Source organism: Cibotium barometz, chromosome 39 (genome assembly GCF_041138505.1).
Source record: "Cibotium barometz isolate CiBa-2024 chromosome 39, ASM4113850v1, whole genome shotgun sequence".
Classification (NCBI taxonomy): Eukaryota; Viridiplantae; Streptophyta; class Polypodiopsida; order Cyatheales; family Cibotiaceae; genus Cibotium; species Cibotium barometz.
The window spans coordinates 16,744,692-16,816,780 of NC_141084.1; the positions used below are offsets into that span (position 1 = coordinate 16,744,692).

The window sequence follows — 72,089 nt, forward strand, 5'->3', positions numbered from 1 at the left end:
CTCCGATTGAGGTGAGCTTTCACGAGCGCTTGCAGGTCCCTATACTCTGCAAATAAGCCCGTACGTTTGTGCGTTCTCAGAAATTGCATCTGAGGTCGTTTCCGGCTCCGTTTTTGCATTACAAGTTCTGCACACGTGTTTTCGTCATTTTGTGCAGAAATTTTGACAGTGCAGTTTTCTGCAAAACAAGCATACGTATTCTATTGTGGACCGTGCTACATAGCACGAGTTGTTTTCTGTTCAGTCTTTGCTTCATTACAGGTAGCTTTTGCTTTTAGTCAGTGGCCATGTGGCTGATAACAGCAATGATGTACAGCAACTACCCACTTTGGGCATACATGATGCAGCATGTTTTGGTTGCAAAAGGAGTGTGGAACATTGTGCAGGGTATGGATGTACGTCCAAGTTCTGTGGATGTAGGATCTGTTGAGGATGTTGTAGGTTCTAGCAGCTCTACTGTTGCTGTTGTTTTATCCATTGCTCAACAAGCTCGTTGGGATGGTAAAGATGCGCAGGCTCATGCCTTGATTGCACTTTCTGTCAAACGTGACATCACTCCACATATTCGTTCAGCTAAAACAGCAAAACAGGCTTGGGATATTCTAGCTGGTTTGTATGCAGGTCGTAACGAGGCAAAAATCTCTTACCTACGTAAAGAGCTAGAATCGAAGATTATGCAGGAAGATGATGATATGAATGTTTTTCTTGCTGAGATTAAAGATCTCAAGAAACAGTTGATTTCTACAGGTGAGATTATTTATGATCATTCTCTTGTGCAGACTGTTCTTGATGCTTTACCTGAGTCATATCAGACTTTTGCTTCCACGTGGAGACTTGTTACTGAGGACAGACCTGATGTTGTCAAGTATGATACTTTAGTCAATAAGCTCTTGCAAGAAGCGCAGTCCAGGCAAAACAGGGCTAGGCAGCATGCAGTTGATCAGGCATTTGTTGCTGCCCAGCAGAGAAGAAGTGGTAAGGCAGCCCCTTCCACTGTTTCTTCTCCTATTAGTAGGTCTGCAACTTCTTCTCCTTCCCCACAGGTAGCAACAGCAGGTCTGAGAAGGTTCTTGATAAAGGCAAGAAAAAGATCAGGTGCAACTATTGTAAGGCATCTGATCATGTCATTAAGAATTTCCCTAAGCTAAAGGCTAAAGAGGCAAAGAAGAAAGAGTCAAATGCAACCACAATAGCGGATGCTTCTACAAATGCAAATTCTGCAAATGTTGTGCAAGATATAGAATGGGCGTTCGTGTATTGCCAGTATGACCCATCTGTACATAATGCATGTTTGGCAGTTTCTGTTGACTCTGATGTATGGTATTTTGACAGTGGTGCTACAAAGCACATTACCTCGCATCGTGATATGTTCGCTTGTCTTGAGGCTATCCCTAATGGGAATACTGTCACATGTGCCAATAATGCTTCTTATCCAGTGAAGGGCGTTGGTAAAATTATGCTTACTGCTGCAAATGGCAGCACTTTCACACTTTCAGATGCTTTGTATGTGCCAGGGAGGAGAAAGACCAATCTATTGTCTGTCTTTGCGCTTGCTAGACTTGGACTTATAGTCAAATTTATGGATGACAGATGTACTGTTCATGATTTGACTTCTGGTGATACGATTATTGCATCTGGCACCTTGTTTTGTGGGCTGTATAGGCTCAATTCTTATGATAAGTGTGTGGAAGATTCAGCAAATGCAGTTTCTGATGAAAAGGCAGTTTCAGATGCAAAACTATGGCATGCTCGTTTTGGTCATCTGAACTTTGCTAGTTTGCTGCGTTTGTAGAAATTTGATATGGTTGCTTCATTGCCCCCTCTTGAGGCACCATCGAAACATGTTTGTGAAGGTTGTATTTTGGGCAAAATGCAGCGTTCTGCGTTTCCAAAGGATGGTTCTGTGCGGGCCACTCGCAAATTGCAACTTGTACATAGTGATGTATATGGGCCTATGCAAACTAAACACTTGTACTTCGTGACTTTCATTGATGATTACTCAAGGCATACATGGGTATATCCATTGAAGGCAAAGTCCGAAGTGTTTTTGTGCTTCAAACAGTTTTTGCTTATGGTTGAAAATGTATCCAATTGTACTGTGGTCACCCTCCGTTCTGATCGAGGGGGGGAGTACATGTCTAAAGAGTTTGATGCATTTCTAGCTAGTCATGGGATAAAACACCAATGTACAGTGCCGTATACCCCTCAGCAAAATGGTGTTGCTGAGAGGAAAAACAGGTCACTTATAGAGATGGCACGATGTATGGTGGTCAAGAGCCAAGCTTTGCCACATGCGTTTTGGCTTGAGGCTGTCATGTGTGCTGCATATGTACTCAACAGGTGTCCCACTAAGGCCTTGAAGTCTGTTACTCCATACGAAGCTTGGCATGGCAGGAAGCCTTGTATTGGTCACTTGCGTGTCTTTGGTTGCTTGGCCTATGCTTTAGTGCCTGTGCAACAACGTAGAAAATTGGATGATAAGGCTGTCAAATGCATTTTTGTTGGTTACAGTGCTGAGAGCAAGGGTTACAAATTGTATCATCCGCAGTCAAAGCGTATCTTGATTAGTCGAGATGTTTTTGTGGAAGATGCTGTGCAGCCTTTGTTATCATGTACCAAAGAGACAGGTGTGAGCTCACGGGATGTATTTGATATGTTGTTGCCTCTATTTACAGGTGGGAATTCAAATGTAACTTCTAATGAGGCAAATATTCAGCCCATGCAGATTTCAAACGACATCATAGATCAGCCTATTTCTGATGCAGATTTACAGGATGTAATTTATGAGGATAGGGCTGAAAATGAGCAGGCCAGAGGTATGCCTAAATGGCTGGTGCAAACCTTGCGTGATAGTAAAATTGATCCACCTATTTCTAGTCGTACTCGTTCAGGTTTTCAGCATGCCTCTTATGCATCAGATTGTTATGCTTTTGCTGTGCTATGTCTAGTATGTGTGAAGACGAAGAACCTCTTTCATTTGATGAGGCACAAAAATCAGAAAATGGCTGGTGCAAACCTTGCGTGATAGTAAAATTGATGCACCTATTTCTAGTCGTACTCGTTCAGGTTTTCAGCATGCCTCTTATGCATCAGATTGTTATGCTTTGGCTGTGTCTAGTATGTGTGAAGACAAAGAACCTCTTTCATTTGATGAGGCACAAAAATCAAAAAATTGGTTGGCTTCAATGCAAAGTGAATATGATGCTATAATGAAGAATGGTACATGGTCTTTGTGTGATTTGCCTATTGGTAAAAAGGTCATTAGATGTAAGTGGGTTTTTAAGTTGAAACGAAAGCCAAATGGCACTGTTGATCGCTATAAGGCCAGACTTGTTGCAAAGGGTTATGCTCAAGAAAAGGGCATTGATTTTGATGAGACCTTTGCTCCCACTTGTCGTATGACTACCATTCGTAGCATTTGTGCATTGGCAGCTCATAATGGTTGGAATGTACATCAGTTGGACGTAAAGACTGCATTCTTGAATGGAGATTTGCATGAGGAGGTGTATGTATCGCAGCCTCGTGGTTTTGTTCAAAGAGGGCAGGAAAACAAAGTGTGCAGGTTGAAAAAGGCTTTATATGGTTTAAAGCAAGCTCCACGAGCTTGGTATGAAAAGATACATGCATATGTGACTGCACATGGTTTTTAGAATAGTCCAACAGAAAGCACTTTGTATGTTAAACGTGTGGATGATGTACATCTAATCATTGCTCTCTATGTCGATGACATGCTGCTCATAGGACCAAATGAGAGTCATATTGCTGATTTTAAGGCTGATTTGAATGCCTCTTTTGAGATGTCAGATTTGGGGCATTTGCATCATTATTTGGGGATACAATTTAAGCACTGTGATGGAGGTATTGCTTTGTGTCAGATAAAGTATATTGAGACATTGTTGCGGAGATTTGGCCTTGAAGACTGCAAGCCTATTGCTACTCCAATGGAGACAGGTTTGAAGTTGAGTCTTCATGATGCTAGAGATCACTTTGATGTCATACTGTATCAGACAGCTGTTGGTTGCCTCATTTATGTATGCATTACGAGGCCAGACATTCAGTTTGCAGTCTCACATGTGAGCAGGTTTATGCATAGCCCAGGGTCTCAGCAGTTAAACGCATCTTTCACTACTTGAGTGACACTATACATCTTGGGCTGTTTTATCCCAAGGGAGGATCGTTGCACCAGATTTACATGCTTTTTTTGGACTCAGATTGGGCTGGTTGCTATGACACAAGAGTGTCCACAAGTGGTTTTTGTTTCATGCTCGGTAGCTCATGCATATCTTGGTTGAGCAAGAAGCAACCTACTGTGGTCACTTCTAGTTGTGAAGTTGAGTATAGGGTAGCTTTCACAGCTACGATTGAGTGTGTGTGGCTCAGACGGCTTATGGTGGCTGACTTGGGTGTTGGAAAGGAGTCTGCCACCTCTATCTACACTGACAGTCAAAGCGCATTGGCAGTTGCAAGAAACCCAATTTTTCATGCTCGCACAAAGCACATTGAGGTGTATTATCACTATGTCAGGGAGAGACTCTCAGCAAGAGAGATCAGCTTGGCCTATGTGCCAACACAGGACAACCTCGCCGATCTTTTCACAAAGGCGCTTCCTCGTGAGAAGTTTGAAGCTTTCCGCAAAGCTTTGGGCTTGCTCCCCTTTGTGGACTGATCTACTTCGGGCATGGCACTTCCCTATACATGAGTGCCAGCTCTCGTTCACACCATCACTCCCAGGGGGGATTTGTTGCCATATATATAGACAGTAATGTGTGTGAATACACTTAGGACTGCCGGGGCACTTTTTCCCTCTTTAGGAGGTTTTTTCCCCCGGCTTGTATATACGCCCATCATTCTAGGGCTAACTTATCTTTTGTATATTGACACAATCTAATACATTGTGTGTTGTGTGCATTCTTGCTTCTTCTTCTCCAAGCTTTGTGTGCTTTCTTGCAACCCTAATTCCAACAGTGGTTGTGCACTATAAGCAATCTAGCTATCCACTTCATTAATTCCTTTTATAATTTAACACAACCAAATAAGCTAATACTCTACTCCTAAAACAATGTAGCTTAGCTGTCATCAAGGTTTGCAAGATCATTCTTTAACAAGCTTACATGAAGCTAAATTTATACTATTTATATCGACTAAGAAATCACAATAAAAAATACCCCATGAATTTTATTTTTTGCTCAGACAAATTTATTATTGCCATGTGAAGAAACCTCCTTGGATGCTTTTTGAAATTGTTGTTGTAACTTGTGTTGCCCAAGTAATATTTTTTTCTTTCTTCAAAGTACTAAAAAATGGTATGAATATATTTGATTCAAAATACACAACAATATATTTGTTTCTTTCTTCCAAATATTTAAAAATGGTACAAATATATCGACTTAGAAAACATAGCCCCTATCTTGCCCCTTGCAACCTTCATGCTGGGCTTGCTCAATTTTGTCACAAAGCTTTGCTAGTTATGATGCGAGTGTTGCAAAAAAATTGACAATAATGGATATGGAAGAGCACCCATAAAAAATTAAAACACCTACCTGAATACATAGCCAATCTACCAATGCCATACCACAAATGCACATGAATCACTTGTTCTTGCACGTGTAAAAGCTTCCTCGATACTGTAGTTAGGGTTTTCTAGATGTGTAGGAGGATTCCGGCACCTAGGTAGAAACTCCTACTTAGGGTTTCAAACAAGATCTCCCTCTCCTTAATCTAAGTAAGCCAAGGGACACTCATTGGTTATGTGGCAATCACCCACTTTGCTAGAGTAGTGAGTCTTTTATAATTTGGAAAAATTAATTGTTCTTATACTGCCCAAGTAAGTATTTTTTGCCCAAATTGTCCGCCGAACCATAGGCTCGAGCTTCGGCACGCGAGAGACTGCGGGTTCAGATCTCTTTGGTGTCGAATCAGAAGTGACTGTGTAGGATCAATCTACAAATGAAGGAGAGAGGGAGGACCTCCAAGCAGCAGCCGCCCGAAGCAAACGGGGACTCTCTTCCCAAGTCCAAGTGGCTCGATCCCAGTGTTGCATGGGAGAAGGTAATCTCTCTGCCTGCATGGTTGCTCATTGTAGCATGTACCCTCATCGTAATTCTACACACGATTTGTGAATTGTGTCAGGAAGAACTGCTCGACGTATTGTATTGGATCAGGCAGGGTATCGCACTCCTCTGTGGACTGCTATGGGGCTGCATCCCACTAGTTGGTTCCTTCTGGATTGCTCTGTAAGTTTTTGTTTTTTTTTTGTTGATGATGTGTGAGTGGGTACTGAATTTAGATGCCATATGTAGATTCAAACCAGGTCCTCACTTTGGGAGGCCTGATCAGATTGTGCTGTAAGTTACACATAACTTCTTTTGTTCTCACCCACTTCTGACACCATCATGCCTAGAAATTAGATGCCTTGGATAGATTCAAACCCAGGTCCTCACTTTAGGAAGCCGAGCGCTACCACTAAGGCTAGAGCCCCAGGGGATATCTCTGGAAGTCACACATAATTTATTTTGTTCTCTACTAGTTTTGACACCATCATGTCTTGAAAGCTTTTTGTCTGTGTGCATTTTGCAGTTTTGTCGCATTGTCTTCAGCTGTAATCTATGGGTACTACAAGGTTGTTTTGAAACTTGACGAGGAAGATTTTGGTGGACATGGAACTCTTCTTCAAGAAGGAATGTTTACTTCTGCCATGTTGTTTTTGGTAGGTTGCATTCTTCTTGTGGATACTTCATTAATGGCCTACATATACTTTTTACTTTCTTTAAAAAGTATCATCATATCCTCAATGTTGTAGCGTTGGTATTTAGGACCCAAGCAACCGCTGCCTTGCATTGCGCTCCATCCACATAGAAGCAAGGGCCTTCTCTAGGGACTGCTCTCTTTTCCATGTATAGCTGTGCCATCTCGCCAATGTCCCACTGCTGGTTCTCATCACCTCGTCTGCAGAAGACCTTTGAAAACAAAAATTTCAACCTTCGGAAAAAAAAGAAGTGCTTGAAGGTTGTTCATATGGCGCGAAGTCTTAAGATCCTCTTCATGCATCACTTTCCGGCCACATGGCAAATCGATTGGCAGCAGCTATATTTAGTGAATCTTTGTGGAGGTGCTTGGCCCATTCTTGTTTGTTGATTTGCTATCATGAGAATATTCTTTCTATTTTAGGCCGTTGGCTGTGGCCCAAGGCAATTTGCTTCTCAAAGGTGTTCAAGGTGTTGCGACTATATACGCAAGCAACATGCAGTGGATCTTGGCCCTTATGGGGATTGTCTTGTACTTTCCCCATACCCACATGAGTTCCTGGGGTGGCCCTATGGGCTGGCCCCTTTTCCTAAATGCAATCCCTAACTGTCTACACTTTGGCATTCGGTATCATACTAGATACACAGAGTCAGTGACATCATTCCAGAGGGAGACTCACAGTGCGGACTGGCACTGTTTCATGTGCAGGACAATGCACACCTGACCTTGGACTCATGTGCAGGACAATGCACACCTAACCTCGGACCAGGATGGAACCCTGGCTAACTCATCTCGGACTGGGGTCACATGGGACCAGTTTACCATCCCAGGTCCTGCACCTTCTGTACAGATATGTCTACGTGGCATCCAAGTGCGGAATGCACGTGACATCACCTTCTGCTTAACTTGACGGAAGCTGTATAGCCTGCAAATAATCTGTCAATAACGCCGAATAGTCCTCGAAAAACTCTTTGTCAAGCCATACCGCTTCGTGGGTCCCTCGGTCTTGAAACTTCGTGAGGAACTGTCTGTGTCTTCATCCTAAGCCATGCTTGAAACGGTGCAAAAGGATCTGTTTTGGAACCATAACTTCTGCTTCATCAACAATATTTGGTTCCGCCTCGTCTTTAACTTCTGAAGGGATCGGACCTCCATATGGCTTTAACCAACTGACGTGAAACACATCATGCATAGTCTAACTCAGAGTAGATTCAATTGCATGGAAACCTCATTAACCTTTTTCTGGATGGGAAAGGGTCCGAAGCTCCTGAAAGACAACTTTGGGCATTGCTTGCCCACCTCCTTCAACCTTTGCTTCATAATCCCGAAGATAAACCCAATCCCCTTCCGAAAACTTCATATCCCTTCGGTCTTTATTGGCCTGTCGAGTGTAGGTCTCTTGCGCTTTAGCCAACCTTTCTTTGATTGACTCTAAAATCTCCTGGTAAGACTTCGTCACTCTGTTTGCTTCAGGTACTGAAGACGAGGTCCTGGCCAAAAACAACTGTAAAGGTCTTCCAAACGTTGCCTCATCTTACTTTGTTGATCGTGGGCATAACACTTCAGCACATCAAAGGCCAACTGGTTGTATATCTCTGTATGGCCGTCCGTTTGTGGGTGGAATGCACTGGAAAAATTCAATTTAGTACCAAAGTTATCAAACAATGTCCTCCAAAAATGATTGGTAAACTTGGCATCTCGGTCCGACACTATGGTCCTAGGAATCCCGCCAATCGGGTACCAATGCCGAATGAACAATTGGGCAACATCCTCGGCGGTCACATTGGCCCTGCAAGGAATAAGCATAACAAATTTGCTAAATCTATCAACAATTAAGCACTGCGTATTACGCTTACTTGGACTGGGAGGCAGATTCGTGACAAAGTCCATTGAAATATCTTGGAAAGGATCCTCCGGAATTGGCAAGGGTTGTAATAACCCTATCTTCTTTCCACGAGGAGCTTTCACCTTTTGACAAATATCACAGCGTTGTACATATGTAAACACATCTCGTCTCATCTTTGGCCAATAATATTGCCGTTCCAATTTCTCCAAAGTCAAATTCATGTCCCTATGACCACCAGTAATGGCATCATGGGCATCATGGAGAAGAGCTGCCCTGAACGTCTTCATGACACACAGTCAGCCTTTGTAGAAAAGCCAACCATCGCGTATCAGAAAGTGGCATGGTCCTGTGGTATCCAATGCTTGTTCCCACTGTGTACCGAATTCCTCGGAATCTGCATACGTGTGCTTCATGTGATCTAGTCTTGTACAAACAAGGTCGAGTCTAGTGGTCTGAATCGAAGTCACTTGTGCCTTCCTGCTCAAAGCATCGGCCATTGGATTGGCCTTTCCTGGAAGGTACTCAATCATACCACCGAATTGCTGGAATATCTGGCTCCAACGGTGTTGTCGGTCACTCTACTGTGCACTTGGCATTGTTTGAATCCAGCATAATGCCTGATGGTCAGTGCGAACCTCAAAGTCACGGCCATAAAGAAAATGTTTCCAATGTTTCAAGGCCTGTATAACTGCAAGGACTTCACGATCGTAGATTGAGTAATTTTTCTCTGCGGGCAGTAACTTACGAGACATGTAAGCGCTACTGGATGACCATTCTGTTGTAACACAACGCCAATTGCGATGTTACTCGCATCGGTGATCACCTGAAATGGCTCATTCCACGAGGCAAGTGCTAAACAAGGCGCTTCTGATAAAGCCACCTTGAGGTTCTTGAATGCCTCCAATGCTTGTGGAGTCATACGAATCCGTTGCCTTCTTGTCTTAACACCTTTTAGCAGATCGGTGAGATCAGCCGAGAGGTCAGAAAACTTGTCAACTTGTCTATGTGGGTGGAGTATGTCTGGCATATACCCGCAAAAATACGGAAAAAAATGGGAAAAAAAGATAAGAGCTCCTGGGCGGGCACACCCACAACAAAGGCTCTCTGTGAGCAGTATGGTATAGATAGGAGATGACTGCTAACACCCCCTCTTAGCCCCTGGATGTGGAACCAATCCCAGTGAGCTAGAGTGCTGTTGGAGCATAGCCTGAGGTAGAGACTTCGTGAAGAGGTCTGCCGCATTGTCCTCCGTCAAACAATAAACAAGCAAGATGTCACTAGCCAAAATCTTCTCACGAACGAAGTGACTTTGGATGATCGTGGGTTCCGCCAGTGGAAACCCAATCTCGCCAAGTAACCTCTGCAACCTCACCAACTCGCAAGTAGCAGCACAAGCAGCCCGATACTCTGCCAAAGTAGATCTCCTTGTTTCTGGATCTCCTCCCCAATCTGAGTCACTCCAACCTTGGAGTCGGACTCCATCCGTCGTTCCCCCTCTAGTGTCATAGAAGAGTCCAAGATCCTTCGTACCTTGCAGATACCGCAAGATTCGCAATCCTACGTCCCAATGAGTCTTCAAAGGCGTCTGCATGAATGAGCTCAACAGCGCCACGTGAAAGCTCAAGTCCAATGTGGTGTTCAGCAACCAAATCAATGAACCAACAAGCTTTCGATACAAGGAGGCATCAACCTGCTCACAAGGATCATCAATTGTAACTTTGGTATGCCAAGTCCTAGGAACCCGTTGAAGTCCATACAAGGCCTTCCGAAACTTGTAAACCACCCCCTCTAAACCCGGAACCTCAAAGCCTGGAGGCTGCTCAACAAACACCTCCTCCCGCAAGTCACCATTTGCGACTTGCATGGCTTTCCTACAAGTCCCTTGGGAAAGAGCTTCCTCAACTGCAATAGGCTCTTTGTCCCGAATGATACTAGACATCAAAGCATAGTTCACCTATAAAGGTTCCTTTGACCGACGAATGCAAGAACTGGAATGTCCTTGCCTACTACTGCCAACATTCAGCAAGCCATCCACCATCTGGTCCCGGAAAGCTTGCCGCTGCAGCGTATCCACATTCAAGTGGTCATGACGAAACTGGCACAAATCACCTAACTGAGAACCTGTAATTTAGAGTGCTGAGAGTTTGTAGATCCCATTCTCCACTCTGCCTTCCCATACAATCTGGCTTGTTACTTTGTTCCGTAGAGCAACAAAATGCTCATCAAACTCTACCCGTACGCCAGTCTTACAAACCTCATGCACTGACAACAGATGAAAACCAAGGGATGGGACATAAAGAACCTGGGAGGAATGCTTCCCCCCTTTGCCATCGGGAACAATCTCTAACCTGTCCTCACTGTGAATAGGGATAGTGGACTTGCACCAATTAGGATGTGACCTACGTGCCTTCTAAGATCCTGTAATAACTCTCGAGAAGGAGTCATGTGCCTGGAAGCACCACTGTCTAGAATCGAGTCCCGAGTGTCCCTAGCGGTGAGTCCAACCGCCTCCCTGCTCGAAGAAGATGAAGCATCTATGTCCATAATCTCCGAGTACACAAAAGCTGGAGTCTGCACAGTTACTGCTGAGGAATCTGCACCCTTCTCGGTCCTCCGCTTAGGACATTTCCTCCAATAGTGGCCTTTCTCGCCACAATTGTTAGAGGTTCTCTTTGCCTTCAAGGCGTCACAATCCAAGTCGGGCTCCTGCTCAGAAGACTTCTCTTGCGAAGACTTTCCTTTGCCCTTACTACGGCCTTTCAACCGTTGGCTAGTCAAGGCCTCAGAACCTCCGCCCTGTGGAGGGTTCGTAAAATGCTCTTCTTGGTCCAAGACGATAGGCACAAGCTCTTCCGGTGCTGAGCCTGCCACTGGTGATCAAAGAGGAGTAGAAAGCTGAGTACTGAGAGGTCAGATGAGACAACAAAGTGATGGCCATGTCCTTTGAAGATATCTCCTTCCCAGCCTGAAGAACCTCTTGCTGAAGAGCCTGCAACTTGTTGATGTGCTCCCGCATCGTCGAAGATCTTGTAGGATTCATCACTTGCATTTGCACTTCCAAGGAGATCTGCTTCATGGGTGATACCCTGTTATACAGAGAAGCCAAATGTTGCCAAATCCCTCTAGCCAGCGCCATATGTTTGATATGATTAATCACTTGTGGTGTGCAATTAAGGAAGATGATTGAACGCACACTGACATTGACACGATCCCATAATCGTGCCTGAGCCTCCCGTTCTTTCCGAGTAGAGGGTAAAAGCTCCCCATCCTCCAACTCCGGCCATGGAACACCAACCACAATGAAATCAGCCAAGTCATAAGACTCCAAGATAGACTCCATCATTACCTTGCATATGCTGTATTTGGTCTTGTCCAACTGTTGATCCACTGGGAATGTGGGGAGAGTAGGATCTTCACGTGCTTCTCAGCCACCTCAAGGGTTCACAAGGTCTTGTCAAGGGAAGGTGGGTGGGAAAAAAATGAAGAAGAGGCTGCAAAAAATATGCAAGGTGGCTGTCCAACAGTGATGGCCGCCTTCTATCCGATCTCCAAGTCCCGAACAGCCCAAGCACTCTCCAATCAGCACCACAATTCAGCAAACCCTCAAGCTCCCACTGTCTCCAAGCTTCAAGCCACCTAGGGCTCTAATACCATGTCGGAATGCACAACGGAAATATGAGACAACTGTTGTAGAGAACAAAACGCAGAAGAGAGAGAGAGAGAAATGAAATGCAATGTTATATTAACGTCTTCAAAAGGCCATAATGACCTATGAGACCAAAAAGTTACATCATGGTGGATCTGATACAATGTCTGGATAAAAAAACCAGAAAATGAAAAATAAAGATGATAGTACTGGCACCTAGAAAATGAAACTAGAACTGGAAGGTAAACAGAAACCCTTATAGGGTGTGAATATAGTAAGGGGGGGGGGGTACGCTATGGAGGTGAGTGGAGTACGGTGAGGGGATACAATATCATGTGGGACGGGGGGGTACACTATGGAGGTGCCTCCATCTCATAATATGTGCCGCATCGGACGTTGGCGGATCTCCTCAATATCCTCTGTGGTCAGCACCCTGACTGGGTGTCCCGCATGTCTCGCAAGAATAATCCGAATCCGCCGCTGCAACCTCCGTCTATGCTGGGATGCCCTCCTCAGTAGTCGTGGGCGTCTGGACCACCCAAGCTCAATCGCACGATCAATCAGTGTACCGCTGGTGTGGGCGGTTTCCATGTCCTGTTGCTGCTGTGGTCCATCTGGCGCAGTGATGGCTGGACTAAAGAAGTCTGTAATGTGCTTGTGAGTCTGGCTCTCTGTGCGCCTAAGCAGGCTATCTCTGTATCTCCGCAGCTCAAGCAAGAACAATCCCAAACACCTCTGGTCCTGGTACCCCATGACTCTGGAAAGTGGTCCAAAACCCTCTCTGAATAAACAGTGGAAACGACCACATATCTCATAGTATGCAATACAATGGCATATATAATGCAGCTCTGTCTTTGGCTCCCCATGGCATACTCGACATATCCTGGCCTCAGCTGGTATACCTCTATATCGGCCAATCTCAATCTCAAGCTGGTGTGAGGATGTGCGAATCTGACCAATAGCACATCGTACTGCATGAGACAAGTGTACATCCATGTAACTAGGTCTGATCACAAAACCATCTGCTGTGAGCTGAAGAAAATGCTCTCTGTAGAAAGCCATCTTTGTGCCCAGCTCCTCAGTCGGCTGTATCCATGTCCTCCTAATGTCCAGCTGAACTAAATCCTAACGGATGAGTCTGGTAATCTCTGTCCGTGTGAGAGTGAGAGAGGGTGCCTCCAGAGAATACTGGAAGGGAGGCAATCTGTCCATTCTAAAACCATGTGCCTGGAACCAAGATGTCATCTGTCCATACCAACAAGCCGTGTCTCCCTGTAAAGCTAACTGTCAGGAGGACTTAGGGGTGAGGCTTGCATATCTGCCTCGGAAGAGATCCCACAAGCCATGTATGTAGGAGACTGATCTCGTAAGAGCCTCAATCACCAGAGGGGCAGCCGTCAGCTCTGCTCGAATAATCTCATGAGGTACCAAGGCCTTGGCTCTAATAATCCTAGCGATCATAGATACCAAAGGCCTCTCCATACCTCTCCACCCGCCTGCGCTGTGATGGCCCACTGAAGGTCCCCATATCTGCACTCCATAAAGCATAGCTGATGTCACTAGAGTGTCAAAAAGCCAAAGTTTCATTCGAGGTTCCTGAAACTGAACCTGCGAACACATCCTCTCCAAACCACCTAGGGCTGCATGTGCTCTAGTCAATCTAGTCTCTGCTGATCTCCTCATCGAAAACACTGGCCCACTGAATACTACCCCAAGATATGTATATGCATCTGTATACTCCACAATCTCCTGCCCATATGTAAATGTGGGAGCTGATCGCCTAACCCACTGTGGCGTGGTGTTAAACACCATAACCTTGGTTTTGCCAAGGTTGACAGACAATCCACTATCATGTGCAAACTCATGTAAAGCATCCAGATGACGCTGCATACCCTCAGGGGAGTCAGAGACCAACACAATATCATCAGCATATAACAATAGTGGGATCCATGTACCTGCTAGCTCATCCACATACATACCAAACAATGAAGGAGATAACGGGCAACCTTGCTTCACTCCTATAGTGGAGTGAACCAAAGTAGAGACCCCCTCTGGGGTGCGTACCTGTCCTGCAACTGATCTATATAAAGCCATAATCCCCCATATGAGCTCTGTGGGTACCCCCATCTCGTGTAATCGCCTCATCAATCTGGCTCTGGGCACTGTATCAAATGCTTTGCGGAAGTCCACAAAGCTACAATAAATCCGTCGCCCATGCGACCTGCCCTCCTCAATAATGGCCCGCAGAGTCAAGATGTGGTCAAGAGTAGAGAAACCTCTCGTGAACCCTGCGTGTCCCTCTGCTTGAATGCCCTCTCTCTGTGCCCATCTACTCAACTGCTGCTCAAGAATGGATGCATACAATCGTGCTAGTGTGTGACCAATCATAATAGTGTGATAATTCCTTGGCTCCATAGGGTCCCCTGACTTGAAGATAGGCACAATGGTGGACATACTCCAAGTCTTGGGTAAGCCTTCACACATAGCACGATTGAACATCACTGCTAGAAGCTCTGCCAGCATGTCTCTCGCATGAATAAAGTGCTCAGTGACCAATCCATCATGATCATATGCTCTCCCAGTCTTCATCCTATCAATGGCCTTCCTTACCATCTCTGCGGTAAAGAAAGTACATGTCTGTGGGCATGGTGCTGGCGGGTCAGGAAAAGGTGTCTGTCCAGGAAATGTATATAGAGATGTTGCATAACTACCCCAGACCTCTGTAGAAGTGATGGCCAAAGCAGGGGAGGACTCATGAAACAAACGCCAAGCCTCCCTCGAATCCTGGCTCAAGAACAGCTGGTATAATTCCTGCTCTAGCTGAGCAAGGAAGGCCCGCTTCTTCCTTCGCACAAGGCGCCGGAAGGCAATACGTGACTGTCGGTGAGTAGTGACTCCTAAAGCAACCTCCCGTTGTAGTTGGGCTCTTGTCTCTCTGCACTCCTCATCATACCAGCTGTTCTGGGGCATACACCCAGAACGCTGTCTCTGTCCAGGCTGAGTATGTGGATATGCCTCTCTCGCTGCATCCTGTAAAGTCTCTGTCAGTATATGGGTGAGCTCCTCCAAAGGTCTCCCTGGCTCCTCTGTGTACAGACGTCTATAAATCCCATCTCTGTAGACAACATCAGTCTCTGAAGTAAAAGTATATCGAGTGTGATCTGCCCCTCGTGTCCTCTGAGTTGTGGTAAAGTGAAAAGAGATGGTCAATGTCAACAATGCATGATCCACTACTACCCCAATGGAGAGAGAGAGAGAGAGAGAGAGAGAGAGAGAGAGAGAGAGAGAGAGAGAGAGAGAGAGAGAGAAGCTGGATGAACTCTGCTCTATACACAAGATCCGGTACAATACAGGCGGTAGGGGCAAGGGTGGTATTTATTAAATACCACCCCCCTATGCTTGTCGGCCAGCCATAAACCAACCGACAGCAACCCTGATGTCCACGACTGGGAAAAACATCCAGTCGGCGAGCAAAATCAAGTCGGTCAAGACAAGTACAAGTGGCCGGAGCAAGACAACCTCCATGACCATAAAAATAGAAAAAATATGGGGAAAAATGGGAAAAAAAGATAAGAGCTCTTGGGTGGGCACACCCACAACAAAGGCCCTTTGTGAGCACTATGGTACAGACAAGAGATGACTGCTAACAGAGGACCCATGTACTTCCAGCCAGAGGAGGCTAGAGGGGGCTGGTTGCAGCTCCACTTACTGGTGCATTAGACATCTGCAGGACATGGTTATCTTTTGTGTAGCAAAGATTATAAACTGGATCTATTCTGAGTTCATCGTTCGAGGCTTTTGGGACGTGATATGTTTTCCATCCATATTGTTGGGGATTATGAGCGCACTATGTCTAGCAACTCATCATCTATTCTTGGAGTTCACTCCACATTTGTGTGGAAATTCGTAGCCAAGCAAAGTTCCTTGCTGTTCATGATGGCATTTTGTTTCGAGGAAACAGGTTGGCGGGTGCTCTCTTCGAGGTGATTCTAGTATTCACGGTACTGGAGGGTCCATGGTTGCATCTTCATCAACTTATCTTCTTTAGACTCTTGCACACATTGAGCTGCAGAGGGGGTGTTAGAATTAGTGCATCTCAGTGTATTGTGTATTTATGGGCTCTACCCATTTTTGGGTATTTTATTAATTTTCTCCTATTTTAGGAGTCGTGGACCTGTCGGCCAGCTCCCACACTGCACTATAAAAGGAGGCCTCCCATTGTACACTTCATTATCCATTCTCTTGCACATTGTTCAACATCTCTTGCTGGCTATTGCCATTGTAAAGCCTATTGCTATTATAAAAGGTGATCTTGTCCACAAACTCTCTCTACGCTTTCTCTTGTTCAGTTTATGCTTCCTCTTGTGCATTCTCCAACAGTACGTAGACCAGGGGTAAACCCGTCCACATCTAAGTGATAAGGAACCAAGGTACAACTCATCTTGGTAGCCAATTGCGGAGAGATGGCATCCTCAGAATTGCCCATGTCAAAGAGGACAATGAATTGCTGTCCCTTTGCAGTGCCATAGGCATGGATGAGAGCCTCTGTCTTTCCCTCAGTCTCGCCCTCCTGCTTATCATCAAATACCACTGGTGGCACTGAATTCAGAGAGGGTAAAAGTTGAATGGCATTTGAGGCTAATGGCGGAGGTGTGGATGATGATGCTACAGTTGCTATTGTGGAAGTCGATGCCTTAGTAGACTTTTCAGCCAGAAACTTAGTGCAATCTTTCTTTCCGTGTCCCACAGTGTAACAGAAGAAACAATAGTTCTCTGTCCTATACCGTGTCTGTTCATCTGGTTGGAGATAACCTCCAATGATGCCCTCCGTAGCTTTTTCCTTAGGAGTCTTCTTGGGCGTAGAATCTTTCTTATTGCCCGATTGACCCGAAGAATTTTTCTTTTGGTTCTTTTGGTCTTTGCTGTTATGAGCTCCCTTACCCTGGGTAGATGACTGCTGTTGGGGCTTAGGGGAAGACTGTACCTACTTGGGATTACCTTCGTTCAGCATCAGTTCTTGATTTTGAGCGAGGGTCAGTGCCCGTGCATAAGTCCGAGGCTCAAAATTCCTCACTTGATACCTGATGGCAGTGTCCAAACCTCGGATAAATTGCTTGAGCTTATCTTCTTCCGATATGCCCAACTGCTGGGCCATGGTAATGACCTTGTTGGAATAGGTCAAAACAGGGGAACCACCCTGAGTGAGTTTGTAAAACTCATCCTCAAGATTGGTCATGTACTGTGGTGGAAGAAAACGGACTTTGAGGTCAGCCACAAAGGTGTTCCAATGAAAACGGAATTGGCCTGTGATGGGGTTTGTGTGAAGTTGTGACCAATGTTGCCACCAAGTAACGGCTTTCCTAGTGAGTTGGGGTGCTGCCACATGGACTTTGTCTTGTGGATCTGTGATTTTAGGTAAGGGAAAATGTGCTTCAAATTGATGAATAAATTGAGTAACCGTAGCATGATCACACTTACCATCATACTTACTAAAATTTGGAGAGGTTCGTATGATGGTGGTGGTAGGGGCGGTGGAGGACGAGGAATTTGGAGCCTACTGAGCAAGAGCCGCCAGAATCTGTGCCATGGTTTTGCTGATTCTGGATTTGCACAGCCTCCCAGTCGAGTCTTTGCTGGAACTCTCGATCGGCTTTCTCTCTGCAGCATTGGTCTTCCTCATATTTGCGTGTGGCTTCCCTATCCCTTTGTTCCTCCGCACGTCTCAGTTCATTTTCTTCATCTGCTTTTCTTTTTGCTTCTTCATCTTTTCTTCTTTGTTCTTCATGTCGGTCTTCATCTTTTCTTCTTTGTTCCTCCATATGTAGAAGGACCTGTGGCAGATCTGAGATGCCTTCTCTGGGCTTCTCTTTTTCAGTGGCAAGCTGCATCTTTAGAGAATTTATTTGCTCCATCATTATTGTCAAGAGCTCTTCTGTGCTTGGCGGAAGCGTTCTTTTTGTTTGGAAGCTTTGTGCCTCCATCTCTTCTTGTTGGCTTTCTTCTTGATGTGATGTTTCTCCCGACATGGTATCTCACTTCTTTAGGTAGCCAAGTTGGGTTACTAGCCCGATGCTCTGATACCAATGCTACATGCACCAAGCTTGATCATGATAACGCACAACAGGGCCTTCTTTATACCTTTATGTGGTGAGAATCTTTAGCATCAACTTTAGAGAATAGAGAGAGAGAAGAGAATGAGAATGTAGAAGATGACACGGTATTGGATCCCAATACTCACTGAAGGCTTGCAGGAGCTGTCCGATTGCTGTGTTGATACCCGACCACTCTTTTAGTGTTGGCCGACTGGATTTATTCTGGCCAAGTGACCTATTTGCTGGTCGTGAGCAGTTAGGCTGCTGTCGGCCTGTTTATGGGCTGGCCGACCAGCAGCTAGGGGCCGTATAAAATGGCCCCTTGCCCCCACACTCCATCTTGTATATTTCCGGGATTTTATTGGAGTTACACAGCTTCTCTCTCTCTCTCTCTCTCTCTCTCTCTCTCTCTCTCTCATTTGTGTATTGCTCTCTACAGTAGTTGTCTTCATTTCCGCTGTGCATTTTGACATGCTATCAAAGCCCCAGGTGGCTTGAAGCTTGGAGACAGTGGGACGTCGAGGGTTTGTTGATTTGTGGTGCTGATTGGAGACTGTTTGGGCTGTACGGGACTTGGAGATTGGGTAGAAGGCAGCCATCACCGTTGGAAAGCCACCTTGCATTTTATTTGCAGCCTCTTCTTCTTTTTTCCCACCCACCCTCCCTTCACAAGACCTTGTGAACCCTTGAGATGGCATATTTTCTTGAGATGGCTAAGTAGCACATGAAGATCCTGACACTCCCCAAGTTCCCGGTGGAATGACAGTTGGATGGGAACAACTACGTCATATGGAAGGTAATGATGGAGTCTGTTTTGGAGTCCTATGACTTGGCTGATTTCATTGCTGTTGGGGTTCCACTGCCGAAGTTGGAAGATGGGGAGTTACCCTCTATACGGAAGGAACGGGAGGCAAAGGCACAGTTATGGGATCGTGTTAATGCCCGCGTCTGTTCTTTCATCTTCCTAAATTGCACACCACAGGTGATCAATCACATAAAGCATATGACGCTGGCCAGAGGGATTTGGCAACATTTGGCTTCTCTCTACATTAGGGTATCACCCATGAAGAGGATCTCCTTGGAAGTTCAAATGCGGGTGATGAATCCTGCAAAGTCGTTGATAATGCGGGAGCACATCAACAAGTTGCAGGCTTTTCAGCAGGAGGTTCTCCAGACCGGGAGAGAGATTTCGTCAGAGGATATGGCCATCACGTTGTTGTCACATTTGCCCTCTCAGTACTCAGCATTTTACTCCTCTTTGATCACCAGTGGTAGGCTCAGCACCATCACATGGGAGGAGCTTGTGTCAATGGTCTTGAGGCCTTGATTGACCAGCGGTCGACAAGCCATAACAACAACAACAAGGGCAAAGGGAAGTCTTCATCAGAGAAGTCTTCTGAGAAGAAGCTCGATTCAGACCGTTAGAAACTGAAGGCCAAGAGGACTCGTAATGATTGTGGCAAGAAAGGCCACTATTGGAGGAAGTGTCCCAAGCGGAGTGGGAAGAGTGCTGATTCCTCAGCTTCAGCTACAAAGACTCCAGCCTTTGTGCACTTGGAGATGTTGGACATTGATGCTTCATCTTCTTCGCACGAGGAGGCAGTTGGCTTCACCGCCAAGGATACTCGGGAATGGATTCTTGATAGTGGTGCTTCTAGGCTCATGACTCCTTCCCGTGACTTCTTTCAGGATCTTAAACGGTAGTTAGGTCGCATTTTCATTGGCGACAATTCCACCATACCGATTCACAGTGAGGGCCGGATGGAGATCATTCCCGATGGCAGAGGGAGGAAGCATTCCTCTCGTGTTCTTTACGTCCCCGCACTTGGTTTCCATCTATTGTCAGTGCATGAGGTTTGCAAGACTAGCTTCTGGGTGGAGTTTGAGGAGCATTCTGTTGCTCTACGGGACCGCGAGACTGGCCAGGTTGTTTGGGAAGGCGGAGTGGAGAATGGTATATACAAACTCTCAGCACTCTCTTCCTTGATAGGTTCTCAGATTGGTGATTTGTGGCACTTTCGGTTTGGCCACTTGAATGTGGATGCGCTGCAGAAGCAAGCTTTCCGGGACCAGATGGTGGTTGGCTTACCAGATGTTGGCTGCAGGCAGGGACACTGTAGTTCTTGCATTCGTGGTAAGCAACACATGGAATCTTTTCCAAAGCAGGCTCGTGGGCTTCGAAACCTTTGGAGTTGGTACACACTGACTTGTGTGGACCTATGCAGATGCCATCCTTGGGAGGTTCTTTGTACTTCATGCTGCTTGTTGATGATTGTAGCAGATTCTCTTGGGTTTATTTTCTTTCACAGAAGGACCAAGCTTTTGCTCGGTTCAAAGAGTGGCATGTGATGGTGGAGAAAGAGTCTGGCTTGCAGATAAAGACTCTTAGGGCTGATAAAGGAGGAAAGTTTTCTTCCAATGCATTCATGCGGTTTTGTGCGGAACATGGCATCAAGCAGGAGCTGGCTAATACAGGTTTGCCTTCGGAGAATGGAGTAGTTGAGCGTAAGAACAGGACTGTGGTGGAGAAGGCGAGGACGATGCTGGAGTATCGTGATCTTCCTCGTCCACTCTGGGGAGAGGTTGTGGCTACGGTTGTCCATATCCTCAACCGTTCTCCGATGACTTCAGTACCGAACATGACTCTCTTTGAGGCATATTTTGGCAGGAACCAGATGTCTCCCGTTTCCGTGTGTTTGGGAGTGATGCATGTGTTCACATTCCAAAGAAGTAGAGAGGGAAGCTTGACTCAAAGTCCCAAAAGCTTGTCTTTGTGGGATATAACTCTCTTTCCAAGGAATATAGGTTGTATGATCCAGAGAGGAACGAGGTCGTCGTCACCCGAGATGTGGTTTTTGATGAGCATATTCCAGTTTCCACTGTTGATGAGCCGCCACTTCTTGGAGACCTAGATGATTCTAATGATGATTCCTTGTCAATTGTTCCACCTGGACAACCTCAATCAGTTGAGGAGGTTGAGCCCCTGCAAACAGCAGGAGGCTCCGCGTTCTGTTTGAGTACCCAAGTGGTTGGTAGACACCCTTCGGGAGGCAGGTGTTACGGAGCTTCCCTCCGAATGGACCACAGAGGACGGACCTCGAAGATCGCATAGAGTTCGTGATAAAAGTCATTCAGCGGAGTTTTTATAGGTAAACTATGCTTTGATGTCTTGTATCATGCGGGACAACGAGTCCACTTCCGTCAAGGAAGCCCTTGCACAGGATACTTGGAGGAAAGCCATGCAAGTGGAACTGGATGCCATAGAGAAGAATAAAACTTGAGAGTTGGTTCCGAGGCTGTCAAAACGGTCTGTCATTGGTGTCAAGTGGGTCTTTAAGACCAGGTATACGTCAGATGGGTCGGTGGACAAACACAAAGCCAAACTTGTGGCTAAGGGTTATGCTTAGGGGCCAGGCATCGACTATGAGGATACCTTTGCATCGACAGCGAGGATGACCACGATTCGAACCGTTCTAGCCCTTGCTTCTTCTCAACGGTGGCTCGTATTTCAGATGGATGTGAAATCTACGTTCCTTAATGGTGACCTGCAGGAGGAGGTGTATGTTGAGCAACCTCCAGGCTTTGAGGTTCCGGGATCAAAGGGAATGGTTTACAGGTTGCGGAAGACCTTGTATGGTCTTAAGCAGGCTCCCAGGGCTTGGAATCAGAAGATTGATTCCTTCTTTCTACGGACTGGATTTCAGAGATCGGTTGCAGATCCTAACCTATATCTCTTTCGGGAACGCGGCATGGTCACATTGATCATCCTTTATGTGGATGACCTCATTCTCACTGGCGGTCATATGGAGCACATTGCAGTGACGAAGGCTGCCTTGTCAAAGGAGTTTGAGATGACCAATTTAGGCTTACTCCACTTCTTCTTGGGATTGGAGATCTAGTAGACCTAGAGGGGGTTCTTTGTCTCTCAGCAGCGGTATGTCCATGAGTTGCTTGAGGCCTTTGGGATGGAGAACTGCAAGCCTATCACATCACCGATGGACCCGAACACGAAACTTACAGTTAATGATCCTTGTGAGCTAGTTGATGCCTCTCTGTATCGGAAGCTGGTTGGTTCATTGATCTGGCTGCTAAACACCAAATTGGACTTAAGCTTTCCTGTGGGGGTTGTCGAGCTCGTTTATGCAGACACCGTTGAAGTCTCATTGGGACACAGGATTGCGCATCTTCCGGTATCTGTAGGGCACGAAGGATCTTGGACTCTTCTACACCACTGGAGGTGAAATGAAGGAACGAGTTCGACTCCAAGGTTGGAGTGACTCAGATTGGGAAGGAGATCCAGGCACGAGGAGACCTACATCAGGCTACAGTTTTACCCTCGGCTTAGGGGCTATTTCATGGAGCAGCAAGAGGCAGCCAATGATTGCCTTGTCGTCTACAGAGGCAGAGTACCAGGCTGCTTGTGATACTGCTTGCGAGGTTGTGTGGCTCCGGAGGTTGCTTGGTGAGATTGGGTTTCCACAGAAGGAGCTCACGGCCATCCAGTGCGATAACCAGAGCTGTATCACTATTACTCGGAACCCAGTCTTCCATGCCCGGACCAAGCACATAGAGATACAATATCACTTTGTTCCTGAGAAGATATTGGTTGGTGACATTTGCTTCTTTATTGTTCGACGGAGGACAATGCGGCGGATCTCTTCACGAAGTCTCTACCTGAGGCTATGCTCCGGCGGCACTCCAACTCACTGGGGTTGGTAGGAGCTGAGAGGGGGTGTTAGTAGTCATCTCCTGTCTGTACACTATGTCAGGGCCATTGTTGTGGGTGTGCCCGCCCGTATTTAGTGTCTTCCCATTTTTCCTCACTCTCTGTATTTTTTTCCTATTTTTTTTGGACTTGTGTATGGGATGTCGGCTGCTTGTAGGAGCTGCCCAACTGCTCTGTTGATACCCGACCACTCTTACAGTGCTGGCCGACTGGATTTATTCTGGCAGCCGATTGACCTATTTGCTAGTCGTGAGCAGTCAGGCTGCTGTCGGCCTATTTATGGGCTAGCCGACCAGCAGCTAGGGGCCATATAAAATGGCCCCTTGTCCCCACACTCTATCTTGTATATTTCCAGGATTTTATTGGTGTATATAGCAGAGTTACACAGCTTCTCTCTCTCTTTCATATGTGTATTGCTCTCTACAGCAATTGTCTTCATTTCCGCTGTGCATTTTGATAGACGCTACATGCACTAACTGATACATTCTCCAAGTGGGTTAAGAGGATTGACCTCTAAGGCTCAGAGACTGACCTACGTAGCTCGTGTCTGACTGTCCATGGAGTTAGGGCTCACAATGGGGTCATGGCGTACGACAAATAATCCTAGAAAAGGTTCTACTTCTGTATAAATGTTGCACTGATTGAATGAGTAGAATTAGGGTTAGGGTTTCATGTGGGAGACATACACAGAGAGAGAGAGAGAGAGAGTTGTGGGGATAAGTCAACTCATGAGGCATGAGTGTGTGACTCCCCTATCACACATGTATATTGCACTAGTACACATAGTGCACTTAGTACATTAAAAGTACTAAGTGTACTATGTACTATAACTTATGGGCTAGTACACACTATAAGGGTGGGCATAATGCCTTTACCCCAACAAGCTCCCACTTAAAGGCAAAGTGCCCTTAAATGAAGGAAAAGAAAAATCAGCATGTACATGATAATATACAAGGCCATATCAAGGCGGAAACTGGCCTCATCCAATGCCCATCAAGTGTCTGCAATGAGCAAACCGCTCCGGAGGCAAACTCTTTGTCAACAGATCAGCCGGGTTGTCATCCGTATGAATCTTAACAAGCTGAATTTGCTTGTTCTCTATCACCTCTCTGATGAAGTGATACTTTACATCCACATGCTTCGTCTTTGCATGAAAGACAGGGTTCTTTGCCAACTGGATGGCACTCTGACTGTCACAATGCAACAATGGAATATCCCCTGTATAGCCCAAATCAACCACTAACCGAGATAGCCATAATGCCTCCTTGCAAGCCTCTGTGGCTGCAATATACTCGGCCTCTGTAGTAGATAAGGCAGTGCACTTCTGCATCCTGGATATCCATGACACAGCACCTCCTGTGAATGTAAACACATAACCGGTAGTAGACTTCCGGTTATCTGGATGACCGGCATAATCCGAATCCGTGTAACCATGCACTAATGCATCCTGTTTGCCAAAACATATGCACATATCCTGTGTGCCCTTCAGGTATCTCATGACACCTTTCACTGCTTCCCAATGCTTCTTGCCAGGGTTGGCCATGTATCTAGAAACCACTCCCACTGCAAATGCAATGTCCGGCCTAGTAGCAACCATGGCATACATGAGACTGCCACAAGCTGAAGCATACGGAATCTTGGCCATATCAGCCCTGTCTCTATCCGACTGTGGGCTGTCCATAGCACTGAGTTTCACATATGGAGGCAAAGGAGTACTAGTCTTCTTCCCCCCGTCCATATTGAACCTCTGCAAGACTTTGCCAATGTATTCCTTCTGAGACAAATACAACACATGCTGATTTCTGTCCCGAAGTATACGCATACCCAAAATGTGATTTGCATCACCCAAATCCTTCATATCAAAGGTCTGATGAAGCCTCTTCTTCAAGGCATCCATCTCTTTACGAGATTTCCCGGCAATCAACATATAATCAACATACAAGATGAGGATCAATAGACTGCCATCCAAAGCTTTCTTGGTGTATAAGCAGTGATCTATGTCACTTCTCCTGAAATCCTGGGATTTCATGAATGTATCAAATTTATGATACCATTCCCTTGGTGCCTGTTTGAGCCCATAAAGACTCTTTTTCAGCTTGCATACAAGCTTCTCCTTTCCATTCACTGCATAACCCTCTGGCTGTTGCATATATATCTCCTCATGGAGATCACCGTGAAGAAAGGCAGTCTTTACATCCATCTGAATCAAATCCAGATCATCATAAGCAACCAAAGCTAATACAGCTCTAAGTGTGGTCATTTTGACGACTGGAGAGAAGATCTCATCAAAGTCCACACCATATTTTTGCTTGAAGCCCTTAGCCACTAACCTGGCTTGGTATCTTGGCTTTGCATCAGGTGCAATTTTGAGCCTGTAAACCCACTTGCAAGGCAAAACCTTCTTGCCTGCAGGCAAATGCACCAACTTCCATGTTCCATTTTTGTGCAGAGAATCCATCTCTGACTTCATGGCACGCTCCCAAAGAGCCTTGTCTGCCCTCTGTAAAGCCTCCTTATAACATGAGGGCTCCCCACAGTCAGGAGCATCAAGTAGTCAACCCCTGGAACAAACCTGTCAGGGGCTCTGGAGGGTCTTGTGGACCTCCGTACCCAATGACCATCATTTACAGGTTGCTGTCCAGCCTGCATATCACCTATTGGTGGCTCCTGTTCCATGCCATAAGGCTGAAAAATCATGCCCGGTATCTCCTCTAACTGTGGTATATCCAAAGGGATATCTTCTGCCATCTCTGGCTGTCCATTTGGACCATTTTCAGCACCATTTAAGGGCTGGTTTTACTGCTGTAATGGCTGATTTACAGCCCTTGGTTGTTGTCCATGATGTCCATCATCATCAAAGATGACTCTGCCAAGCTCCTGTTGCCTTGCAGGCTCCTTATACATGCATGTTTCATCAAAAATGACATCATTGCTGCATATAATCTTTCTATTCACTGGATCCCAAAGTCTATACCCCATTTCACCTCTGTCACCATATCCTAGGAATATGCATTTGTGAGACTTAGGATCAAGTTTGGTGCGCATTTCCCTGTGTATGTGCACGTACGCAACGCAACCAAACACTCTCAAGTGCTTGTATGACGGAGGCTTCCCTGTCCATACTTCCTCTGGCACTTTCCCACCAAGCCTCGTGTTAGGTGACCTGTTTATAAGATGAACGGCTGTCATAACAGCTTCAGCCCAAAAACCATGAGGTAATGCAGCATGTGATAACATAGAACGGACCTTTTCTTGAATGGTCCTGTTCATCCTCTCTGCTGTCCCGTTTTGTGGAGGATCATAAGGAGTAGAGAGCTCCCTCTTGATGCCTTTAGCATCACAAAAGTCCTGAAACTGTTTGGACATATACTCTCCACCATTGTCGGAACGCAAAGCCTTCAGTGTTTTGCCAATTTGATTCTCAACATGAGCAACAAACTTCTGAAACACTGAGAATGTATCACTCTTCGAACGAAGAGGATAAGCCCACACCTTGCATGTGGCATCATCAATAAAAGACAAAATATTTTGCCCCTCCCAAAGAAAGCTGAGGCATCTCACATACATCTGTATGCACAAGCTCTAACTGAGCATCTTTCTGTCCAAGAGCTTTCTTGTGGGGGCACTGGAGTTGCCTGCCATATATACAATGCTCACAAAACTGAAAACTTGAAAACTTTAGAGAAGGCAAGTAACCAAAACGAGACAATTGCTCCATTCCCTTGACACTCATGTGTCCCAACCGGCTATGCCACATAGAGATTTCCGGCAGCTCGGTTGCATTTACATTAGCATGGTGACAAACACCTGCATGCATGAAGTAAAGAGTGTCCACCTTAGAGCCTCTGGCAACAACCAGTGAGCCTCTGGCAACAACCAGTGAGCCCTTACTAATCTTCCACTTTCCACGACCAAATGTGGTAACATAATCAGCATCATCAAGCTGTCCAGTAGAAAGCAGGTTCTTCTTGATCTCAGGCACATGCCTGACATCATGGAGCATAAGCTGTGAGCCATCTGAAAACACAAGCCTCATATCACCTCTGCCAAGAATCTTGCATGCATCACCCAAATAAACTACTCCTTCATTGCGAGCAGTATACCTGACAAACAAGTCTCTGCAACCTGTGACATGAAAGGAGGCCCCTGAATCAATGATCCATGAGTGCATACCATGACCATCTCCTGTAAGAAGTGAATGGGCATCAAGTGAAGACGTGAATAGGACTTCATCCTCACTGTCACCTGCATGTGACACATTGACTTCTTCAATTTTGACTCCACTTTTGCCTTTTGGCTTCGCATCTTTGGCTTCATCTTTGTCTTTGTCCTTTCCTTTGCCTTTTTCCTTTTGATCATTTTTCCATTTGTAGCATTGCTTTTTGATGTGTCCCTTCTCGCCACAATAATGGCATTCCAAGTCCTTTTTGGAGCGGGACTTGCTCCTTCCCTGTTCTTGGCTTTTTTCCCTTTGTTGGGATCTCCCACGTGCATTCATTGCATTGGACTTTCCAACGGAATTGTTCTTCCTCTTCATCTCTTCTTGAAGAAGAGCACCTTCCACATCTGCATATGACAGCATAGCATTCGAATTGCTAGTGGCTGTCCTGAATGTGTCCCAACTCTCTGGCAAAGTGCGTAAGAGAAAAGTGGCTTTGAACTCATCGTCCATTGCCAACTTTTGATTTATAACTTGGCTGACAATACCATTAAACTCATTTAGATGGGCTGTCATAGACGCCCCTTCCTTCATCTGAAGACCTATGAGTTTCTTCAACCAATACACTTTGCTTGAGGCACTTTGCTGGGCATACAAGTCCTGCAATCTTTGCCACATTCCCCAAGCTGTCTTCTCTTCACGAATGCTGAAAAGTAAAGAGTCTGACACAGACAACATGATAGTGGCTCTTGCTAGCTCATCCATATCTTCCCACTCTTCAGCAGTAAGAGAAGCGGGCATTACACCCCTTTCTTTGATAGGCTTGTGCTGCTTCTTCTAGAGCAACACATTATAGCACTGGGTTTGCCAAATATCATAGTTATGTGAGCCTTCAAGCTTCTTGATGTGAAGCAATGAAGAGCTCTCACCTGTGGTTGCCATAGCAATATGCAACCTGTCAATGCCTGACTCCCTGCAAGTGTGCAAACACTGCACCAAAAGCACACAAAGTGCTCATAGTTGTTCTCCCAAAGTTTATCTCCCACTGCGGAAGCACAAATGCAACTCTACTCCCACTGTATGTGATGAAATCACCAAAATCTGGTTGCTGCAGATTTAGGACAGCACCTTAAATGTGCTCTGTTGCCCTTCCAAAGTACTGTACAACAGTACTAAGTGCTCACCAATGATGTACCAAACCTGTACCGGCAAGTACAGCAGCTGAAATTGAGCCTTTTCCTCACTCAAATCAATGTGCAGCCATGCCAAAACTTGCACAAAGTTGTACCAAATCTGTACCAGCAAGTACAGCAGCAATAAATGCTCTCCTGGCTGTCCAAATGAGTGAAAATCAGACTTTTACAGTCCCGAACACTGCATACAACAGTCCCGAACAGAAATTGGGCAAAAGCCCCTTGACTGCAAGCTGATTTCTGAGGATTCAAGGCATAAAAGTCTTGCCTGCTGCTTTGCCAAGCTCAACAAGCATAAAATCTTGAAAAGCCCCTTGATTTAAGATCAATTTCTGATCATACATGGTACATTAGCGCACATGAAGGCATCCAGAGTCTTCACAGTGCTTCCCCTGGCCACATATACATCCAGTACATAAAAGCCCCTTGATTTACAGGCACATTGAGTGCTTGACAGGCATCAACACATTGCCCAAAGCATCAAATGCGAGTGCTTGCATGCAAATCAACCCAATCGGCACAAAAGCCCTTTGTTCTGCACTGCAATTTGCTGCAATTTTGCCCGAATGTGCGATTTCTCACAGCATACAGCATGTATGAATGCTTAATTGCACAATTACATCAAAAGCCCCAAATTTTGACATCCAATTTCCTGCAAATTGATCCTGAATGTGACCAATGTCACCCAATTTTGCCAATTTTGCTCAAAAATTGAGCAATTTGGCACCTGTACCTGCTCAATTGATGATTGTACCTACTCAATTGCAAATCCCAAAAAAAAATTGAAGCAAATACCTTGTAATTTCGGATTTTTTGTTGCAGAAAAAGGGGGTGATGAATTTGGTGCTGCTGTATTGATGCTGTTGCTGCTGAAAATCTGTGCAGATGAACTGGAGCTGGTTGGAGCTTCTATACACAGAAGCGTAAGTTGATTCGCCTATCTACATATGGTGCTGGAGGGGACAACGACGGGATGTTTTGCTGAAGGCGACCAGTTCTGCACACAGGTTCGCTGCAGCTGCCTTTGCGCACAAAAGAAGACGACGTCGAGTTTATGCCGGCGATGGGCAAGCGAACTAGTCGACGTGAGCGTGGCGAATACACGGTAGGTGACTTTTCGAAGCTTTGCAGGGGACTTAGTGTGCTATCGAGTCAGCGACGCACGGCGCCCGACTCCTCAGCTGTGCGCGAACCTGCAGCACGGCGCCCGACTCCAACCAGTTGTAAGCGCCGCTGCTCTTCCTCCTCGCTCGCCTGCCTCCGTGTCCGCCTGAGTATGGACGCGTGCTTATGTGTCCGCCTGAGTATGGATGCCTGCTTACGTGTCCGCCTGGGTATGGACACTCGCCTGACTACCTGCGACTGGTTCAACGAGACACACAGTCGACCATCAACCAGCTCTGCACACAGGCGACCAGTTGTGCACTCGCTCTGTACAGCACTCGATTTTCCTCACTGCAAGCTTCACAGCTCTGCCGGCTGTACATAGCACTCCTCCAGGCTCTGATACCAGTTGAATGAGTAGAATTAGGGTTAGGGTTTCATGTGGGAGACATACACAGAGAGAAGAAGAGAGAGAGTTGTGGGGATAAGTCAACTCAAGCATTGAGTGTGTGACTCCCCTATCACACATGTATATTGCACTAGTACACATAGTGCACTTAGTACTTTTAATGTACTAAGTGTACTATGTACTATAACTTATGGGCTAGTACACACTGTAAGGGTGGGCATAATGCCTTTACCCCAACACTGATGATCATGCCAGTGTCATTGTGTACCCCAGTGCAGGGTGCACATGACAATTTATCAGTATTTATGGTGAAGAGTTTGGCATTTTATGTCACACATTTCATGTCAAAGGACATAGAAGTTGGCCGACAGCCCCTAGAACTGGCCAACCAACATCCATGCATCATATATAAGGAAGTAGTGTATTAGCTCATAAATCATCTTTCTCCCTTTTGGAGATTGGTCATAAGTAGTGTTTGGGAAGCCCTATGGGACTTGGCTTCCAGAAGCAGTTGCTGTTGAAGAAACAATTTTTGTAGCGGTCTGGTGTTCTCTCTCATCATTGGAATTCGCCATAGTGGGAGTGGTCTACGTGTGTGGGAGACGTTTTTGGTCACTTTTGGAGGCTATACCGTCCTTTGAGGGAGAGGAGTCACACTGGAATGCGAGTGCAACCAATTTTTGAAAACCAACCACACAAGCGATTTTTTTAATTTTCTTGGCTGAATCTCTTTACCAGAAGGTTTTGCTCTGATACCAATGTCACGTGCGGAAGCTTTGGGAATCTTCTTTCAGCCCTAAGCATTGCATAGGAACACTTGATGCAAAAGAACAATCAGCATAGATAGAGAAAAGAGAGAGAGATGACTGTATATTTAGTATATTGATAGAGTACAAAAGGGTACAATGGCCCTAGGTCTTCCGAAAAGGTAAACAAATTCCTAATCTTAGACCCCACTCCATTGGGGGATGTGATAACAAACAATGAGCAAGGAGAAAGGCCCAAACATGCGCAAGAAGCTGGCCGACTGCTGGTCGGCTAGCAGAAAATCCCAAAAAATCCTATGAGCTGCCGACTTGCTCTAGAAGTACTCCAAAACTGGCCAACAAGGTTCTTGTCCTCTGGACTTTGTTCTATACCTTCTCTGGCCCTAGCATGAGCCCTAATCTAGCTGTTTATCAGTTGCCTATCAGGATTAGCCTTGGATTATGAGCCATGTACATGAGTGCACATGACAAGAATGAGGTGCAACACAAAAAATAAAGGGCAAAAATGTCACACCTAAAGAAAGGCCTCATTTTTTTATATAAAAAATAGTATGAAACCCACGTTACATACACGTTTGTACCCAACATTTGCAAATGTTTGCTTCATCAGTCAAACGTGCCTGTCTAATTGGAACTATGGACACAACCTTGGTGCTCCCTACAATCTCATTGTGATTTCCGATTTGTATTGTGAAAGTGGGCTTGCTCACATTGAATCCGTCTCTCCAACATTGCAAGTTGTTCCTCTTAGGCTTTTGTCTCCACTATGGCTTGCTCATTTTAAGTGCTAATTATTTTGGGCTTGTGTTCTACAATATGGTCCTTGTGTGTGCTTCTTTCATTTGTTGTTCCATCCATTGGAGCCATGGCAATAATATACATTGGAAATCTATGTGTATACAATAGGAATGCAATGCAAAGAGGAACCAATAATCTTGCAAGATGTTTGTGGCTAAAATTGATTATACCAATGTGAGGGTGCACTAACAGAAGCATGATTCTTTTAACCATTATGAAGCACAAAACTGAGAATATGAGAAGTGGAAGACTTAATTTTCTCCACCGAATCTATTGTATATTGAAAAGAGCTTGAATATTTGCAAAGAAATTTGCAAGAAGCTGAATTGCTTACTAGACTCTCTATGAATAGAGCATGAAAGCCTTGTGTATCTCTCCTAATTGTTGACATTTGTTGGAGTAGATGGCCTTGGACTAAATGGTGTAAATTGCTATTGTTCAGGCTAAACTTAACGCTCTTCATGTTTGATCCTCTTTCTCTTGGCTGGCTGGCTGCTTTTAAAGATTTGTGGAAGATGTGTAAACAAGAAAAGATAGGTCAACCAAGTCAGCTAACTTTGCCTTAAATGGTGTTTTGCATCAATCTTATTCCGATTATTGTTGCCCGTTTTGGGTGTTGTGCCTCCAAATCACGCTAATAGCCTCTTTTGTCCCTTTAATGTTGGGGTAAAGGCGTTATGCCCACCCTTATAGTGTGTACAAGTCCATAAGTTATAGTACATAGTACACTTAGTACTTTTAATGTACTAAGTGCACTATGTGTACTAGTGCAATATACATGTGTGATAGGGGAGTCACACACTCATGCCTCATGAGTTGACTTATCCCCACAACTCTCTCTCTCTCTCTCTCCCTTGTTCTCTCTGTGTATGTCTCCCACATGAATTAACTAACCCTAATTCCTGATCCTCCCACACAACTGGTATCAGAGCCATGGTCATAGCCTGTGGCTTGTTCTTGCTGGATCCATCACAATCTGAGGGCGGCCAAAACTAGTAGCTTCACCCCTTTAGAACCGTCGCCCTCTTCAGCTTTTAAAACAAGTGGGCCTTCTGCGTTGACAGAAAAAATCAAAAGCTTCTTCGCTTCCTGTGTGTGCAGGCAAGGGGAAAGTGGAGCCCTTCTGCCGAAATGCCTTGGGGTGCATGAAGCTGTGGAGGATCCATCTAGGGTTAGTTCTGTTCGATCTCACAGAAAGCCATTGAGGATGGACATAACACCAAGCCCCCAGCTGAGCAGCCGTTGATCATTATTAACAAGGCGAAGTCGACGGCGAAGGCTACTAAACGAGCGAAGAAGCGTCGGCTGGGCGTCAACACAACTACTAGGCGAGCGAAGAAGCGTCGGCTGGTCCACAAGGCGGGCGTCAACAGTGCGAACGTATGCGAAGGCAGTAAAGCGTATTAGCGTGGAGCGAACACAAGGCAGCTAGGCGTTAGTCGTCGACTGGCTTACAGGCGGAGTCGGCTCACAATGCGTTGGGCGGAATCTTCAGAGTCCACACCAGCAGCGGTTTTGTTCTCTGTAGTCGTTAGAAGCGCCATCGCTCCATCCTGACCGTCTGAGCAGCTCGTCTTCTTCCGGCAGAAGAGCTGCAGGCGCATCAGCACTACCTTCAACAAGCCTAGCCCTCTATTGTCAGTGTGTACAGCAGCATCAACAGCAAAAATCGACGCCTCCTTTTCTGCAATAGCATCAACAGAAATTCAGCCTGTAGATCAGAGAAATTCAAAAAAAAAATTTAAGAGGTATTTGCCTTCAATTTTGGAATTTCTTATCAATTCAATCAATTGAGCAGGTACAGGTGCCGAATTGCTCAATTTCTGAGCAAAATTGGCAAAATTGGGTGACATTGGTCACAATCAGGATCAATTTGCAGGAAATTAGATGCGAAATTTGGGGCTTTTGATGTAATTGTGCAATTAAGCACTCATACATGCTGTATGATGTGAGAAATCGCACATCTGGGCAAAATTGCAGCAAATTGCAGTGCAAATCAAGGGGCTTTTGTGCCGATTTGGTTGATTTGCATGCAGGCGATCGCATTTGATGCTGTGAATAATGTATTGATGCCTTACAAGCACTCAATGTGCCTGTAAATCAAGGGGCTTTCATGTATTTGATGTATATGTGGCCAGGGGGAAGCATCGTGAACACTCTGGATGCCTTCATGTGCGTCAATGTACCATGTATGATCAGAAATTGATCTTAAATCAAGGGGCTTTTCAAGTTCGTATGCTTGTTGAGCTTGGCAAAGCAGCAGGCAAGACATTTATGCCTTGAATCCTCAGAAATCAGCTTGCAGTCAAGGGGTTTTTGCCCAATTTCTGTTCGGGACTGTTGTATGCAGTGTACAGGACTGTAAAAGTCTGATTTTCACTCATTTGGACAGCCAAGAGAGCATTTATTGCTATTGTACCTGCTGGTACAGATTTGGCACAGCTTTGTGCAAGTTTTGGCATGGCTGTACACTGTTTTGAGTGACCAAAAGGTTCAATTTCAGCTGCTGTACTTGCCGGTACAGGTTTGGTACATCATTGGTGAGCACTTGGTACTGCTGTACAGTACTTTGGAAGGGCAACAGAGCACATTTAAGGTGCTGTCCAAAATCTGCAGCAACCAGATTTTGTTAATTTCATCACATAAAGTGGGAGAAAAGTTGCATTTTTGCTTCCGCAGTGGGAGATAAAGCTTGGGAGAACAACTGTGAGCACTTTGTGTGCTTTTGGTGCAGTGTTTGCACATTTTTGCAGGGAGTCAAGCATTGACAGGTTGCATTTTGCTATGGCAACCACAGGTGAGAGCTCTTCATTGCTTCACATCAAGAAGCTTGAAGGCTCGCATAATTATGATATTTGGCAAACCCAGTGCTACAATGTGTTGCTCCAGAAAAAGCAGCACAAGCCTATCAAAGAAAGGGGTGTGATGCCCGCTTCTCTTACTGCTGAAGAGTGGGAAGATATGGATGAGCTGGCAAGATCTACTATCATGTTGTCTGTGTCAGACTCATTACTTTTCAGCATTCGTGAAGAGAAGACAGCTTGGGGAATGTGGCAGAGATTGCAGGACTTGTATGCCCAACAAAGTGCCTCAAGCAAAGTGTATTGGTTGAAGAAACTCATAGGTCTTCAGATGAAGGAAGGGGCGTCTATGACAGCCCATCTAAATGAGTTTAATGGTATTGTCAGCCAGGTCATTAATCAAAAATTGGCAATGGACGATGAGTTCAAAGCCACTTTTCTGTTATGCACTTTGCCAGAGAGTTGGGACACATTCAGGACAGCCACTAGCAATTCGCATGCTATGCTGTCATATGCAGATGTTGAGGGTGCTCTTCTTCAAGAAGAGATGAACAGGAAAAACAACTCTGTTGGAAAGTCCAATGCAATGAATGCACGTGGGAGATCCCAGCAAAGGGGGAAAAGCCAAGAAAGGGGAAGGAGCAAGTCTCGCTCCAAAAAGGATTTGGAATGCCATTATTGTGGCAAAAAGGGACACATTAAAAAGCAATGCTACAAATGGAAAAATGATCAAAAGGAAAAGGGAAAAGGCAAAGACAAAGAGAAAGATGAAGCCAAAGATGTAAAGCCAAAGGGCAAAAGTGGAGTCAAGATTGAAGAAATCAATGTGTCACATGCAGGTGGCAGTGAGGATGAGGTCCTATTTACTTCTTCACTTGATGCCCATTCACTTCTTACAGGTGGTCATGGTATGCACTCATGGATCATTGATTCAGGTGCCTCCTTTCATGTCACAGGTTGCAGAGACTTGTTTGTCAGGTATACTGCTGGCAATGAAGGAGTGGTTTATTTGGGTGATAACCGTGCATGCAAGATTCTTGGCAGAGGTGATGTGAGGCTTGTGTTTTCAGATGGCTCACAGCTTATGCTCCATGATGTCAGGCATGTGCCTGAGATCAAGAAGGACCTGCTTTCTACTGGACAGCTTGATGATGCTGATTATGTTACCACATTTGGTCGTGGAAAGTGGAAGATTTGTAAGGGCTCACTGGTTGTTGCCAGAGGCTCTAAGGTGGACACTCTTTATTTCATGCATGCAGGTGTTTGTCACCATGCTAATGTAAATGCAACCGAGCTGCCGGAAATGTCTATGTGGCATAGCCGGTTGGGACACATGAGTGTCAAGGGAATGGAGCAATTGTCTCGTTTTGGTTACTTGCCTTCTCTAAAGTTTTCAAGTTTTCAGTTTTGTGAGCATTGTATATATGGTAGGCAACTACAGTGCCCCCACAAGAAAGCTCTTGGACAGAAAGATGCTCAGTTAGAGCTTGTGCATACAAATGTATGTGAGATGCCTCAGCTTTCTTTGGGAGGGGCAAAATATTTTGTGTCTTTTATAGATGATGCCACACGCAAGGTGTGGGTTTATCCTCTTCGATTGAAGAGTGATACATTCTCAGTGTTTCAGAAGTTTGTTGCTCTTGGTGAGAATCAAACTGGCAAAACACTGAAGGCTTTGCGTTCCGACAATGGGGAAGAGTATATTTCCAAACAGTTTCAGGACTTTTGTGATACTAAAGGCATCAAGAGGGAGCTCTCTACTCCTTATGATCCTCCACAAAACGGGACAGCAGAGAGGATGAACAGGACCTTTCAGGAGAAGGTCCGTTCTATGTTGTCACATGCTGCATTACCTCATGGTTTTTGGGCTGAAGCTGTTATGACAGCCGTTCACCTTATAAACAGGTCACCTAACACGAGGCTTGGTGGGAAAGTGCCAGAGGAAGTATGGACAGGGAAGCCTCCGTCATACAAGCACTTGAGAGTGTTTGGTTGCGTTGCGTACGTGCACATACGCAGGGAAATGCGCACCAAACTTGATCCTAAGTCTCACAAATGCATATTCCTAGGATATGGTGACAGAGGTGAAATGGGGTATAGACTTTGGGATCCCGTGAATAGAAAGATCATACGCAGCAATGATGTCATTTTTTATGAAACATGCATGTATAAGGAGCCTGCAAGGCAACAGGAGCCTGGCAGAGTCATCTTTGATGATGATGGACATCATGGACAACAACAAAGGGCTGTAAATCAGCCATTACAGCAGGAAAACCAGCCCTTAAATGGTGCTGAAAATGGTCCAAATGGACAGCCAGAGATGGCAGAAGATATCCCTATGGATATACCACAGTTAGAGGAGATACCGGGCATGATATTTCAGCCTTATGGCATGGAACAGGAGCCACCAATGGGTGATATGCAGGCTGGACAGCAACCTGCAAATGATGGTAATTGGGTACGGAGGTCCACAAGACCCTCCAGAGCCCCTGACAGGTTTGTTCCAGGGGTTGACTACTTGATGCTCACTGACTGTGGGGAGCCCTCATGTTATAAGGAGGCTTTACAGAGGGCAGACAAGGCTCTTTGGGAGCGTGCCATGAAGTCAGAGATGGATTCTCTGCATAAAAATGGAACTTGGAAGTTGGTGCATTTGCCTGCAGGCAAGAAGGTTTTGCCATGCAAGTGGGTTTACAGGCTCAAAGTTGCACCAGATGCAAAGCCAAGATACAAAGCCAGGTTAGTGGCTAAGGGCTTCAAGCAGGAATATGGTGTGGACTTTGATGAGATCTTCTCTCCAGTGGTCAAAATGACCACACTTAAAGAGCTGTGTTGGCTTTGGTTGCGCATGATGATCTGGACTTGATTCAGATGGATGTGAAGACTGCTTTTCTTCACGGTGATCTCCATGAGGAGATATATATGCAGCAGCCAGAGGGTTATGCAGTAAGTGGAAAGGAGAAGCTTGTATGCAAGCTGAAAAAGAGTCTTTATGGGCTCAAACAGGCACCAAGAGAATGGTATCATAAATTTGATACATTCATGAAATCTTAGAAATTCAGGAGAAGTGACATAGATCACTGCTTGTACACCAAGAAAGCTTTGGATGGCAGTCTATTGATCCTCATCTTGTATGTTGATGATATGTTGATTGCCGGGAAATCTCGTAAGGAGATGGATACCTTGAAGCAGAGGCTGCATCAAACCTTTGATATGAAGGATTTGGGTGATGCAAATCACATCTTGGGTATGCGGATACTTCGGGACAGAAATCAGCATGTGTTGTATTTGTCTCAGAAGGAATACATTGGCAAAGTCTTGCAGAGGTTCAATATGGACGGGGGGAAGAAGACTAGTACTCCTTTGCCTCCATATGTGAAACTCAGTGCTATGGACAGCCCACAGTCGGATAGAGACAGGGCTGATATGGCCAAGATTCCGTATGCTTCAGCTTGTGGCAGTCTCATGTATGCCATGGTTGCTACTAGGCCGGACATTGCATTTGCAGTGGGAGTGGTTTCTAGATACATGGCCAACCCTGGCAAGAAGCATTGGGAAGCAGTGAAAGGTGTCATGAGATACCTGAAGGGCACACAGGATATGTGCATATGTTTTGGCAAACAGGATGCATTAGTGCATGGTTACACGGATTCGGATTATGCCGGTCATCCAGATAACCGGAAGTCTACTACCGGTTATGTGTTTACATTCACAGGAGGTGCTGTGTCATGGATATCCAGGATGCAGAAGTGCACTGCCTTATCTACTACAGAGGCCGAGTATATTGCAGCCACAGAGGCTTGCAAGGAGGCATTATGGCTATCTCGGTTAGTGGTTGATTTGGGCTATACAGGGGATATTCCATTGTTGCATTGTGACAGTCAGAGTGCCATCCAGTTGGCAAAGAACCCTGTCTTTCATGCAAAGACGAAGCATGTGGATGTAAAGTATCACTTCATCAGAGAGGTGATAGAGAACAAGCAAATTCAGCTTGTTAAGATTCATACGGATGACAACCCGGCTGATCTGTTGACAAAGAGTTTGCCTCCGGAGCGGTTTGCTCATTGCAGACACTTGATGGGCATTGGATGAGGCCAGTTTCCGCCTTGATATGGCCTTGTATATTATCATGTACATGCTGATTTTTCTTTTCCTTCATTTAAGGGCACTTTGCCTTTAAGTGGGAGCTTGTTGGGGTAAAGGCATTATGCCCACCCTTATAGTGTGTACTAGCCCATAAGTTATAGTACATAGTACACTTAGTACTTTTAATGTACTAAGTGCACTATGTGTACTAGTGCAATATACATGTGTGATAGGGGAGTCACACACTCATGCCTCATGAGTTGACTTATCCCCACAACTCTCTCTCTCTCTCTCTCCCTTGTTCTCTCTGTGTATGTCTCCCACATGATCCTGATCCTCCCACACATTTAAGCCTCAAATTTTTTTTTTTCCGAGAAAAGATCCTTTCATTAGTTATATAAAAACGCCCGTAGGGCTACAAAAGATCTCTCCTGCTCCTAAGAGAGATAGAGCAGCGAATACATCATGGCAGCCTGGGAGACTCTCCCTAGGTGCTGCAGAATACAAACATCAGTACAAAGAACTGAGCGGCTAAATCATACAATAGGGGGGGGGGAAAGCCACACAGGTGGCCTGTAGTGCCAGCGGGGGGATCCCGTGTGTAAGGTGTAGAAAGGGCCACAGCGCCAAGTGGTGTGAAAGGCCTGGCGCCGTAAGATCGCCTCATCCGAGTCTCCCCGGATGCGGTCGTACTGTCCTCGCAGGGTGTGAATCAACTCCTGCCAAATCCCCCGTACAGTCTCTGCTGGTGGCTCCAATCTCCCCTCAAAGGCCGTAAAGCACCGGGCCCTCCAGGTGAACCAGATGGTGAGGCTGCTGAGGAGCTCCCATCGTAAATCCCTCTCCTGAGTCCAGCTGGCGGACGAGAAATCCGGTGTCGGAACCAGGCGAGGCTGGCCCCTAATAAATCTGATGGCCTGACTGCCCTGCTTCATCTCATAGCCCATAGCAGGCCTTGACGAAGTCGACCAAGCAGCGGCACCCCACGTAAACATACCCTCTGGAGAGAGGGGAGCCAGAATATGCAGCATCCGCAGCCAAATCTGCTGTGCCTGAGGGCAGTCCCAAAGGCAATGTCTCTGTGTCTCCATAGGGTGGCCGCATCGGACGCAGGCCGCCGGAAGACCGCTGTAAACAAGCCAAGTGCCAACTGCTGAGCCCCTGTGGGCGACCAGCCACTGAAAAGCCGAGATCCTGCGGGCCTGCCGACTAGCCCAGAGCCGAGCCCAGAAATCCTCAAGGAACTCCTGTGAGAGTCCCTGTAGATGCCAATGCCCCGCTGCCGCTGGAGAAACCGTCCTCCTCGCCGTCAAAATATGCCGCCGCAGCCGAACAATATACTGGAAAAAGGTGATCTCTGTGGCCTCAAGGGATGCATAAGGATCATGCCACTCGTACTCCCCGGGGTCCCACTGTAGCCGGGTCAAGGGGCGCGCTGCATATGCCCATATGCGCCAATCCGGGAGCACATCAGCAGGGTCGGGGTCAATATGCCACTTCCGAGAAGCGGCGGCCACTACCCGAATCCTCTGAAAGGTGCACTCTGCAACCAAAGGCGACTCCACCTCCACTCTCTGGAGTCTGCCCTCATCCTGGATCTCATAGTAGAGGCATCTGCCATCCTCAGTGCTAGCTCTGATAGCAATCAGGATCTCCAACTGTGTAAAGGCTCCCATCCACCGTGGGGCCACTGGCTCGAGAGGCGTGAACCACTCCTCTGTGAGAGCCTCCTGTATATCATCCCTCATAATCAAACCCCCTCTGAAGTGACTCAGCCTCTCCACCTGGATCTCCTCTGGTAGACTGCAGAAAGCCTGCCAGTCTCCAAAACTACGAGCTGGGCCTGCCGCTAAAGGTCCCCAGGCTAGACGAGGCCGAGAACCCAACATATGACCCTGCTCCGTGCGAACCGCTGGGCTCCAGATGAGCGGCTGTCGGGCCCGCTCCTCAACACAAGAAGGAGGCCGCTGAGAGAGCCCCGGTCTCAGCAGCTCCCAAGCTCTCAGGATGCTCAAAGCAAATCTGTCCTCCCATCCTCTACTGAGGCCTGTCCTCCTCATCTCTATGAAGATCCAGCGAATCTCTAGTGCCCAAGTACCCCCTGCTGGGGGCGCCCGAGCCTGAAGTCGCTGCAAGAGAAGCTCTTTCCAAGGCTCAGCGCCTGGAAGCAACCCCTGAACAATAAGCTTCCCCAATAAGGCTCTACTCTGATCGACTGGATCTATAATGCCTAAACCGCCCTGAGCCAACGGAAGTGTAATAACTGCCCATGCAACCTTTGCCCGAGCTGGCTGACCGTCCCTCCCGGACCACAGAAAGTTCCTGATCAGCCTCTGTACCTGGCTGATGCAAGAGCTCGAGAAAATCCAGCAAGACGTAATGTACCACATGGTCGCTAATAGCACCTGATTTGCCACCACCACCCTCCCAGCCAAGGATAGCCGAGCTGTACTCCAATACAATAGCTTCTTCCGAATGCTCAGAAGAAGCGGGGCAATCTGCTGCTCAGGTGACAAATCAAGGCCAATCTGGCATCCCAAATACCGCACTGCTGTGCCTGGAGGAATCCATCTAAAACCGGGGTCCGGGCTCCATGCCGGAGTGGGAGCACTACTGATCCAAAAGGCCACTGTCTTGCGCCAATTGATCAGTGCTCCCGAAGCTGCACTAAAAACCTGGAGCGACTGCTCAGCCCGAATAAGATTGGCCTCATGGCCATGCAAAAATAAGCCCGTGTCGTCTGCAAACTCAGCATCAAGCAGGTCCTCCCCCCGGACTGGGAGCTGCAGTCCTCTCAAACCAACCTCTTCTGCCGTCAAATACATACTCATAGCCTCCGCAAAGAAGAGAAAAAGGAAAGGGGCGAGAGGACACGCCTGACGGACTGATCTGGTCAGCTCAAAACTCGGCCCCCGTCCTCCTGCAATCAGCACCTGGCTGCGAGCTGTGGAATATAGAGCTGCCACCCCTCTGATCCATCCTGGCTCAAAGCCCAGGCGAAGCATAGTGCCCTCTAAGAACCCCCAATCAACTCTATCGTATGCCTTCTCAAAATCGAGAAGCATCACGACCAAGTCCTCGCCAAGAAATCTAGCTCGGGCCGTCGCCTCCCAGAAAGTAAAGATGTTGTCAAGGATACTGCGCTCCTTGACAAATCCTGTCTGAGTAGCATGAATCAACTCCCCCAAGAAGGGCTGGATCCTCAAACTCAAGGCCTTTGCCAAGACCTTGTAGACAGTGTTGAGGATCGTAATAGGCCTCCAATGCCGAATGTCATCTGATACTCCCTCCCCCTTGGGGATAAGATAGATCAAGCCCTCTGAAAAGCTCTGCGGCATCACCCCAGTGTCCAAAACATGCTGAAAGCCCCTGCGGAGGCCTGGCCCCAAAAGGTCCCAATAGCGCATAAAAAAGGCCGGCGTCAGTCCGTCCTCCCCTGGGCAACTATGTCGCGGCAGGACCCTCAAGGCCTCGGCTAGCTCAATCTTTGACAGAGGCGCACCTAAAACTATACGCATATGGTCTGTGACCCTCCTCTGCACATGGGCCCACACAGTCTGTCTGCAAACATCTCGATCCTCAGTGGCTGGCTCTGCTGAAAGCAGGTCACTATAAAATGCCGTAGCAATGGCTCTGATCTCCCCGAGCTCAGTAGCTATTGATCCGTCCGGTCTACCCAGCTGGCGGACTCCTGCTCGCGCATGTCGGGGTCCAGTGATCTCAAAAAACTCTCCAGTCACTCTATCACCAAGCTGCGTCCACTGAGAGGCCTGACGACGATAGTAAAACTCATGTCTCTGCTCCTCTACCTCTCTAACCTCCTGGCGTGGCTGGCTCAGATGGGATGCCACCCACTCACATGCAGGCTGCTGCTCCTGAAGGCGCTGTAGCGAAGCAAGGCTGCGTCTCAGCTGTTGCTCCCGCTCGCGAATCTCTCCCAGTCGTGTCAAAGCTGCAGCGTGTAGAAAAGAGCTAAGATCAATGAGTCCCTGGGCACACTGGCCCGCTGCATCCTGGTCAGAGCACTGACTATCATGCCAGATCCTCTCAATGTCCTCAGCGAGACTGGGATCTGTAAGTACCCTCTCTGGGATCCTCAACTGCAAGCTGGGCTCCCGGGTCCCCTCCTCCAATGCCAATATAACTGGCGCATGATCTGAAAATGAGGTGCCAGCGAGAATGCCAACGGAGCCCCCTCGCTCCCCTAACCAGTCGCCCACATAAAAGCGATCAATCCGTGATAGATTAGTCCCTCCCTGCCGGCGATCCGACCGAGAGAAACTAAGGCTGTCCTGAGACCGGGAGAAAGCCCCATGCTGCCATGCATCAGTGATCCTCAGTGACATGCAAAACCGGTCCCAAGCTGCAAGCTCCGTGCCGTGCACTGTAACATGACTGCCTCCCACCCTATCTGCCGGGTCCTCAAGCATGTTGAAGTCGCCCCCAACACACCTATGTGCGTCCTCTGGCAATGCATCTGTAACCTGAGTCCAGAACTCTGCTCTGGCACTAGCATGATTGGGCGCATAGATGTTGAGCACACCCAATAGCTCATCATGCATCCTCAGAATGACATACTGTGCTCTACCAGGCACAATGATCCCTCGATCCACAATGGCCTGTCGCCATACATCTGCAATAACCATGCATACTCCTCCCTGTCCACCCAAAGGACCAAATCCTGCAGACCAAAAAGTGTCCCATCTACCAGGCATCACCGAACCATATCTCCGGATCCTGCTCTCACCCAAGTGGTGCTCCTGCATCATCAGAATATCAATGCTGCCACCAACCAGGCATCTCTGAAGCTCCTGCCTCAAGCAGCCTCGATAGCGTATAAAGTGTGCTCCGCCAAGGCCCTGTACATTCCATGAGATGATCCTCATGGATGCCCTGCTGAGGTGGATGCTGTCTCAGCCGTACGGCGGGCCTTCGCAAGCGGCTTGGATGGAGAGTAGTCCCCATCCGAACGGCTGCGAATCTGCCCACCCGGTGTACTGCAAGAATCCCGGATCAGGCGCCAGTGGCTGTGGCCCATGGCGACTGCCTCCTGCTCTGACAGAGCAACCTCGTGTATACTAACATATCCAGGGTCGCGTGCCAAGTCTGCCACTATGCGCACGACCAAATGACGAATCCCTGAGGTATCCACACTCCCGGGATCCAAGAAAAAATGAGCCAACTCCCAAAGTCGGCCTATCACATCTGTCACCTCCAGATCGCTCATGTGGTGCGAAAACTCAACTGCCTGAGTCTTCAAAGTGCTGAGAGCGAGCTCTAGAGTCCACTCCCGGTCACAAGGTCCACAAAGAGGGAACGAGAAGGCCACCGCTGAGTCTAGTGCCTCCTCCCCGCGGGCCGGAGGTATCACTACATGAACGCGAATGGGTGCTGGCTCATGGGGGCCCTCTGCTCCAAAAAGCCGTGTGAAAGAATAATCAAAAGCCTCCGAGCGCTGTCGAATGCCAAGGCGACTCAGCCGACTACGGATAGATGAAATCCGTGAGGCCCTAATCGGCATAGGTCTCCTCTGTGATGCTCGAGCGAGGTCAATGCTCAGCGCTCTCCGGACTGCAGGTGAGCGCTAGGGAACTGCCAGGGCCTCCCGGGAAGGTGAGGCGGGCGGAGGGGGAGGAGGGGGAGGCGAGGGAGGTGGAGAGGGAGCCGCTGCCGAAGCCGGAGCGGAGGCGGGAGGAGGCGATGGTGGAAGCGAGGCGGAGGGAGGGGACGGGGGTGGGGGGGGTGAAGGAGGGGGAGCTGGCATCTCCTGGTCCTCAGTCGCTGCAGGGGTCTCCTCCTGTAGGGGAGCAAAGCTGTTCCTCACGGGAACCCAGTGAGGCTGAGACTGTGGCTGCTGCTGCAGCGGTCTATGGGCGTGCTGCTGTGGCTGTCTCCCTCGGCGGCGCCCTTGTCCAGGCTGCCACTCCGAGGTCTCTGTGGCCTGAGCAGGTGTCCCGGAGGCAGCCTGCCGAGCCGAATCTGTGGGCGGGCCATCAGTGGCCTGCTGCTGTGGTGCGGGTCGAGGTCTCCTGCGAGGGCAGGCCTTGGCCAGATGACCGACCTGCCTGCAAATGAAGCACTGGTTCGGGAGCCCCGAGAACTCCACTCTCTGATCTATCCACCCCCCCCCTATCCTAGGTAGCTGAATGACCTTAGGAAGGGAGGAGATGTCAGACACCAACACTCTGACCGAAGGTAGCCCCGCTGCTCTGGCCACCACTGAAGCAGCTGAGGGGCCCGTCTCTAGTACCGAGCCCACCAATGCTCCGAGCCTGGAGAGGAGCGGAAGATACTCCCGACGGAGACCAAGGAAACAAACTGTAACATGGAAGAGGCGCTCTCCCTCCTCTGCCGCTGCTGGGTCAAATCCATGCTGCCAAGGTCTGAAGAAAGCCCGAGCACCCCTGATGTCAAGGGGACTCATGGCAAGGACCTTGGCAACGCTCTGGGCGGCCTCGAACTCGATCTGATAATGTCCCCGGCCCAGAAGCTGTACATCTAGGATCTTGCCCACATCTGCAAGAAGGCGGGCCTGAAGAAGATCCCTGATCTCCCCTCTGCTGGGGCGAGTGCCGACTATACGGCAGATGGTGGAATGAGCCTGGAGGCGTTCCACCTCTGCGGTGAGGCTCGCTTCCTCTTCCGGCGAAAGAGAAAGCCTGATGGGGGTGACCTCGGGGGCGGGCGAGGGGGCTGCGGATGAGTCCCTCTGAGGCGGGGCGGGAGGAGCCTCCATGAGAGTCTGAAGCTGCGGCGAAGGCGAGGCGAAGGCGGAAACCTGCTGGAAACGAACTGCACACAGAGAGGCGGGATACGGAGCGAAAAAAGAGAAACAAAACCCCAAGGGGGGGGGCGGAAGCTAGAAGGAGAAGGCGAATGATAAAAAGAAAAAAAAACCCCAAAAAAGGGGAAGGCGGGTGCTGCGCGCAACTGGGAAATGGAGGAAGCGAGCGGATGGGGGAGGATGAGGCGCAGCAGAGTGGGGGCGCGAAGGCAAGGGGGAGGCGCGAGGAGAAGAAGCGAAGCAGATCAGGAAAAAACGGGGGGGGGGGGGGGGGGGGGGGGGGGGGGGGGGGGGGGGGCGCAACAGCGGAAGCAGGCGAGGGGGGGTAGAGAAAACCCCGCGGCGGGCAATGAAGGCAGAGGGGGGGAAGGAAGGATGGGCAGGCGGGAGGGCGAGCAGGAAGGTGGGGGCGGCAAGCGCAATGCAGAACGACGGGCAGGGGCGACGGGAGCTTCAGCGAGCGCTATCCTGCTCAGCTTGTACCTAGAGTCAGTTTAAGCCTCAAATTAATAGTCTTGTGCTAAACCCTAATCCTAACAGTATCTACATGCACTCGATGATTTCTGCACACAGAGGGGTCTTACTGTGAACCTTGAGAAAACCAAGGTTATGGTCTTTCATACATCGAGACAGGGCAGGAGTCAGCTGACATTCACTCTCGCAGGACGCCAACTGGAGGTGGTGACATCATACGTGTACCTAGGGGTTACCTTCTCTGCAGCAGCAGCCACGCGCTTCACCATGGGTTCAGCAGCCAGAGCTAGATTGACACGCGGATATGCAGCATTGGCTATGCTCTAGAGACAGTGCCACCAGGCGCATTTTTAAGAGCCCCGAACAAAGGGGTGGCTATTTGACACATTAGTCACACCGGCACTGATGTATGGAGCAGCGGTATGGGCGCTAGGCCTTGCTACCCATTGGTGGACACAGATAGAGAGACCACAAACCCTCATGATGGCACGCATGATACGCAGCAAACCGTCAATACCTCATGACATTATCCGAGCAGAGTTTGCTACGCCTCCTATGATGGTAGAGGCCATATTCCAGACTATATGCCTGCTAGACAAATTCAAAGAGATGCCACAAGACAGATTGTCATACAGAGCTTTTGAGGCATCTAGACAGCTGGCTGAGGCAGGAGACAGAGGATCATGGTATGCACAGGTCACACATTGGTTCTCACAGCATGGCCCTAGACATGGATCATCTACCACCATTCCAGTATGACAGGGATGCACCACATATCCGTCTCTCATAGTGAGAGGAACAGAGTATTGAGACAGGACCTATGGCAGCTCTATACACGAGAGATATGGATATCGCCTACACAACCTCTTCCACCAAAGATGCTATACTACAGAGATCACTTCATGAGTATCACTGATGATGGATTTATAGAGAGGCCTAGATACATGGAGGGCTTTTTACCACACGGCTCCCGAGTGGCTATTGGTCAACTTAGAGTTTCATCACATCGATTGGAGATCGAGACTGGCAGAGCAGCACGGATCCCCCGAGAGGAGAGGGTATGCAAATTGTGCAGAGAGGAGGTGGAGAGTGAGGAGCATTATGTATGCAGATGCAGAGCATATACAGCCATCAGAGAGAGATATCCCATTTATTCAGAGAGCCACATTCCCTACGCCAGATCTTTGAGGCAGCAGACCAGCGCATACTAGGGAGATTCATTCTAGACATACAGCATCACAGAGAGACATCATTACAGGCTTAGACAGCTCCAGAGGGGGGACGACAAACACAGATTACTACATTTATTCAGAGATCCATCCCACTCTCAGCCCCTACACAGTAGGGAATTACTCTCCTGAGATGAGAGCAAAGACACTCAGAGCCCACATGAGACAGAGGACACCTGGCTTTCAGACACCACGCCTATACCAGAGAGAGATGACAGAGATCAGAGCTCAGTTTCACTGAGAGGGTGCGGAGCGACTGGCTCGCTTCAGAGCAGACCCAGGCATGTTCTTCAGGGAGCTGTGGACACCCCCTTCATTGATGTATACCATTTTATACCCCCAGTATGGTACAGGATGGAGCTAGCTAGGTTGCATATCATGATTGTATACTCCATGCATATAGCTTTGCATTCTCCTAGTAGTAGAGCTCCATCCCCTCCCCCCCACTCATTGTACTTATTGCACACCCAGATTCAGCTTTTTTTTTAGTTCAGTACTTTTTCATTTTGTTGGGATGACAGAGGATACCCCACACAGGTATACTGATTTGTCTCATAAGCCGAGTTCGGTCTCTCTCTCTCTCTCTCAAATGTGTGTATGTCCCCACACGTATCTCTCTTTGTGTTTTAACCTGCCCCCCCCTCTCTCTCTCTCTCTCTCTCTCTCTCTCTCTCTCTCTCTCGGAGGATTCAGAGCATCATTGCGAGGCATCGGGCTCGTCCGACCAGGCATCTCACTATGGCAAATATCCAGACTTAGATTTTTGGGCACTTTTACACCCCTTAGAGGTACGGAACGTTTTGTAAATGTATGAAATGTTTTTTGCAACACCTCATAACTATGCATAGCACTCACTGTGCATATGCATAACCCCCTTATCCATGCATGCATCTGATAAGAGAACAGACATAACCGCCTATCACCAATCTCATAAGTTAGACCACATTGTCAGAATGCGCCGCGGAAGACTAACGCACGTAGGAGACGCATCACCATCAAGCTCCACGAACACCCCCAACGGGCACTGCAACATCCCTTTACCGGGCTCCCATCTCCCGGTGAGCTGTCTCCCAAAACATTGGCCGGAGGAGATGATTATGACAAGGTGCCACTCTAGCCTATACATGGCTCTTCAACTTCCCATGCTTCCACTTATGGGATAATCCAAGGTACCTTCTAGCCATAGATCACACGCTCGAAATCGCCAACCTTCCAACACACATAGCATGTATTCAAGCTCCACAAGCCACGGAGACGCGAGGGGGTCGCCCAAGCCACACGCCTGAGCCGCCCAGGACCATACACACCCGGGCTTTGATACCATGTCAGAATGCGCAGCGGAAGACTAACGCACGTAGGAGACACATCACCATCAAGCTCCACGAACACCCCCAACGGGGGCACTGCAGCATCCCTCCACCGGGCTCCCATCTCCCGGTGAGCTGCCTCCCAAAACACCGGCCGGAGGAGATGATTATGACAAGGTGCCACTCTAGCCTATATATGGCTCTTCAACTTCCCATGCTTCCACTTATGGGATAATCCAAGGCACCTTCTAGCCATAGATCACACGCTCGAAATCGCCAACCTGCCAACACACATAGCATGTAGCATGTTTGGTACACAATGTGTCACCTTTCATAAATTGGATGTAGATCTAGCCACGGACGGAAAGCTTCTTTCATATACTGTGAAAAAGTTTCTGGAATTCGAAGAGTTGTGTCAAGATCCCAAACTACTGCCTCAGATCCTTTCTCCATAAAGACCTACATAAGCACAACACATGTTTGTATGAATAAATTTGTATCTGGCAAATGAAATGAGGATGTGCCTTATGCAAGTTTACATAGCAAATCATAAAGGATCCAGCAAAGAAAACTGTCATGCCTGCAGGCATCCCATGAGGTCATGCCAAGGTCCTATGGAGGAGTATAATGGATTTCAATCTACAAAATCTTTGTTCCTATCACTTAGCTTTTGGGGGGATCATGGTATACGACCTGTATGCAGATGACATGATAATCCCAAATTACCATGCCATCTTGTTTGCTTGAACCAGCTTTCTGATGCCAGATCGGAACCTAGGTTTTGATAGCAAAGTAACAAAATTGTCAGAGAAAGCCAAGAGAGAGAAAGAAAGAAAGCAATATTAACGTATTTAGAAGACCAAAATGACCTATTGACCTTCAATCTTGAGCTGAATCTACGGAAAATAAAATAAAACATACATGATTGAACAAAAGCATCCAACTAATCACCTAGTAAATCTGCAATCAAGCAGCATTAAGTACAATCATCCAGAGGGCGATCCCTAATCAATCTGTGATGTCAAGCATAAAGTACAATCACCTTCCCTAAAAATCATCGAGAGAGAGAGAGAGAGAGAGAGAGAGAGAGAGAGAATCAAACACCTTTCTGTCCACATTTGAGATGAAGACCACGAAGAGTTCCGAGGCGGCCGCCAAGCCGCTCTGGGAGAGCTGCTGGCATAGCAAGTAGACGTTCTCTTTGCTGTGTAGAACACAAACCAACACATGTTGTGACTGTCCACCTATCGCATGTAATTAGCAAAGAAAGATCAATGGGAGGAGGAGGGGCGTGCCAGTAGCAGGCGGTGTACGTAAAATCAGACGTGCGAGGAGCAGCGGCAGAAGAGGTCATCGCCATGGCTCTGTTCGGAGTCCGGACCTGCAGTGGTCACTGCTGTGGCGCGAAATGAAGCTATGCAAGTGAGATTGGAACCCAATTTCTGGGTACAGTGTAATTGCACTTTTAAAAATCAAAAACAGCCTTCAAGTTCTAGAAATTGGTGGTTTTCGAGAGGTTCTTTTAATAATATTGCACTAATCAAAAACTTTTTCTTCGAGCACTAGTGCCGATCATATGAAAGGCCAGCAGAGGTTACGAGGTCCCATAGTTCCCTCACAAAACGGACAAAGTTGTGCACATGCCAAATGCCATGGTCTCAAGGGGACAGCCGTCATGCAGCCACCAGGGGTATCGATATCCATTCCACACAAGTTTGGTGAAGCCTTCGATCATTGGAGCCAAACCATTGGTGATAACTGGGGATTTGCCTTCATTATTTTAAAAAGCAAATCGGTTGCTCACAATTTATGACCCATGAAGCCTTGGTGTGTCTAATCAAACTAGCCCCAAGGTGGGCTGTCGAAAATCAAAAATAGTGAGGACAATTGGAGATGGCATTCACATTGCCGTGTGATTGCCATTTAGAAGCACATCATGATGGGTGATTAGGGTTTCACTGAAACAGAGAACACACACACACAGAGATGTACACAGCAGAGCAAGCTCTCAAGAGAGCGAGAGAGATAGATTATTGCTACTCAAAGTAGATAGATACAAGATGTGTGGAGCAAGGGAGTTGACTCCACAATATCATAATACAATAAAATAAGTGTGGTGTCCTTTCACACCTAATATCCAAGGGGAAAAACCCAAAGGGAGAAAAGTGCCCTTGGCACTTCAATTATTCTCAGTGGTGCATGGCTGTCGTCAGCTCGTGCCGTAAGGTGTTGCTTTAGGCATTTGGCTTTATGGTCTTCACTTTCTCATCTATATTGGAGTGTGCATTCTGTGTTCTTGACGGTATTGGGTTCACATTCTTATCATTTCTGCCTATAGTGGGCTGTGTTTTCTTCTCCGGCAGCCGTGCTTCGTGTTCTTGACAGTCTTAGGATTAGCAGGTGGCCTCACATGCTTCTTGGTCTCGATGGTATTGCTCCACTTGGATTGCGTGATCTTGTAAGTACCATTCTACTATAGAGCCCGTGTTTCCCGCTTGGCACGTGACTTGTCCCAACAGAAAAAAATGCAAATCTTACTGCCCACTATCTAGACCTAGACTTGCATATGAATGATCCTTCTGACTCCCTAGAAAAGACCTATGCTTTGATACTAATGTAACATGCTAAGCGAAGCATGTTGATTATCTGCCACAATTAATCCTAGTTAATGCACAAACTGAATATGCACATTGAAATGGGAAGAGATTTGAGATTTCATCTAATTATTGTATATTAATTGAATGAATGAATGTTACAATGTTTGCATAGATTTGGACTAGATATGAGTTAACTCTACTGCTCCAAAGCTGTACAAAGATGAAACCTAATGTTTTGGAGCCAGTAACTACTTATCCAGGGCTGAGGCTTGCATATCCAAGTGTGAATGCTAACTATTGATCCAATTGGAAGACTAGATTGATGAAGCTGTCCCCCATGAGTTACTCACTGTCACATTCCATGATAAGTAACCCCAGATGGCTGGGTGCTTTTTCCAAGACAGGTGCACTATTGCAGGTATTAGCCATGATGGACTAGGATCAGAAGGGAGACTGCATATTCGATACTATCCTGGTTGGATGGAGAGTGATGAGATGTGAGCCGTGACACCCAGGACTTTATCGGATTATCCCCAGAGCTGTCCTCTGCCCTGTGAGAGTTGTGGGTCGCTCAGGGAGGCACTGTTCTATTGACCCTCCCCTTGAGACTGTGACACAAGGTTTTTGGTGCTTATGGCTTTATGGTGGATGTCCCATTAAACCTCTCCCATGGGGTCCCAGCGAGTGGTAATGGATTGATGCAGCCAATCCCTTGAAGACTTTTCCCAGACTATTATTACTCGGATAGATTCAGAGGATTCCTACCCGCAGGTCACACTGGGAAAGCTTTGGGATTACTCCATGGATTTAGAAGAGGTTTTGGCATCAGCTTTGGCACTCTTACAGGAGGAATCGGATATCCCATTTCTTTTGGTTATTGCTAGACGGCGGTCTCCCTGTTAACCAGTGGAGAGCTATCTTTGGTGCGGATCCAGCTTGCCCTAGATGTTCAATAGCCTCTGAGACTGTTCAACATTGTCTCTGGGGTTGCAGAGTTGCCTAGAGGATATGGAGCTCCAGCTTTCAGGCAGACTGAGGAGAGGTACTATCTACATCACTTGGGGCTCTATTGCCTTGCTCACTCTGTCTGGACCACAGGTTTTCTTTGAGGGCGAGGACCATGGCTCCACCATTATGATCCCCAGAGGGATGGCCGAGAGCTGCACACTTTAAGATATTCCTCGGTCACATTTTATACCATCCTTGGGGATACTTGTTACCACATGGGAGATTATTGCCAGCATCACTGCCTGGTAGATATGGAGGGCAAGATGCACCGAGGCGATTGAGGGCACCCTGATTTATGACACTCAGTGTATTCATACCATTTGGGGAGAGATTATTTATACCCTTATGGCCACTTCGGCCTGTATACTCCTCCTAGGTCGGCTCACAAAGCACGTTCTCTTCACGAGGGAGTGGGATCTTGGGATCTTTTTCTCTTCAACTCACACTGGACTCTCTTGGCATCACCGCACCCTTGACTGGCTGCAATTACCTTACACTCTGTGATGATTCTAGCATTGATTTTTTCATGCTTAATAGAAGTCTCTTTCTTGCAATTAGTAGGGTTAGTATGTGCAGGGGAAAAAGAAGAAGAAGAAGAAGAAAGAGGGTCATACAACAAATTGAAAACAAAATCAGGAGGGGGTAAATAGATACATAACTCCCAACCAATTATTTGCACTTAGATCTGTTAATAGCTAACCACCCAGATAGCTTCTTTGGAGCACCCTCGAGCTCGAGACTAGACAAACACCAAGTTGAGCTGTTCGCCTGTGATGTCCCAGACTTTTAGAGCTCACTGTTTAAGTGTGAGTAGAGAAAGTTGACTTCAAAGTTCAGTATCCATAATTTGTTAATGGCCTACCCTCATGATTTATGCAAGCCTATACGTCTAGAGCCCAATGTTTAAGTGTATGGGTAGCATAATTAGTTAATGGCCTAGCCTCAGGATTTATGCCAGCCTAGTTATAACTTATGGATATAACACGACCAATAGCTGGTCCAGTCATCTTGCAAATGACAAGAGCTTTTTCTTCCTCTTCTTGCTGCGTGTAACAAGCTTTTGCCTTGCAGATGATTAGCTTCTTTGGTCTCCTCTTGAAGTTGCATTTCTTTGTCTTGGTGTACCTCTTGCTGTCATTAGTAGTTGATTGGTGTGGGCTTGCTGACTCACTGCCAATATTGAATCGCCAATAGTAGTCTACCAAGTAGTTGACTAGTGCAGGCTTGTTGATTAGCAGTCTACCACAAGTAGGTGATTCGTTTCTTCTTTGCACTGATATCGTCAATAGCCATTGCATAAGTTTGCAATATACACACTTGCTAAATAATCAAAGCGCTTTATAAACATAATGATAATGGAAAACAGCTAAAACAAGTGACCATTAGTCAATCCAAAGAATGCTGTTTGTGTGTTTTAGAAATAGTCTGTGATTTCTCAACATATTTCATGTTCTGATACTTGAAATCGTGCCACGTAGCCTTTGGTTAGAATCTGATATTGCTGCTTAGCGTGGTGGCTTGTTTGGAAAATTTTTGGTTGGCATTCTAACTCTTTAAGTTACATGGTTTTGCAGCTCTCTTGGATTCTTGTTTACAGCTTGCTTCATTTTTGAGGATGACATAATTTGCAACTCCTGGGGCAGTCCCTGTGGCATCATTTTAGTTTGCTCACAAACAATGAGAAAACAGTCCTAAACAGCAGCAGTTGTTCAGGCCGAGCGGGAAGGTTGCAGTCAAGACTGAAAAGAGTGTTGTTTTAAATGATTTTGTTGGTTGAGGATGACTGATAAAATCTCTGTTTTAGCCAAAGGAACATCTGAAGTAGGTCTCATCCTCCAACAAGTGAATTTGTTGAAAATCTGAAGTAGCTCTGTGAAGGTGAGTGAATTTGTCTCTATTTTGGCTTTTAGACAATCCTTTTTTTCTGAAAGCTCTAATTTTGTAGTGCTTTCTTATGCATCTGGATTGTCAAGTCTGCATTTCCTTAACTATGTACTAAAAGTGAAAAGCAGACTGCATGATCCACATGAAAGATTTGAAGTGCTATTTCGAATATAATAACATGACGACTGTAAAAATTCTATTCAAGTAAGTCCACTGCTCTTGCTGAAAATATAGGAAGCAAGACTAGTGTGTGCGCTTGCACACATGCAAAAGTAATGGAAAGCAAAAATACCACTGCATGGTGATGCAACACCTTGATTAAGGCAGCAATGGTAATAGTCTTCCCCTTCTACAAAAGAAAAATATGAATGTCAACACATCCCCCCTTAAGGATGTGAGGAAAGCATAGGTATATACTAGCACTATGTGGGCACTCCAAATAGGTAAGTTGCTTAGCCTCTTGTACCCTTTTGGAACATATCCCTCTGCCAAGTCTCTCTTAACTCATAACTACCATGTTATTGACTCATCTCCTTTCATTAGGTTTGCTGCTTGTGGCATTGCGTTGTCAAATAGTGGGGTGCCCTACAACCCCCTTTCTACATATCGGACTTTGTGGGGAGTTTAGTAGCGGCACTAAGATTTGTTTTGCCTGAACAAGAGGAGTGCTTCATTGTCAACCGGCCCCTTGGAGGGACCCATCTAGTAAACTGCCTAAGTATGAGAGTTTGTTGGTATGTCTTTCTGAACCTGGCAATTGACTTCTCATGCAAGAGTTTCGACTGCATTAAAAGTTTGACTACATATTGAAGGAGTCTTTGCATTTGGAGGAGCTTAATGTACTAATCAGCTCCATAACTCAAGGAGGTGGCACGAGTAGGGAGTTTGTCTTTTGACTCTAAAGATGCATGTGTCCATGTGCATGCATCCATGTGTGTGTGTGTGTGTGTGTGTGTGTGTGTGAGAGAGAGAGAGAGAGAGAGAGAGAGAGAGAGTTATATTGAATGTCTACAAAAGGCCAAATTGGCTTGTGAGACCAATGTTTCCATGATATATCTTATCCTAGAGAGAGAGAGAGAGAGAGCGCGCTAGTGTAGATTAAATGCGTTCTGTTTGACTCACTGGTGAGATTAGCATCAATGTATGGGGTAGCCTTTTGGGTAGTACAACTTGTACCTCTAGAAGTGAGCCAAGAAGAGAGGCTCACAAGCCATTATGCTCTATCCCACACCACGTCATTCTAGTAGAGGCTTGCTTTTCACAATTGTTTGCATACATTGTGATGTGATGCCTGACAGACATCCCATAAGGTAGATAATGACTCTCATGGCTTGCTTTCATATTGAGTATGCATGTGGATTCGTAGGGGATAGCAAATTATTGGTCATAAAGGGAGACTTCACGTGGCATCTCTCTCAATGCACTACCACACTACATAGTAAACAAGCATCTCATAAACCATTTCCATCAGAAATGAATAGTTACTAGAGGTGACATTTGGTAAATACATACCCATGAGATATGCTTCCATGTAGAATGGTCATGTATAGTGTTCATTGCCTTCTTTATGGGTTGCTTAGGGTCTCGTCACACATGGTCCGCATTGACAGAGGAAGAGGTACATGTGACACCATTGAACAAGCAGCCATGGATATACCCCATGTGTGACATGCACATGATGCCAATCATCATGCCATCATGCAATGCCCAACATACTATGAAAGAAAAAGAAATTCTATTGCTTTTTTTGTTGGTCTTTGAGTATGAAGATCACCAATGTGGCCCAATACTTACATGAAGTATGGACAAGGTCATGAGACTAGTAGAGGATGAGAAAATCATAGAGAGCATACCCTTCGACATCGCGGTGAGACTTAGAGGGCTATGACCGTGCCTAACTCGTCTCATACATGAGTGCTACCTTGTTGCTCTATTGAAAGCAAGTGTGATAGACTTTGGAGAGGCACCTTAAAGTTGCATTTGTTTAGCATAATCTCACTCAATAAGGCATTTGGCACCAAGTCATATACTTTCAATACTTTTATTACTAAGCCATTTTTGGCTTGACATATCAACCGATGTATTATTTAGCAAAATGACTGTCTTCAAAAAGCCTCTTGATGTATTTCATTGCCCTTATCTATGCACCAATATCATCAAGCATTGCGTTCCAAGAGATGAGGTCTCAAACTAGAAGCATGTCAAGCACTTTCTTTGCTTTTGTAAGCAAGCAACATTTGGCGTACACATCAAATAGCTTGCTACCAACGAAAAGGTCACTTTGAACAAAGCACAATCATAGCATGTATTTAACTACCCTTGTCTATGGCTCCAATGTGGTATGGGCCTTCAAGGTACAGGCACACTTAATAGCACACCCTTAAGTTGTATTTATTAACAATAGTGTATTGCTTCCTTGCAATGCTTGTGTTGCACATTATTTGCAAGCAATTCATTCCATAAGGTTGTCTTAAAATGGAAGCATGTCAAACACTTCATGCACTAATATCAGGATCACTTTTTTGGTAATCTTAGCATGTATTTCACTCCCCTTGTTTGTAGCTCTAAATTTTCCCAAAGTTGTCAAGCTACAAGAAAACATTGTACAATTGGAAACAAACCCTTAAGTTGCATCTACTAAAAATAGTGTTTTCTTGCCATGTTTGTGTGGCACTTTGCTACATGCAATTCTCTTGAACTTGATTCATGTCGAACACTTCTTCTTGCACTTTTACAAGAGAGCCACATTTGTATCCAATGTGCTATGGATAAAAGGATCTCTTTTTAAACACCTCATTTTTTGAAATATCAACGTGGTTTCAACGCTAGCACACACTACCTTACCATACGTGCTGCACATAACCTACACGAACTACATTTTCAAGAGTACATCTAAAACTAGAAGCATGTCCAATGCTTCCCTTTTTTCAAGTAAGTATATGTCAACCATCATATTGTCGAGAAAAGGTTTGCTTCAAAGTCCATTTTTTTAAGAAATCTCAGCATGTAATTCACTACTCTTGTCTATTGTTCCAATACTCCATAAATAATCAAGTTGTAAATAAATGTGTGAGCATTTGGAGACACATCCTCGATATGCATATGTTTTTAAAATAGCTTAGTGCTTCCTTGCCATTATTTAGTTGGACATATCCTACTATCAATATGTTCCAAGAGACAAGGTCTTGAACTAGAAGCATGTGAAAACACTTTTTGTGCCTATCATGGCAAAGCCACAATTAATATACAAAACACCTAGCATGCGCAACAAAAAGGTCACTTTTTAAAGCCCCTTTCTTATAATCTCATCTTGTATTCCATTTCCCTCCTATATGGTCCCAACGTTACCACATTTGGAGAGGCACCCTCAAGTTGCACTTCAAAATAGCTTGATGCCTTCTTGCCACTACCCATTCTATGCCTAATTTGCAAGCAATGTGGTGCCAACAAAAAGGTGTTCTTTTCAAGAAACCTTTCTGGCAATCTTAGCAAATATTTCTGGCAATCTTAGCAAATCTTACCATATGCATTCCAGTTGCAAGAAAAGTGATATCATTTGCATTTCACATGATGATGTCCCAAACTAATTGTGCATATGTTAACGACTTCCTCCACTTTTGTGAGTTGGTATAACATCAGCCAACATGCTACCAACAAAAGGATCTATTTTTAATGATCCTTTTATGGTAATCGTAGCATGTATTTCACTATTTTCCACGGCTCCAATGATACACAACATGACATAATTTGGAGAGACATGCTCCAATTTTGACGATTAAAAAAACCTTCTGTGTTTTTGTATTGTGTTTCTCTATTGCTTGGTGCTTCCTTGTCATGCTTGTGTTGTGCATATCTTGTAAGCAATACATTCCAAAGGACTATATTTCAAACTTAAAGAATGTTAAATACTCATTGCACTTATTCAAGTGAGCCATATTTAGCTAAATCTCAACCAACATGCAAGGGTGTCTTTTCAACAACCCCCTTTTCCATGGATCCAACTGTAAGCTTTCAACATACAGCCAACATAATAGCGCTTGGAGAGACACCCTCAAGCTGCATTCAACACTTTAATGCCATGCCATGCTTTGTGTTATCCCCCTAGTAGAGAGAAAAGAATGTAGATTAGGAGGACATACTCCCCACTAGATCATATCTTTACATTAAGAGCCATCATTAACAAGGAGTCCAAGTTACATAAGTTTACCACTACTTTGTGGATTTTTGCAAGGCTTTTTATTATGTGCCACAAGCACAGGTACTCAGGTGCTTATAGGATCTAGATATACCATCTAAGATTATATGGGGTGTCATAGCGTTAGAGCCCTAGGAGGCATGTCACAAGGTGGGTTAGAGCCCTACTAGGAGGCATGTCAAAGGAGATCTCGACCACGATTGGGGAAAAATAGGGTTGCCATCTCTCCCCAACACGCTTTGGGCTTTTACATAGATGGGATCTCTGAGATGATATGGGGTGTCATAGCTATATGTGTTAGAGCCCTAGGAGGCATGTCACAAGGTGGGTTAGAGCCCTAGGAGTCATGTCAAAAGATATCTCAAGCACGATTGGACCTAAACAGGTTTGCCCCCTCTTCTCAACACTATTTACATAGATGGGATCTCTAAGTTTCTTGACAAGTTGGGAGGTTCAGACTTTTTCCAACGACACATGCTTTGATCCATTTTATATGTCAATGGCATGGCTTTCATCTCACATTATTCAGCTAAGGGCCCCCAAAGACAACTTGATGCACAACATGTATTTTGTGAGCAATGAGATCTCATAGATTTGGCTAAGGGCCTCTAAATACAACAATGCACAACATGTATTTTGTGAGCAATGAGATCTCATAGATTTGGCTAAGGGCCTCTAAATACAACAATGCACATCATGTATTTTGTGAGGAATGAGATCTCATAGAGGTAACATCTCATACACAGTAGCATCCAAACATCACTCACATATATAGGGGATTCCATCTATGTATATTTGGGGGTTACTTTCACCGGCCTACTTTTCACCATGCACCTACCTAGTAGTCCATGCTAGATTAATGAAAGGATATGCAACTTTTGCCCTTCTTGAGAGATAATACTTCGAAACATACTTTCAAGAGCCTAGTACTAGTGACTTAGGCAATGATGTATGGGGCCTCTTTTTGGGGACCAAATCTTGGAGAGAGGAGGATTAAGAGACTAGAGGTTATGTTGATCTCATTCATGATGATCTAGAGAAAACCATCGATGCCGCATTCCGTAGAGTTTGAAGTAGCACCATTGATTGTGGATGCACTCTTTTAGATAACCACATACATGCATCACCATTATACATGGACATAATAAGTAGGCTACAAGGATAGCGGTAGAGTTATCTTGTGACAATTTGCAGAGCAGGGACATGATAGAGCTTGGTTGAGAGTCTCACAAGATGGTTCCTCACATAGGGGGGTTCACTTAAACCACTTACCACCCTTCCAGTATAGCCTAGATGCTAACCTCACCCATCAAGATTATTATGTGCTCTGACCTCCTTGGCTTGCATACTTATATACTACATGGTTTATATCTCTAGAGAGACTCCAAAAGATTACTGGGACATTTCTTTCAGGTCCAGATCATTTAGGCCAAGAATAGTCATCTCATGACTCTTGGAGCCTTATGGCTTTTAACCTAGGCCTATGGAAGGTTGTTTCCATCCTCTTGGTGGGAGGTTAACTTACTTAGGCATCATGGCCATTGTATGAGATTATTCTTAATCTTTTATTAAGCCATGATGATTTATCCCTAATCTAAGGTTTATGATCACTCCATTCCATATACATGCATAGCCATGAATCCTCAATTTCAAAAGGCTAAATAAAAGGGCCCAAAATTGAGTACACTTACACATAGGTGTACTAATGAACACTTAAACCCATAAAACAAAGCATTAGTATCAAAACATTGTTTAGAACCAAATATGTTGCTGCAATAGGAGGTAATAGGAGGTATAACGTGCTACTACCTGTTCATGTTTTCACTCTCTTTTGGATGCCATTTTTTTGGGGGGGGGGCAGAGAGAGAGAGAGAGAGAGAGAGAGAGAGAGAGAGAGAGAGAGATGATCTATATGATGGCACCAAAGTGCACAAAACGGAATTGAACCTATGTATCTATATATATATATATATATATATATATATATATATATATATATATATATAGAGAGAGAGAGAGAGAGAGAGAGAGAGAGAGAGAGAGAGAGATTAACGCCTTCAAAAGACCCAATGGGTCTATGAGACCAAAAAGTAGTACCATGAGGATATGTAAAGAAAAGAAAAGAAAACTAGCTACGTATGCCCTAATACCATGTGATTATAAGTGTGATTACAACCTCATGATGGATGATATGAGGTGTCCATCAACAAAACGTGGGCTTGGCTCTCTTGTAAAAGGGAGACTCCATCAACAAGCAGAGTCCTAGGCAGTGTAGTACCGATTCAGAAAGTCAATAATGGATAGTGGGCCGAACCCATCTTGAAAAAGAAAATGGAATCTCCCTTAGATCTCATAATATATCCTAGGTATTTGTAAATATAGGGGTCCTCCATATTGACCTCCAAAGCTGGTAGATCCATCGTTTCTCCATAAGCAATGCTCTTTGCTTACCCCATCTCCACTGTGGACGTTGTGAGTGAGACTCTTAGCTTGCCCCCTCTCCATGGTGGAGGCAATGAGTGAGACTCCAATTTGTCTAATCACCACTCTAGGAAAAACTCAATAATGTCCCCATCTCCACTTTGGAGGCAGCAAGGAGAGACTCGAATGTACCCAATCACAGTCCCCTTTTATACTTGAGCTCATGACCAAGGTCCTAGACCTAAACTAAACGTGTTGCTTCATTACAAACCATCCCCTCCTATAATGATTTTGTCAAGGATGGTCATGCCCAAAGAAAAGACATATACAAGTGGCTATGTACAAAAGCCAGAAAAAAAAAATCACATCCATGGCGGAATGTCGATGTAGCGAAAGACCCATACATGAATCATATGACCCCCAGGGTCAAATGGAAAGGATGAAGGGCTCCTGTCCGATGATGAGGCTATCTATGCAACCACCTGGATCGAAAGGAACTCTGAGGCATGAAAAATCCAAGGCAATGGTCCCATAATAATATGGTGCAAGTGGAGAGGATAAGGAACAACTGTCAATGATGAAGCTAGTCGAGTATCCTCTAGGATCAAATGGGAAAGATACTAGTATCGCCCCGAAGATGAGGTAATTCACACAAGTGTGACCACATATATGGAATGTAAATACAAACCATATAGGTTCTAAAGCAATGACTCTCGAACCACCTGGATCTCGAATGGACACTGTAGAGAGCCAATGCCAGTGTCGTGGCCATCCAATCCTCCTAGATCAAATGGATAGACACCCATGTCCATGATGTAGCTGGCTATAACTCTGCCCGGGTCAAATGGATATCCAAAGTGTAGACCATCTAACCATGGACTAAATGTGTGACCACCCGGATCAAAAAGGAAGTATCCAAGATCCTCATCCAAAGTGAAATGACCACCCGAAATATCATCAAATCCATGGTCAAAATAACTGCTCAGGTGAGAATCTGGATGTGATGCACGTAAATCCACATAATGCACCATATAATCAGATTACATGTAATCAGATACCATGTATCCCAAACTACATATACTGCATCCAAAAATAAATGTCTTGGCCGCCCCAAAGAAAACAGGATCGTGTCAACATCCATAGGAGCCAAAAGAACATATCTCAAGGTCGGCCTCATGTAGAGTCAAATGTGAACTCATGCCACCGTCACATGTAGCACCACTCGAAAAGTCAAAGGCATGATCCTCCATATATCAATGTATGTATGAGTATGATCTGACCCATGCCCAATATCTCCATGTGCAAGACACTCTATATGTGTGTATCCCTCTAAGATAAAAGCTGGATCATCATAAAGATCTCCATCACTAAGCACTGACAAAGTGTCTACACGAGAGATAAGTGGTATCAACCAACTCACTGTCAATGGAATCTCCAAGGCCACTAAGGTCATCCCCAAAGGTATAGACAAACTCTATCACTAATCTCCCTATGTGACCTAAATCCCATGATAAATCAATCTCTAATAACACTGGATCTAAGGAAATACCTAGATCATATGTAAAGCTCTCGAGGTCAATGTTATAGGATATGCTAAAAATATGATCGATATGTATACTCCTACGATATGTATACTCCTACGATGTCTCACCTCCACAAACTCATCATTACTCTCATGCACTATCCCTAACTCCCAATCACAACAACACGATCCACATGAATGCTGCCAGGAATGCTATGAAAACTAGGAGTAGTGGTCATATCTGAAATCTCTCCACGTGTGAAAACTCTAGAGGAGTAGCCCAACACATCTAATACTAGAACCTCAGGTATATCCTCCTCATGGTCTATGATGTGCTCATCAACATGTGAATTATCATCCCCATGATAGTCTGATGCAGCACTATGATCTGCCAATGCATCACTATGATCCGTTGTGGAAGGTAGGTAGACATAGGCGTATCAACAATCACAATGCTTGGAATACTTCCCATCAAGATCATGCCCACATGATCTAACTCACACACATCACTCTCATTGTTCACTAACACATACATCATCATCATGTGCATGTGTGAGTGGCAACATGTGCATATGTGTGAGTGGCAACATGTGCACGTGTATCACTATCATCATATGTATGTGTGTACGATACATCAATATCATCATGTGTATGTGTGCATGATACATCATCATAGGTATGTGGGTGTGATACATCAACGTCATCACATGTGTGTGTATGACCATCACCATGTGCACGTGTCAACATCAATATCATCATCAACATGATGATTATCATCACTATCCATAGCATCATCCACTGAATACATGTCATAATAATGATACCCATCCTCAGGTATATAGTCATCTCTGCTCACAAATGTAGGGCACTCAATCAAGTCCCCACATACATCATCCCATGAAAGCAATGCTGAACCATCCATGTAAAGATAACCTCATAGATCCTTAACAAAATCACCATTTGTAAACATCTGGACCATCTGGCACACGAACATCCTCCTCATCAAATAAGTATCTAAACTGGCTAGGCAACAACATCTGAAGCTCAAACATCCATATAAGACATGAATATGATGTGTCATCATAGCATGATTTCGGTGAAGAAGGATCTAGAGGTCGAAGAAGCGATGTGCCAAATGTATGTATGAACTCGGCAAATGATATGCATCTCCTCACATGAAATGGCACATGATATGCATCTCCTCACATGAAATGGCAAATCATGTGATGACGGGCATAGAGCCAAAGTAATAGGGTATAATCAGATGGTATGATCAGATTCCGCACAATCAACGTCTAGGATGGAGTCGTTTAGTGATCTCAAAGACGATGATGGTGGATAGCATGTCGATCATAGGCGGGGTAGATGTAATAATGGATCCCCACGTCGTCTCACCAATGCCCGAAAGTGTGGAAACACCCAAAATGTGCTCAAGAATGCCGTACCGTGTGTGGAAAAGGCACCAATATGCTCAAATGGCAAAAAATATGCGTGTGAATACCCAAAATAAATCAAATGGCCAAAAGCGTGCGCGTGGATGCCCAAAATACACTAAACAAGGGCCAAGATGTACGTGTGAATGCCCAAATACACTAAATCCCCCAATGTGTCAAGCGCACGTGAACACCCTTCAGAAAATCCCTACACACATACCCACATCACAATGCATATGAAGTGACCCAATAATCAGTGGTTGCATAACCATGTAAATGGGCTAAAGAAAAGAATGTGAAGAGGTGTGGGCAAAGAAGAAACTCAACTAATTAGGAAAAGGGTGGGGTGCTATGTGTGAATGACCAATGACTAGCTCCTACTTTTGGTGTAGCCTTCCAAGCTCCTCACGCTCCAATTGCTCCATTGAACTCCATTGTATGAGGAAAAACAAAATCAAACATGCATCTCACAACCTACTCCTAACGGTGGATTTGCATTCCATCTAGGCAAATCAAGACTCTAGCTAAGGAATAGAATGTGGTGGACCCTAAGCTAAATGCAATCCCTAGCATCAGCACTAAAGATATTCACCAAAATGAGCATACTTCCTTGCATGAGATAAGAGGGAGAGTAGAGAATGAAAAGAGACTATGCAAGGGTCGGTTCGAGGACTAGCACTTAGCCAAACCTAATGAGGGTTAAATCCTCGATGTGAAGCTAGGGGCTCACTCCACCACCCGTTGCTTCAACCAAGTGGAGCTTTCCTCAAGCTAGGTGAGAAGCAATGAGAGAAGGAGATATGGAGAGTTCAACTCCTACTCAATGCCTTCATGTGTGTGCAAGAGTGAAGGAGAGAGAGAGAGCAAGAAGAAGAGGAAAAGGCAAGCAAAGAGAACATCACCTAAATGCACACACACACACAATTAAACAAGCAAGCATGCATGCACATAAGCTTACCACCATAGCCACAAGAGAGCAAGAGAGAAAGAGGGAAACTCAATTGTGATAATGGGATTGTCCATTTCATAAGTCACTTATATACATAAGCTCTTTTTTTACAATTGCCGACCGGCCATTTAACAATTGGGGGCCCAAAATTGGTTCTTCTAGCTCTATGTACACCTAGACTTATGCTCATGGCCGGCATTACACAATTTGTAAGCTCGGTCATCCTATATATCTTTTACATGAAGCGCTTAGCACGGTTTACATAAAAATGAGTTACATGAAGCGTAACCACGTTTAAAATAATGTTGACCAGTGTGGTTAACACACCTAGAGGCACTTAGAGGATCTGAGAGCTTGGCTCAAAAGACTCTATACAAATCATTCATAGACCTCCTCCTATTCATTGAATACTAAAGTTATAATAAAGGAGGATAGTTGATCATTAAATGTGGAAATGCTACAAAATCTCAAGGATGGCGTAGCCCAAAGCCCAAGTAAAGAACCGATATGAATGTCCACTATAAAGTAATCTACCCTTCTCAAGGGTGCCTTTGACACATTCCAAAACACTAGAGGTTTTCCCCATACCTTTCACATTTGGTGGCCTTTAAAATATATGATTTAGGTTAGGGTAATGGTTTGTAGCTTCTTGTTGCTCATGTTGATGTCTTCTAAGAGTAGGGTTACAACAATCATTACCTCTTGAGTCCTCAACTGGCTACTCTCAAATGGTCGTGTAGATACAGATAACAAATGATTTTTAGCCTATTCATTTGGTGGTCCTTACAATATATGATTTAGAGCAGGAGAGGCTACGCGACTGGCTATCTTGCAACAAACTGTCTCTTTGTTGCTGCTCTTCTTGAGTGTTGTTTAAGCAAATGGAAGCTCTACAGCATAGAGATCTTGAGCACTTGTTGCAGAAGTTTCCACGGTTTTGTTGTTGCAGCCAGCAGCCCGCAGAGGAAAAGCTTAGCCCTCTCTCTCCTTATCTCTTCCTCTAGTACTTATAAACTCCGGATCTCTTTTTGTCCCAAATGCTCACTCTCTTTTATCTCTCTCAATTTTAGATAATTATTCTCTTGTTGTATACTTTCTTTTGTCTCTCTCAATTTTAGATATTTATTCTCTAGTTGATACAACAAGGAACAAGAAACAGATATGGAAATTCGAGGCACATAAAAGAACCTAATCAAACACCAATCAAATATTAATGACCTACAACTAAACTAATAGAGAGTCTCACCATGGCTTTGATACCATGTTGAGAAGCATGGATCAAGCTCTCTTGCTAGCAAAATATCTACCTAATTTTATACTAATTAGACGTGATTAATATGATTAATTTAAGGTAGATGTAAGCTAAATTTATTCATAATGATGAGCATGTGTAATAGACTCAAGCACAATTAGATTATAAGATCAAGACTTGTACTGATAGAAAAGCTTGAGATGTGTGCAAGTGATATGATTCATTGCTTGGAATGGCCCTTTTTTATATGAGGAGGTTCACTCTTAGGTTTGTACATCAATGTGAGATAAATCTCTTTGCTCAGTAGCTTCATGTTTTAGGCTTATCACTTTTATATGAGGAAGTGCACCCTTGGATTTGTACATCAATGTGGGATAAATCCCTTTGCTCATGTGGCTTCATGATAAGCTTAGCACTTTCTTGGTTTACTCAACTCACTCTCTTTCTCTTCCTTGAGCTCTTTGGCACCACATTTTGTCAACAATGAAAAACCAAGTAGTTTTCACATGGAAATTAGAAGATTGACAAAATAATGACAAGTGTGGTGAGTGGAATTTGAATTGTTTAAACCTATTCTCATGCACTTAAGATCTGGGAGAGTGATTCGTTGACAATCTCACTCCAGAACATAGATAGGGAATCCCACCAAGATCCTCATATCCATTGTGGAATCTAGTCACTTAGCTAACATCTAATTGTGTGTGTTTGCCTAGAGAGAATTGAAATTTATTAGAACCAGTAGCAAGGAATCCATGGAAGATGCGAAGAGCAAACTAACAAGAGGATTATATCTTTTCCCATAACAATTTCAATTATGCCTAGAAAGAATTGAAATTTATTGGCAAGGAATCCATGGAGGAAATGAATACCAAACTAACAAGAGGATTGTATCTTCTCCCATACCATTTTCAATTATGCCAAAGGACTATTTGGATTACAACTTGAAATAGAACAAGAAGCTCAATCAACTAATTATGTTCAAGCAATGTGAGTAGTGGATTAATTAATATTACAGATAGAACATGTGCTCAAACTCCTCCTATGTGTATCTCTTGTTGTGCAAGGATAAAAACTCTTGCAACAAGTGCCATAGAAAAACCCCCGGATTAGGAGAGATAATGCTAGTGCTCTTTGGATTGGAGAAGCATTCTTTCCTACTAAGAAGAAATGGAAATAAAGTAAGAAATTAGAGAGGTTCAACTACAAATACAGTCACTTAAGCACAAAAAGTAAGGCTTACAAAGAGTCAAGGTGAATGGAGAAATAATGAGAGATAGTGGACACTAGACTCGATGCATTTCTTGTTTTAAGTTCAAATCGCAATTGCACAAGCCCAAGCTCAAGCTTAGGTATTTACAAGACACGGTTGCACAAGCCCAAGATCAAGCTAAAGTTTCAAGAAGATAAGGTTGCATAAGCTCAAGCTTAAGCTCAAGCTCAAGTTTTGAGAAAATGAGATTCCACAAGCCCTTAATGAGGGTATGCCACCTTCAGAGACAATTCTAGAAGGCTCGAAGGAGGGTACTCAACCTGATGTTATAGAGCCTAATCCTAATGAGATGAAAGGAACTACCAAGAAATTATACACAAACATGACATTAACAATGTATTAATTGACCCTGAGTTCCTCGTACACATGTACACACATGAAAGCATAGTATTGTCACAAGATGGCATTAACAATTTATTAATTGACCCTAAGTTCCTTGCACACATAGATACATGAAGGCATAGTAATGCCACAAAATCATGAGGGAAATCCAGTCGATGACATTCAAGAAATGATGATTACACTCCTATGATGCCCAATTTAGGGCCAAACTCAATATTTTCCTAACCCAGGAAGAGGTAGAGGATGAGGAAGGGGAGTAACCAAAGGAAGACCTAGTTGAAGACCAAATATAGGCAATATTCTAAGACCAAATCCATAACTGTCCACAATAACCCCAACTTACCCACCATAGGCCATCTTCTAAGACTGAATACAGACAATCTTCGAGGACCAATCCCACAACTTACCCACCATAGGCCATCTTCTAAGACTGAATACAGACAATCTTCGAGGACCAATCCCACAACTTACCCACAGTAATACTAAATAATCTATTTAAAGTGGCTACAGAAATAGGAAGGGAAATAGATAGGAAATTGGGAACATCTCGTACACTAAGATAATCACAGATGCAGCCACATCATATTGCTAAATTGATGCAAAAATTTATGGGTAATGGAGACCCAATCTAACACAGAAATGTTTGAGTTGACCCCTATAATATATGACTTATTTTTTTTCCTTAACATTAGATGGGATTTCTCATCAACCCCAATGATAAAATCAAATTCACTAGGCTTACAAATGTGTTCATTCCAAGATTTCCAAGTCATGCATGAAGTGGTGATGATAAATGGACCAACCCAATGACACAACTTCATAATATTGATCAACATAAGCATGAGTGAATGAGAGATTATGGCTCACAATTAAAACATGTAAACTCTTGATGTAAAATTTGGGAGAGGTTGATCAATGATCAACTATTGTTGTGTTTTTGTAATGGAGTACGAGACTCAAAGACACATTATTATATGGTTGTTGAAAAGTCCAAAAATCGTGGCTTGAAAGGCGGATTCTTCCACATGTGAGTAATCATCAACCACATTTGGGGGCCTGAAGCAAGAGGATCGTCTATCTAATAAAGCTCTCTTAGGGAACCAATGGATTGGCAACCCGCCCCATGTCGCCACCACCAATGGAGATCCCCTCTCTTTCTCAGCATTAGCATGAACTACCGGTGTCTCCCTTGTGGAGGATTTTTGGGTGGTAAATGTTTTCAAACATATTAATGTACACCCTAAAACTATCTAGTGAATCTTCTAACCTTGGGGTTAAAAGACTCAACCACATTTCTTGGATCAACCCCCACATTTCTTGGATCAACCCCTTCAGGTCATACAATCTCATAGATTTGGTGGTTTCCATCCACATATTCCAATTCGTGCATGATCAAATGGACTATGTGTTTAAGGATTCCAATCAACCACCTACCATCAATGGACATGGAGGTTCCATGGGATGTCTCTGATCCTATGGAAGGGTGGGTATCTACATTAAAGGTCACCGTTTAGCCACTCGAGGAAGGGAATTATGTCCTTGGAACTTGGGGTTACCTTAGGCACTAGCTAGTCATGTAAAACTCCTCCACAGGTCTACTAGCGGTTGGTCTAATATATGTTCACTTGCAATCAACAAGCTATCTAGGTCAAAAGCAAGGTTTCCTTAGGGGATGAGGGGTCTGAAATTGTTCAATTCCCGTTCCACCTAGTAGTAGGAGCTCGAGAGAAAATTTTGATAACACTATCCTCATCCACAGAGGATTTTTTATGACTGACACTAACACCTTGTCAAACCGCAAGTGTATATGGCTAGGATTGTCTAAAATCTAGTATTCAGCACAGAGGGTCTAGAGGTAATCATGCCGAGTCGAAAAGTCAAGGGGCTAGGTTTGTCAATTTCAGGTCACATAAGTATGCTTCCTTTAATATCTCCCTCAAGGTGTGAGGGGTCTAGATTTACCCAAAAAAAATCAATTCTTTGTTTATCCCTTTAGTTTCAAACCTTTGTTTTTCAAGTCTTTTGCCGAAAACCACTATTTTTCAAGTCTTTTCCCAATATTTTTGTGATTTTTCTTTTATTTGTGTGCACATGTGCCTAGGACAAGTTGTAATCCAATAGTGCAGATTGTGACATGAGTCGGATCATAAGGCGATCAAAGAGGTGAAGCATGAGCAATCAGAGATGTGACATCATGAGGTGATCCGTGAGGTGAATCAACAATCCATGAGGTGCAATCCGTGAGGCCGAAGGTTTGAGGCACGATCTGTGAGGTGCAATCCGTGAGGTGGGATCGTGAGGCGCAATTCATGAGGTGGTGATCCGTGAGGTGGAAATCCATGAGGTGGGATTGTGAGGTGCGATCCATGAGGTAGCAATCCATGAGGTCAGAGGCATGAGGTGTGGATCATGAGGTGCGATCGTGGGGTGGTGATCCATGAGGTGGTGATCTGTGAGGTGGCAATCTGTGAGAGGTGGGACCATGAGGTGGGATCGTGAGGTGGCAATTTCTCCCATGACAATCCATGAGGTAGGATTGTGAGGTGGGACCATGAGGTGGCAATCCGAGAGGTGACAATCCGTGAGGTCGGTTTGTGAGGTGGTGATCATGAGGTTAGGTCATGAGAGCGATCAGAGATCCTGAGGTGGTATTATGAGTGATCAGAGATTGTGGGGCGATTCATGAGGTGAGTCAACAATTCGTGAGGTGGGATCATGAGGTGGCAATCCACCCATGAGGTCATTGCTTGGAGATAAGGCTCCACGTGTCATGATTGGATCAGGTCAACACACTTGGTGTTTATAAGAGCACAATCATGTGAAAGAGGCACCGATCGCATTCAAGGCCTACAAGACTCATTGTAGGTTCTATCAAAAAGCATGTGGAGAAAGCATCAAATCATCTCTCTCTCCCCTCCTCTATCTCAATTTCCTTCTTCAATCACTCTCTCTCTCTCTCTCTCTCTCTTCCTCAATTTGATATGCGAGGTTTTACTGCCACTTTCTTAGTTGAAAACCAATATGCCTCTCATAGTCAAAGTCCACTAACTCTCCCTCTATTCCTCCTTTCCTTTCCCTTATCCTTTCGTGGTGTGCTTTTAATGGACTACCTAATTACAGTAATTTCCTAAGTCTAATGATTAAAGTCCTAAACACTCACACACATGATTAATGCAAAATCATATACACACTAGCTAATACTAACAATAATTGAGCAAAAATCATAACAACCAAAATAATCTAATAGAAAGTCCTTTCTAATCCTCCTTTCAGCCAAATCAAACCCTGCGCCAAATCTTTCACCAAATGCAATAACACAAGAAAATCTCAACAACATTGGATCTTTCATGGAGTGGCAATAAGAAAAATAAGCTTTACACAAGAGTCTACTCAAACACAAATAAGCTTTACACAAGAGTCTACTCAAACACTAAGGCATAACAATTGTGCTCCCCAACAGTGGCACCAATGAAAAGCCCAAATACACCACACTCACTAGTACAAGAACTAATACAGTGGAGTGCGCTTATCTTTCTCTTGTCATGGAAAACTTGGATGCTCACCCACCATCTTGGAGAAGAGGCAACCGCATTGACACTAGCTAGCACTTGAGAAGACCCATCTCTCATTGTCACCGTAAGAGTTGTTTATGTAGAGCTTGGGAGCCTCAAGGGAGAAGAGACCATGATAGCCTCTCAAGACACCAATCCTCTCTCACACATCCACTCATATGCAAGCTAAAGAAACAAAAGAAGGCAAATGGATCACACACACTCTCACACAAGCAATAGCATCCACGCACACAAAGAGGCAAGAGAACAAAAGAACTTGGATATAAGGAAGCAAGAGCACAATCTCATTCAACACTCAAAGGATTCTCTATTTGTCATTAGAGAAGTTGACTTATATACAAAAGGGTTATAAACTTGGTTGTCCACACTTAGTAACTAGTTGGACACCCATTTTATTGCCTAACCATATCTAGACTAGTCTAAGCACACATTGGGTGGATGCCGACTCTTTTACTTGGCTCATTCATCCCTTGAGTACATCATTAAGTGCAATCATGCGAGAACTACAACGATTGGAAAGAGTTATTAATTCCCAATTAGACAGGCAACACATTCTTGAGGGCCCCATGGAGCAAGAAACTCCAAACCCTAAGACACAAGGATTTGTGCAACTTTTACCTTATATTTCACCGCCGCTATAAGAATCTTTTGGACATGCTTAGGATGTCATTTGAAATGGGAAGAGGGATTGCCACAAACATAACACCTAGAGGCTCATAATTGGGCAAACAAATATAATCCATATCTCAAGGATGATGCCCATATTTAATGGAACTAGAGATCCCATTGTGTATCTAGAGAAGCTCGATCAAATTTTTGAATCCATAGGAATGATTGATGATCCCATCAAGATATGTTCATTTAGACTTTATCTTGATGAAGACAAAGTAGAAAAGTGGTTTAGGGCACTAAATCCAATTTAAAAGACCAGTTATGAGATCTTAAGACACACCTTTATTGTGTGATTCTCACCAAGTGGAGCTAGATGAAGCATGTTGCACAAATCTACAACTGCAACCAAGAGAAAGGTGAGACCGTGTGAGACTATATTGCTAGAAACAAGTATCTCCATATTAAATGCAATCCCCATAAAAGACTAGATGATTTATCACTCAATGATCAGTTAACGATTGATCTTAAGAGCAAGAGGCTTGACGACCATCTCTACACTCTATACACTACATCTTTGATGAATGTTAGTAAACAATCTGAAAAATAAAACCAAGAGATAGAAGATGCATTATCAAAATCTTCAGCGGCGCGACTAAGGATGACCAATCAGCACTAGCAAGGGTCCTTACCAAGGACATAAGCATGGACGAGTTGGCAAAAAGTTTGTTTCTCAATAAAATAAGCCAGCTGTGTGGCCAGGGCCAACTACAAAGACAACCTCATAGCCAGATACTCAAACTGGGCACCCACACTTATTTCCATAAAGAGATATGGTTTAGTGTGCAACTTACCACCGAAACTATAAAA

The 72,089-nt window shown here is 45.3% G+C and overlaps 1 protein-coding gene and 1 pseudogene across 1 annotated transcript; one reads left to right on the forward strand and one right to left on the reverse strand.

The window, feature by feature from the left end:
• Positions 1–5,814: 5,814 nt before the first annotated feature.
• Positions 5,815–53,729, forward strand: LOC147615794 (uncharacterized). Its single transcript, XM_086778402.1, has 4 exons — positions 5,815–6,048; positions 6,130–6,233; positions 6,577–6,706; positions 53,345–53,729. Exons 1-4 carry the CDS (start codon positions 5,947–5,949, stop codon positions 53,381–53,383), a joined length of 375 nt encoding a protein of 124 aa, XP_086634528.1. The 5' UTR covers positions 5,815–5,946; the 3' UTR covers positions 53,384–53,729.
• On the reverse strand, positions 12,343–15,397 carry LOC147615795 (uncharacterized; annotated as a pseudogene).
• Positions 53,730–72,089: the final 18,360 nt, after the last annotated feature.

What these genes read in the sequence shown, in the direction of transcription:
- LOC147615794 (XM_086778402.1), top strand. Translation starts at nt 5,947, where the DNA reads ATGAAGGAGAGAGGGAGGACCTCCAAGCAGCAGCCGCCCGAAGCAAAC. An exon ending in GGTTCCTTCTGGATTGCTCT is followed by an intron (nt 6,234 to 6,576) that starts GTAAGTTTTTGT and finishes TGCATTTTGCAG; the next exon opens with TTTTGTCGCATTGTCTTCAG. An exon ending in CTTCTGCCATGTTGTTTTTG is followed by an intron (nt 6,707 to 53,344) that starts GTAGGTTGCATT and finishes ATGGTTTTGCAG; the next exon opens with CTCTCTTGGATTCTTGTTTA.